The sequence below is a fragment of the Egretta garzetta genome, unplaced genomic scaffold, assembly GCF_000687185.1.
Source record: "Egretta garzetta isolate BGI_Z169 unplaced genomic scaffold, ASM68718v1 scaffold56, whole genome shotgun sequence".
Lineage (NCBI taxonomy): Eukaryota > Metazoa > Chordata > Aves > Pelecaniformes > Ardeidae > Egretta > Egretta garzetta.
This window is the reverse complement of record NW_009260182.1, coordinates 2,097,206-2,168,306: the sequence shown is the minus strand read 5'-3', so window position 1 is coordinate 2,168,306 and position 71,101 is coordinate 2,097,206. Positions and strand designations below refer to the sequence as shown.

At 41.4% G+C, this 71,101-nt stretch overlaps 3 protein-coding genes across 4 annotated transcripts in view; 2 read left to right on the top strand and 1 right to left on the bottom strand.

Moving 5' to 3' along the window:
• The window catches only part of ANXA11 (annexin A11), a 28,779-nt gene extending 18,900 nt beyond the window's left edge, over window positions 1–9,879 (top strand). For both annotated transcript variants that reach the window (XM_035897298.1, XM_009641956.2), the window contains 9 exons: window positions 261–374; window positions 1,522–1,612; window positions 1,726–1,805; window positions 1,997–2,053; window positions 2,897–2,990; window positions 3,751–3,846; window positions 6,466–6,524; window positions 7,134–7,256; window positions 9,147–9,879. In XM_035897298.1, the coding sequence (XP_035753191.1) occupies window positions 261–374; window positions 1,522–1,612; window positions 1,726–1,805; window positions 1,997–2,053; window positions 2,897–2,990; window positions 3,751–3,846; window positions 6,466–6,524; window positions 7,134–7,256; window positions 9,147–9,206 (774 nt within the window). In that variant the 3' untranslated portion in view covers window positions 9,207–9,879. The remainder of the gene's footprint in view (window positions 1–260; window positions 375–1,521; window positions 1,613–1,725; window positions 1,806–1,996; window positions 2,054–2,896; window positions 2,991–3,750; window positions 3,847–6,465; window positions 6,525–7,133; window positions 7,257–9,146) is intronic.
• A 2,561-nt stretch (window positions 9,880–12,440) lies between these two features.
• On the bottom strand, window positions 12,441–16,578 carry PLAC9 (placenta associated 9). Its single transcript, XM_009641862.1, has 4 exons — window positions 16,475–16,578; window positions 14,273–14,307; window positions 13,320–13,423; window positions 12,441–12,593 (listed from the first exon to the last, which is right to left on the bottom strand). The coding sequence occupies exons 1-4, from the start codon at window positions 16,576–16,578 to the stop codon at window positions 12,441–12,443; spliced, it is 396 nt and encodes a 131-aa protein (XP_009640157.1).
• Window positions 16,579–37,222: 20,644 nt separating this feature from the next.
• Window positions 37,223–67,520, top strand: LOC104129001 (putative threonine dehydratase). Its single transcript, XM_035897265.1, has 12 exons — window positions 37,223–37,356; window positions 41,479–41,505; window positions 44,747–45,089; window positions 49,647–49,763; window positions 50,682–50,923; window positions 55,161–55,326; window positions 55,807–55,903; window positions 56,822–56,897; window positions 57,611–57,736; window positions 58,952–59,119; window positions 59,431–59,488; window positions 67,422–67,520. Exons 1-12 carry the CDS (start codon window positions 37,223–37,225, stop codon window positions 67,518–67,520), a joined length of 1,653 nt encoding a protein of 550 aa, XP_035753158.1.
• The last annotated feature ends 3,581 nt before the right edge of the window (window positions 67,521–71,101 follow it).

Here is a 71,101-nt window from a genome sequence, read left to right as displayed (position 1 = left end):
GTTTCAAGTGAAACATATAAAGCAATTTCTCTGCTAAATGGTTACTTTGACTCTTTGGTCTGTGCAGTCTATTTAATTGGACCTTAATTACCTAGATGTACATATTACGTTATGCTGGTTTTAGTGTTAAGTGGAATAGCTTTAGTCTGAAGATATATTACTGACGCATAAAGAATTTTAATTAAACTCCATAATTTTGGTGCTTATGTTTGTCAATCTTGGTCTTTATGCATTTTTTCCTTGTTTTTACTTCTCATTAGGATTTGATCAAGGATCTCAAGTCTGAGCTATCAGGTAACTTTGAGAGGACAATCTTAGCAATGATGAAGACACCTGTCATGTTTGATGCTTATGAAATCAAGGAAGCTATAAAGGTTTGTGTAGGAGATACAAATTTATAAGATAGAGGAAATATTTGAGCTGATAAAATTTTTGGTAGTCATTCAGAAGCTTGAACTTGCATTCCCTCTTCTCTGTCCAGATATTCAACCCACTGTTTGTCTGATCTGTACCCTATTTCTTGGAGGTATATGGTAGTAAAATTGAGAAATGTTATTCCCATAGGTTAAGGATAATGACTATTTAATAGGTTTGTGTTGTAACAAAAATATGTTAATAAATAAATACATTAAAAAAGGCAGAAACTGCATTCTAACAGTCTCTGCAGTTCATTTATTACATAGTCTTGAGTAAGCCACTGAGGTGGCTGTCTTCTAAGCCAGTCACTGCATGGGGTGCCTTTGTTTCTGGGTTTTTGCTTTCAGCTGTGATGAAACTGGTGATAAAACCACTCACCTTAAAGTTTCCAGTGATCTACACTCAGTGCTTAAGAACAGTTCAGAAAACTAGGTTCATAAATATTTTAGTCAGGGTGTACCTTCTTATTGTCTTTTCCCCTACCTCAAAAGTGTATTTTCCTAGCTCATGATGAACCTTTTCTAAAATATTATGGAAGTATTGTGTACTTTCTCTTTAAAGCAGACTATTTTATAAACATTTAGGTTTTTAAAATAAAAACAGATCAAACATTTGTATGTCAAGACAATGTTTAAAAGAAGGTGAAATAAATATTTCTGTTACTGAGCCAGTACGTATATTTACATGTTATTTGGCCACAATTTTAAAGCAGCTAGGAGGATGAAATAATATTAGCTGTATTGTAATTGCAACTGCTATCTATTACTTAGTGAAAGTTACCTATTAGAATTAACAAATTTATCTGTAATGGTAGAAAAAATTTATTCTTAAAATGCCTAAAATCTGGTGTGAAGGGTGACACTTTAAAACGAAATGTTGTGTTCATAGATATTTTAATTAACTGTTCAATTTGTATCTTCAGTACATATGTGTGTTTTGGAAACATGTTATAAGTAGCATTTAAACTATTTGCTTTGACTTCTATAACAAGATTATATTCTGAATTGTATTTTGTTGTATAATTTTATTACATTTCTTTTATACTAAGTTGTAGAAGTAAGATGAAAATCTGAAGAGTGTGTTTTCTCCTTATGCTTTTTTTAGGGCGTTGGCACAGATGAAAATTGTCTGATTGAAATCTTAGCTTCTCGCAGTAATGAGCATATTCGGGAACTCAACCGGGTTTATAAAGCAGGTTAGATTTGTTACAGTTCCATCAAAATTTTCTTCCTTAATCATTGACTGACAACATGAATTTAGGAAATGAGCAAGGGTGTACGCTGATTCATGACTGTGTGTCTCTTTCAGAATTTAAGAAAACTCTGGAGGAAGCAATAAAAAGTGACACATCTGGACACTTTCAGAGGCTTTTAATTTCACTTTCTCAGGTACTTGCATGCTGGGATTTTGGAGTTTGGGGTTTGTGTGTGTGTGTGTGTAGGGTATTCTTTTAAAAAAAAAAAAAAAACAAAAACCAAAGAAACCCAAAAAACGCAAAAACCCAAAACCAAAAAAACAACCACCACCACCCCAAAAAAAACCCCACCAGTAACACTTTTGTATCTTCAAATTCTTTCAGGGAAACAGAGATGAAAGTACAGCTGTTGACATGTCTCTTGTCCAAAAAGATGTGCAGGTCAGTAGAAATTCTTCCTCATTTCTAAGTATAGACAACTCAATGCACTGAAATTTGACTGTGGTTTCTGCTTACTCTGGAAGTGATATCAAAAGCCCTGACAGTGTTTAGAGCCTTGCAGTTCCATTACAGAGGTGAAGCTCTTGGGAATAGAGTCCAGAGGGGTTTTTTCTCTCTCTCATTCTGTCGGCTTCCCTGGCTTTTCCAGGTGTTTTGTGACTCCGTTGTGATGCTTGCTAAGGGCATAGTCCAAAGAGATTTGAGGTGATGTGTGTGTGGATTAAAGTTTAATCTATTCAATACCTGCATAAGCCTTTGCCTGTTATTTAAGGAACTCTGGGGTTTTGCAGCAAATAAGGCAGCTGGACCTAGTAACTCTTGCCCCGTTACTTTTTTTTGTGTGTTCCATTTTACCATATAGCAAAGAGGATTATTTCCGTTTATGGCTGTCATGTAAATAGTAATATAATTAGTTTTCTACATAGTATGCCTTTGCCAAAAGACAAAACCACCCCAGAGCATACCTAGAAGCACTGAAAAAAAGCTAGACGTAGAGCCCTGTTAGGAAGAACAGTTTTCAGGTACTTTTTAAACAATTTAGTAATCTGGAGCTCTTGTGTTTGAGCACTTAGCATCAGTAAGCTAGGAAGACTGCAAGCACAGCATATTGTAGGAAGGTTAAAACTAGTTGCTATTTATCGCTTGCTCCTGTTTTCCAGCAGTACATAGGCTAAGAAATAAGTATAAAAGGAGGAGAGGCTGCAAGGAAGCAGATCTGTAACTCAGCTTTTCAGCCTGACTGCTTTTCTGAGTAATGAAGTGTGAATTCCCTTCTGTGATTAGGAGCTATATGCAGCTGGAGAGAACCGTCTAGGAACTGACGAATCCAAATTCAATGCCATTCTGTGTGCCAGAAGCAGGACCCACCTCAGAGCAGGTAATGGTGTCCTCTACATAAACAGGAACTTGATTCTGTTGTATGTAATGATAAAAATGTACAACACCGCTCTGTGCCTGAATTTCCCCCGTCTGTAAAATGAGTGTAATGATACCTCACTGAAAAGCAGGGTGAATTCTGCTGAGGGGAAGGGTACACAAGAGCTGCACATTATGATCAACTTTCTTATATATCAGAGCAGGTAGAGGTCATACTTGTTCAAATGTTTATTTGATAAAAGAATTGGGAAAACTAGAATTGTTTCAATTTTGCATGCTTGTGTGTGCAAGACACTTGCAGTCCTTCCCCTTTTACTTCCCAGTGATCAGGTGTTACATCAGTCTGTAGTGGTGGAACTGTTTTAGTAACTATGTAGAACTTTTGAAATGTGCTACATGTTGCAGCACTTCTATGGACAGGAAAGGGATGGGTGTGTGTGAGAACCTGAATGTTTTCTTCTTAATTTTATTGACACCCAAAGCTTTCCTAGAAGAATTTTCAGTATTTCCCTTACAGTAGTTTCTTGGCCTAGCCCTTTAAAAATAAGGACAGAACTAGACAAGCTAGAAGGAGCATGGTGACATGTAAATGGAACAGTATGGTTGATAACATAGTATTAGTCTTCGGGACGTTAGAACTTGTGTGACTATACTGTAGTATCAAGTTGAGAAGTGTGATTGGGGTGAAGCCATCCAGCATGCGCCAGTGCCACCTCCTTTTGTGAGACTGACTCCTTGAAATCTTTCTCTTCCATTACCAGTCTTCAGCGAGTACCAGAGGATGTGTAACCGGGACATTGAAAAAAGCATATGTCGTGAAATGTCTGGAGACCTGGAAAAGGGCATGCTGGCAGTAGGTATGTGTCGTGTTAGCAGGTTCATTCCTGGTATTCCACTACAGCTGGCTGAAATGGTGGCATCTGTGACTCCAGCTAAGGATGTTCTTAGTAATAATTCCCATTTTCTGCTTTTTACGTTGAGCTTTCTGTGAATTCACTTGTGGTTAGTAAAGGAGGGCACTTAATTCACCTCAGAATGACAGATGAAGCTTTTGCTTCAGGCAGCTGCAGAATTTAAATTTCACATGTTAAAGTGGGGAGAGAATTATTAACTGTACTTGGCATTGTTTTAAGAAGTGATAAGAACTTGTACCAGCTGAGAATGGAATATTTGGGACAGCTTTGGAAATTGAGCAAAATAGAGGCATTAACCCTCTAATTAGTTACCTCTACCTCTTTTTAGTAGAAAAAAACCTTAAATTTGATTGCAAAGGGATTATTTTTTTCTACATTTCCTGTGGTTACAGCTTGGTTAAATCTTTGTTTTTAAGTGCCTCCAGTACTTCTGAAGAGCAAAGACTCTTATCTCGTCTACTACTGTCCCTTGGGAGGTAGTCATTCGTTTCCATGAGGTTGGGACAAGGCCTCAAGTTGTTGTGCAGTAGTTTTATCTGGAATGTTTTATTCTAGATAAAATTGTGGACCTCTTTCTCTCTCTCATCTTTTGTCTTTCGTCTCTCAGACAAGACTGCTTCTTTACATCCCCATTTCTTTTTCTGTTTATTACTGTGAATTTACTGTGGTATCTAGAGCTGCCGCTTTAAAAGTGTTCTTTGGTTTTGAATATGGTAGTGACTAGAAAAGTGATATAACAAAAAAAATCCCCAAATCCAAAAAAACTACTGAAATAAATAGCGAAAATGTACTTTGCATCACTTGGAAACAAGTGATGGGAGAGGACATTTGGCTCAACTGCAACAGATTTTTTTCATGGATGTTTCAAACAAAATCTTGCTAAATGGAAATCAATTTTAAAAGTCACATTTTTTTCACTCCTATCTTGTGCATATCTGAACTGTGTAACTATTGTTCTTACTCTGCTTGGCCAAGCTGTCACTACAGTGGCCTTTTAATTACCTGGACTGGGTCCAGCTCTGTTGGTGCGATACATTTGCAGACTTTTTTCCAGGATTCAGAATTTGTCACCTCAAAAAGTATTGTTAGAAAACCAAACTTGGGGAAAAGAAATATTTCCCAGTGTTTGTAAAAGAAGATTGCTTCAGTAAAGAAACTGTACTGTCAGAGTTTGGAAGTCCTTTGACTTCACGGAGCTTTGCAGTCACTTGGCAGGTCTCCGTGTAGATAACAGATTGGGACTGTAGCTTGCAAACAAGTCGATGGCCTTTTGAGCAAGAATTGTCTTTAATATTCACTGAATAACTCCTTTATTGAATAGATTTTGGTTTGATTTGGTTCTTTTATTTATATGTATATATATGTATATATACACGTGTCCGTATCAGTCAATGATTTTAGCATCATTTGTTCTGTGAACCATATATTCAGGAAAAAAAGGTTTTCTAATTGAAAATATTTAATTTTGCTTTCTTTAAAGCTTTCTGGATTGTACAACTGGTAACTTACAGTAACATCTTCAAACTTCTTACAGTGCAAGTGTGTTGTTTTAGCTAACTACAGTGATAAAGAAACATGCATTTCATTTGTCGTTCATTTTTGAATTGTATTATACGTATCATCGATAATTGTGTGTGGTGAACTGCTATTTCTCATCTCCATTTTCCTATTCAGAAAAGTCGTTTTTCCTATACAGAATGTGTGTTGCTGTGAAATACATATTTAGGTTTACCCCTTTTGTTCTGTATTGATTTTATGTGATTGCTTTTGATACCTTTTTGTACTATAAAATATAAGTCAGGTGTGTTTGTTTTCCCTGTAGTTTGCCACAGATTGCATGATTGTTTACTCTTAACCAACATAGGATAAATATATAGATTTTAATTCCGCTGAGTGGTGGAGGATTGTTTCCTTACCCTGATTAACATGACAGTAATTTGATGTAGATTTTGTTCTTTCAGAGTTCTAATGTGCTAATTAAATATAAAATCCAGTCATTACTAATTAAGCGTGTCCAGAATTTTTTAGGACTCCTGGTGAACTTTGCGGCTAAAAAAAAAAAAAGTGTAACTAACTTCAAAATAAGGGTGGGGTTTCTGTCATAGGCGGCTTCCCAACTTGTATTAGGGCAGAATTTGAATTTGTTGTACCTTGCAGATGCATGGCCTAAAACTTCTTAAATTAGGAAAAAGCCAGGAGCACCACTATGTGTTCCTTCAAGCCTTCTGCCCCCTCCCCATCCCCTCTTTTCCCTTCATTAGCAAGAATCTGGTCATTAGACTTTAAAGATTCATTATGGCTGCTTCATGCTAGATGGTTTCTAGAGATGGAAAAGTTTGCTTTGAGCCATGGAGTGTAGTAGGTTATTTAACTTTATTGCTGCTACTATTTTAAATCAAAAACCATTTCAGTGGCTAACTGAAGGAGTGGAAGCTGCATTGTATCGAGTGTATGTTTATGTAAAATTAAAGCATGTAACTATCTAGGGTAAACTCAAAAAATGGCTGTGATCTCTGATTGAGGAGGAATACCTGATTTCTGTAATACTGTTTCTTTTTGCAGTTAAGTGCCTCAAGAACACGCCAGCTTTTTTTGCAGAGAGATTACATAACGCTATGAAGGTAGGTGCCTGTGACAAGATACATAAATTTATAGTATAGTTTGTTTGTTTGTTTTTTAAATGCTTGTACAGCTCATTGGAATGAATTTTTCAGCTGAAGGTATTACATTTTTCAATGGGCAGATGACTAACAAGATGCAGTCATTATTATGAAAAACTGGAAGAATCTAGCTAATTTGATCCACTTAACAAAGAGATGCATACAACCATACCTTAAACAAAGGAATTTTTCACTTGGGAAAACACAAATATGCTTAAGACTCACTGAAATGGATACCTTTTAAGTAGGGAGGTCTAGCTGCAACAAATAGGCCATTAAATTTGCCAGACTTTCCTGACGCCCTGTCCCTCTGGCAATCCCCTCTTTTTTTTTTTTCCTAACTGTTCCTGTGCAGAGAAATGACTGTTAATGTCCTACCAGTAAATTTAATTTATTAAAGCATGATAGGCCAAATTCTATTTAAGCTTATTGAAGTCAATGAGGTTATGTTAGTAAATGTCCGTTTGTGGGGTGATGATTTATTTTATTTTTTTTTTACTAGTGCTGTATCATCCAGCACTTCCACACATTATTAATGTGTTACGCTGTTGTTTTGTTTGTTTGTTTCAGGGAGCGGGAACGAAAGACAGAACTCTGATTCGAATCATGGTGTCACGCAGCGAGGTCGACCTGCTGGACATACGTGCAGAATACAAGCGGATGTATGGCAGATCCCTCTACACAGATATTACTGTAAGACTTGGAGATTTTTATCTTCCTGCTGTGACATCCTTTCTGCTAGTAAAACATGGATCCTTACACTGGATAGCTGTTGACTGCACTGAGTGTAGCTCAGTGTTTGGTTTGCTGAATTTGTCGGGAGGGTGGAGGCTGGGAGTGCCGGGGAACAGGCAGCACTTGCTTTCATGCGGGGGCTAGGTGAGCTAGAGATGAGAAGAAAGCTGACAGACAAGAAAGGGAAATTGGTCCAGAGGGGCTTGAGACCTGGTTTTAAGTCTGGTCTCTCTCCCAATCTCTGTATGTGATCTTGTAGAAGCCACTTAGTCCTCCAGCTGGGTAATTATGGTGCTCTACCTCATGCGTGTGTTGAAAGAGGGTAAAGCTCCTAATATGCTTTTAAAATATTGCCTCCTCTTTCTCTTGAAAGTACCAGATTTTGGAAGTGGACTAAACTTCGGATTCTTTAGCGGTTGATCCACCTTACTACTGCTGTCAACAGCTGTAGCAACAGTAAAGAGGATGCCTAGCTAATGCGGAGGGTAGTAAGAGCTGGCAGAGAGTGAGTGGTGCCACTTTCATTTACCTTGTAATGAAGGTGCCGAATCTGTTAAGCCCTTATTTATTCCCTCTGCTGTTGACACTGAGCAGCTGCAACTTGGTGGTGTTTGGAAGGAATCCTGCAAAGTTAGTGAAGGATAGCATACGCCAAAAAGTCTTGATGTGAGTCTTCCACCAGCAACTATATGGTCTTTCTGCCCGTGCACCATGGAGGATCACCTAGCAGAAGCTTTTTCCAAGTGTGTAACTCTGGAGTGAAGATGTGCTTCTACTACAGTAGTTACATGCCCTGTAACCACCAATGTGTGAGCAAAAAACAGTGAGACATTGGTGGAAAAGCTGTATCCTGCCCCCCCTTCTGTTTTGATCTGGCATTAAAATAATTTTACTGTTTAGAAACAGGAACAGGCCATATCCATTTAATGGGCTGAACCTATTCTAAACTTGATTTCAATAAATATGGGGCATGCATATGCACAGTTATGTGTATGTAAACTCTGCTTTATCCTTTGAAGTGTCTCTTTGTCACTATTGTAATAACTTTGATCTGGACAAAACAGCTTTCAGTCATACCTGAAGATGAAGGATGAGATAAATGCGCTAGCTGAAACTGATCTGTGAAAAGGATTGGCAAGCTTCATCAGCCAAAACTAATTAATGAGCAGCTCCCAGGGAACACTTTTTACTCATAAGAGCACCAGGCAAAACTCAGCTAGCAGGGCCTTTTGTGATTAATGGCATGTTTGTGTGTGCATCCATACTGACTTCCGCTGCCCACAACATGGAAGAGATGTTCTCTCATTGTGGAAAAAACCCCCTTAGATCTCTTGGTATCAGGGAATTGGTTTTAATGCTTAAACATAGTAAAGAGTAAATTTTCACTTGCTGCCCGTGGAAAAATACCCACATTGACTGCAAGGAAAAGGATTTGTGTATTAATTTTTCCATATTTTCATAACTTTTGCCGGAAGACAGCTTTTCAGTGAGATTCAGTGAGATTTTTTTTATTGAACTATTCCCAGGTACGTAGTTGAACATGTATACCAAATTCAGTTTGCTAAAGAAATATATTCTCTGTGGAAACTTTTGGTTCCAGTTACGGAAGAAGCAGATTCTACTGTGTGCTTGTATTAGAGAGATTTCTGATTAGCAAGCTTTTTAATTTTTTCTGGGTTTTTTTTGTTGGGTAGTTTTGGGGTTTTTTAAGAGACTAACACCTGCTTTCTTTCAGCCTGGGCTTCATCTCTTTTGGTCATTAAAATCGTGTTTAGGATGCTTACGCTTCTTTTTCCTCTATTTCAAGGCACAAGCCTTCAACTTTTCTTTTTCTGGGTTTCTTTCCAGGGTGATACTTCAGGAGACTACCGGAAAATCCTACTCAAGCTATGTGGTGGAAATGACTAAATGGAGCATTGAGCTTTTCTTAAAAAAGTTGCTTTTTCATGTTTTTACTTAAAAGCATCTTTTTTCTCCAAAAGTAAATATGTAATGACCTGTTTCTCACAAAGCAATTACATTTTAAAAGCTAATATTGCATATATCTTCAGTTAAAAAAAAAAGTAGGTATGCCAAAAAAATACAAATATCAAGCTTATGTGCCATCTGCTCAGGATTCTGTGTAGTACTCTCGGCAATCCATGAATGACAGGTCATTATTTCTTTTCTGCTTATATTATGCTGAGGTATGTTTGTTTTATGGAACAAAATCACAGTTGTATGATTTGAGGTTTTATTTTGTGTAAACATTACGTGCCATTTTAATGCAAGTTTTATATATATTGTATGCAGAGTTGAATTCATGCTAACCTACTCGCTGATAGGTGGCGAGAACAGCCTTGAGTTTTTGTGTCCGATTCAGACTGTTTTAAAGAAGTTTTGTCAAGTTCTGTTTGCTTTCCTTGATTGTTTTTAAGGAAGATGCGTTCCACATTTCATTCTCACTAGGGCAACTGTCCCAAGGCAGTAGTAATGTTGACAGTAGTAAAGATTCTATGGTCCATGTTTTAAGGTTTTGGATTGTGCCTTAAATATATGTATGTAAGAAGAGATTATGAAATTAAAGCTGTCTATCTTCTAACTCTTTGCAGACTGTGCTTTTTGGTGTTCGTGTTGATTTACATGTGAGTGATGATTCAGTTTATGTAACTTAGTTTTTCCATAGAAGTTCTCTGCTTGAATCCACAGAATTATTCAGAAATTGTTGTGTTGGCAAGAGTTTGGGACTTGTGTGCGGTTGATGAGCAATTGTCTGTACATGATATATGTAATCTGTAGTTATTGCTCAGTATTTTCATTTTGCATGCTGTAATTTCTCTGACTCTTGGAACTCTGAATTTTTATTCCCTGCTAGCATGGGTGACATCACTTCAGCTCGTCGTTCTCAAAATAGAAACATGTAAAGAAAAAGAGAAGTACAAGGGTAGGGTTTGGAGCTAGGTCAGTGAAAATAGACTGCTTGTTAATCAAGAATGTGCAAACTCCTCCTCTTATTTCACACACACGTGCACACTCTCCATTCTGTAAAGGTCAGGCAGGTCCTTTTTCCTAGAAGAAGTTGTGTTGCTGTTTGTCGTGGAAGAAAAATGGGGGTGTTGAGGGGGTGGATGTTGGAATTAATTCTGGGTTGTGTTGATGCTACGGCAAGGGAGAGGAGTGTAAAGGTTACAGAATAAGGTGGGGGTGTGTGCAAATGACAAATTCTGACTAGGACATGCAGGTAGGACTTCTGTTTCAGTCAGTGGTGGCAATGGGACCAAGTCCAAAGCCAGACCATGCCATACACTCATTTTTTGTCAATCTAAGCATATCTTGAGAGCAAATTGCAGCTGGAAGTGTATCTTCATTGATCTACAATGTAAACTTTTGAACAAAGGGAAGTTTGTTACCTGTGCTTTAGTCCCGGACCCCACCTGATCTTGTTTCCTTACTGAGAATGCTGTATTTGAAATGCGGTTTTGATAAAGCAGGGCTGCTGAAAGATTTAAAATATAAAACTTTGAAATAGTGTCTAAAAGCAAGTATCTGTTTATTATAAAGCACAGGAACACGGAAAGCAAACTACAGCTGAGGATTGTTCATCCCTGCTCAAATTCTGGAAACACAAGCTTATTAAATGAACAGAAGTGCAACCTTTAATGACAACCGTACTGTTACATTCAGCCATCTTCTGTCTTCACAGTGCTCAGCTGGTATCTGTATAGAGAAGAGCTGATGTAATTACTTCTGGTTATAAGATCGGGATCAATCTTTGTGCATAAACATTAAAACGTGAATCCTGCTACTTTCAAGTGGGGAATTGTCACTTTGATCTACCAAATCACAGGAGGAAGGTCCTATCTGCAATTCTTGTGCCATTTGGCAGTTGTTGCAAGCTCCATCTGAATAGTACTTACTATAGATGTGCTGCAAATGTGCCAAGGTTGACTCAGGATTTCCATCTTAAATTCACTGTAACACTTTACTGGAATACTTTTCTTTTTTAAATAAATTATTGTTTCAGGAGAGTAGCTTAATCGTTACCTATTAACTGCCCCTCACAGAAATCTGGGAGTTTTAATGAATAACAAAGTTGGTGAGGACATATCAGTCATGGTGACCAGCTCCATACAGCCAATGGCAAGAACTAAAAACCAACATGAACTTTACTGCTGCCTACTTCGAGCCGACCCTCTATCATGTAAGTGCACTTTAGTATGCGCATGTATATGTACCCATGTACAGCTATCTTAAATGATCAAACAAAAAAATCAAGACTGAAAAAACTGACTTCATAACCATGTCTGTGGATGCTCATACCTTTCCACAAGAGGTTTATTTTCCACCAGGAGTATCTCTCACCTTGTTAAATGCACTGTTGATATTTGGGCAGAGAATGAAGAGGACAGAGTGTTATAAGAAGCTGTGCAGAACAGGTGGTCTCATCCAAATAATTTCTGTTGTGGTTTAATTTATTCCAAAAATGTTTATTCAGGAGCATGTTTTGTGTGAGGGGCTTGCGTGTCAAAATTGGATTTAAGATATCAAAATGGTAATACTTCCAGTAACTTATTTTTGTACTTTCTTGCCCTCCTTTGTTTCATTTGTCACACGTGAAACTAAAGAATCACAGGATCTTAAAACTGAAAGGGACCTTGAGATTGCTTAGTCCATCCTGCTGTTCTGAGGCGTGGTACTTGTTTAACATTTCCAGTGCTGGATAAACTGCAGTCATATCATTTCTGTGCTCCACTGTCTGCGTAAGAAAGCTTTGCGTTGTGTTTTGCTTGAGTCTTTCTTGCTGCGTTATGTCTTGTTTTACTCATTTTTGTGATGGGGAAGAAAACACAGCCTTCATCTTTGTGGCAACCTTACTCATTCTGGTGGGCTACTTTGATATTCTTTAGACTGAACATCCCCAATTTAACAACCTTTCTGTGTAGCTCATGTATCTAACTCCTTGGCTGCATTTTTGGGGTTTTGGTGGAGGTTTTTTCCCTTTTCTCCCCCTCCCTCTTTAGTGGTTGTTGAAACCTGGTGTTCAAAACTGGACCCAGTATTTCAGCTGAGGCCTTAGCTGCACGGAACTGAACAAAGGAATTATTTCAGATCTTGGGAGGAGAAAAGATGACATATTTGGTAATGACATGTGCAACACTGTTTTCAATTTGGGTTATATCCCACTAAGTACTTACCATCAAAAATGTCTATAAGTGGGGTTCCCGGAGCGATGGGGATATTTGATGTTGTCTCACTGATGATGTTGAGGAGTGATTTGACCTCTGATTCTAGATGCTCCACTGTTTTTATTACCTTCTAATGAAAACAAGGGAGACAGATGGAGAAAGGGGGTAGTCGTAAGAGTCAAGTGGAAGGAGTTGTACCAAATATGTTAGCAGAAGTGCAAATTTAACGTCCCATAATGCTAACAGCTGATTTAATTTATATTGTGCATTGCAGATTTAAATATTCCTTGGGTTATGCTGGCCTCTAGTGGCATGAAGTATTAAAATTTTGTTTGCAAGAGTTAGATTACAGCACCTCTGTATAAAGGATCACCCATCATTTGACTTCTTGGAGGGAGCTTTGCATTCACTTGCTTTTAATTCTCTCTCATTTCTGAGCCACCATCACATCCAAGAAAAGAAGCTGCACAGAAGATGAGAGGAGCTGATGGGGTGGAAAGAAGAGGGCTGGGACGAGAGCAGGAGAGAGGTAACGTTGGCATTTGAGAACAGACCGTGTGCAGTTCGGCAGCTGCCCAGCTGGGAATAGTTAGCACTGGACACGTATCTTGTGAGTGCTTAAGACACCAGGGAAAAACATTAAAACTCTGCAGTTTTCCTAGACTCACATGTCTCTGGTGGTAATGGCTTTACGGATAGTTACAAACCATGACGTCTGAAAAAAAATAGTCAGACCTTGAATAGAATAAAATCAAGAAGGGACAGTGTCTAGAAACATCATTTTTCTTTCTTTCTTTGGTGAAAAGGATGGGGCAGAGGTCTGGTAAGGTCCAGGAGCCAGCGCAACAGCTCTTACCTCTTCAATAATATCTAAGCGTTCGTGGATCGTATCGTGTTCGTTACACCAGTGTCCTCTTCCCAGGCTTCCAGGTAACACACTGACAGGGTCTGCAGCAGCTGGAAAAACAGCCACAGTTAATTAGCAGGAGGTTTTTAATAGCAGTCCTTCCTTTCTGATTTCTGAAGTGGCATTTTGCACACTAAACAGCATTGTTTATGAAACCAACGTAGGAGTCCCAGGTAGAAATTGAGCCTCTCTCTTTATAACTACAGCTGTACCCCAGTGCTGTGAACATCTCCTTGGCTGTACAGATTGTTGCGGTTGATTGGAACAAGGTGTTCTCCCTTGCCAGGAGTACCTTTTTGGTTTTTTTGTGCATTTGTTTTACACAATATGTTTTTTCCTACCTGTGTAGGCTAAGTTTATAGACTGTAACTCTTCTCTACAAGTACAAAACTGAAGCGTTGGGAAGATCTGCCTTGCACGTCAGTTCCTCTTAGACTTTCTTCGGAAGCAGCTGGACATTAAAGCTTTGAAGAGCAGCAAAGTTTGCCCACTTACGCCCTGAATACGGATACAAGCTGGTGATTCCGCTGTGCCAGAAGCTTGTCCGTAATAGTCTGATTTTGCAATGAGAAGGGAAACAATAAAAGTGTGTACAGCTGATGCCATTTGCTGACCAAGTGTCTCGCATATGGTGCTAAATTTAAAGTCACTTATCTCTGTCACTTACCTGTATTTACCGCTCAGTACTCATGAGCTCTTGCTCTTTGGAAGTTTCATTCTGCTGGCTCTGCTCCCTGAAAGGTCAGTACCTGCTGGCATCCATGCTTTAACAGAGCCAATTTCCTTTCCATAACTATTGTGCAACATTCAGTAATGTTTAGATTTTAATATGCGTGCATGGAACTGTAACAGAGTATTTTAAACCCCACTTAAAGTGATAACATATCTTGCTCCATGTAAAGTTAGGTCTTGTTCTTGTTTGAGGCCTGAAGACACTCTGATAACGAGAAAGCAGCAGTAACTCACTCGGTTGTTGTTTGATTGTGACAGAGACAGAGAGGAAACTGTGAGGTTGTGTTATAATGAGCAGTAAGAAATGTTTAAGAGCAACTAGTTCTGTCTTCAGCGCTGTTGTGCAAGAGCAGTGATTTGGAACTGCTGCAGTGCTTCATCGCAAGTCTGTGCCAAGATTTCTGGATTGTAGGTATCGGATGATGGCAAACACATGTCAGTAAGGACTGTAGCCATTGCAGCATGACAGGATGAGAGATGTGGTCTGAGTTGGAATGGTATCCTTAAAACTGAAGGGCAGGGAGAAGGAGAGGATTAAAATGGGTTCTAATGTACTAGGTGTTATTTAGAAATTGGTTTGGCAGAGCTTAAGAGAGAATTTTTGGTGGTTTATTTTTAACAAGATTTTGATTTGGGGTTTTTTGGTGCGTTCACCAGGAGGTGGTGCTGTTAGGACAGAATCCCTAAGAATTAATCTACCTGTTTACAGAAGACTGCTGAAATACGGCAGGTACTGAGACACTAGCTGCTTTGCAGTTGCCCCTTTTCCCCCCTTTGTTGCTGCTGGTGGTGTTTTGGGAGTGTTGTTACCTTGTAACTTAGTGGTCAAGTGAACCATGCTACTTCTCAAAATTTTTGTTTATTTACATGTTTTTTCCAGTATGGCTGGAAATATGGAAATACTCAAATTCTTTGTCAGGTGGTTACAAAGCAGTGGCTGGTCTTTGTCTACAAACCTTGGCTTTCCTAATAGTAGGATAATAGCAAGGTAATCTCCATTGTACTGTCAGAGATTAATAAAATTTCCACCTTTCCAATATTCCCAGCTTTAGCTCTCAGCATTGAGCCTGATGGCCCAATTCAGTTGTACACTGAACTGCCACCCATCGTGTTGGAGAGAGGACCAAGGGCAAGCAGAAGGCACGGTGATAAGGTAACTGCAGATCAGTCGTTGGCTGCTGGGAACACTCCCAGATCAAACTACAAGTCAACTGTGAAAAGAGGCAGCAGAAATCATTAGGTGGACTAAGAGCAAATGGAAGAATTTAAGAATCCCCCAGGAGGTTATTTTTCATTGTATTAACCTAGATGTAGATGACTGAATCACAAGGTGGATGGAAAGTTTGGGTGAAGGCCAGCACCAGTGGTATGCAGTTGTTAAAGGAGCTTTTGGCCACCCTTAAGTTACATGCCAGGCTTGTTTAGTTTTGTCCATTCCCTAGAAATGGAAATGCAAGAGGGTTAACGTTGGATGGCTCAAGTTAGTGTTGGCCACTTCTCTTTCTCTAATCATACATCTTATATCATGCTGGTCCATTAAAGAAAGCCCAGAGCTCTGCTGTAGGGGAAGCAGGAGTAGCTGTCTGTCCTACCCGAATCAGACTTCGACCCAGAGACTCTCTGGCCTTTCCAAACTGCCTAATGGCATGGTGGGCATGCCTGTTGGCACGGTGCAAGGCTCCTTTTTCGTGATACAGGACCTTAAATCTGCAAAGTGACTTTTTGAAGCAGAAATTGTGTAAGATCTTACCCAAAATGCCACTTTAATAATTCCTTTAGCTTAGCCCTTCTATGTAAAAGAGGATTCTGTTCAGCACAAACCTCAGCATTGTGCTGACTGCTGCTCTAGGCAGGTGCACGTAGATGGGGAGATTAGACACGATGGATGACTGTCATTTGTTCAGAGCAGGGTGTGCCATGATAGGTATGTATAGCCAACGTAAGGGTGTTGCATCTTACTGTGAGGTTACCAAAACCCTGCACAGCTTTGTGTGCATGTGCACGTCTAGAGAAAGAGGTAAAGGGGTTGCTGTGAAATGCAGGACTTGGTAGTGCTTGGTTCCTTGGGGTGATTGGCTCCTCTCTTCTGGCGTGCAGACAGACAGCTTTCGGGCACTCGGAGCACATCACTGTGTTATCAACTAATGGGCTTACTGAAGGAGGAGGAAGTGTCTTGTCCTACTCTGATGGGACTGTAAGGTGTTACCCAGAACCACAGAACTAGTGCAGTGCCTAAAAAATTTGACACATAGTCCAAGGCTAAGTGTCTCAGGAAGCACCTGATAGCTGTTGTTAGCGAGTGATAGAGTTAGTAGAAACCAAAGCATGTCTAGTGCCCAGGCCTCACAGCATGGAGTTGGCTGAGGGCTGACCCAGGAGACACCTTCTCGGCCAGGGCCTGTGTGTCTGTCTGGTTAGCAACTCTCGCACCTGAGCAGAGGTGCTCTGGCACTTGGGATTGCCCCTTCACCACCATGCTGGAACAGGGTACTTCAGGTGGGCGGTCGCTGCTGCTGGCTGGGCAGCCAGCGCTCTCTGGTCAGTGTCGTTTTCTTCTGTTTTCTGAGCCTTGGCTTGAGGCTTTGGCTGCTAAAAGCCCTGATGGTTATTTTATTGTCTGGCTTTAGCTTTTAACCCACAGCCGTTATCTCTGGGATGGGCTGTTCACAGGACACATCCAGTCCCTTGTAAATATGGCACGGTTCTGGGTCACGATGGTCAGACAATTCAGCTGAAGCAGTAACTTCGGTGTGCTCAAAGAGAATCACATGTTGCTTATGAGCGCTGCCCTTCTCTGTATTGCAGATGGTGAAAGAAAATGACGCAGGCTGCCTTTGGCACCAGCCTTCTCCAGCAGCATCTCTACCTCGCGCAATAATAGCAGCCGCCTTGCAAAGGGAGTGAAGAATGGAAGGCTGCAAGCCATGAGAGCAAAGGACTAATGGCCTTTTAGGGTACTTCCATGAACTTGCTCTCTTACTGCTGAAGAAACATTTTTAAAATGTAAATTAGAATTTTTACTTGCCTATGTGTCAAAGCACATGCATAAATGCAGAAAACTTTGACAGTAAATTTTAAAACTGACAGCTGTTAAGAGTAAACTGTTCTTTGTATGCTGTATAAATTACGTGTTTAAAATGCGTGGGTATTTGCAACTTCTGACAGCTTAAGCAAGCGTGTAGAAGGCATATTGTAATGTCTTAAATATCTCGTTTGAAACTTAATGGATTACGTCAGGCAGATACTTGCTGAAATGTTTCAATCTGGCAGAGAGAACGTTACCTTTCAGTTAATTTCCTATCTGCGAATTCCCATCTGATGCTTCCTGTGAGATGCCCTAGTTCAATTCTTGAAGTCCATTCTATTTGATATATAGGTGGTTATTTTCCATCAAGAATCAGAACTCTCTTGTTCAAGGTAAGGAAACAACCGGTGCCTTTTTTCCTCCGATGAAGTCCTCTATGCTACACTCATGGTGCCCACAGAGCTGGGCAGTTTGAACTGCCCTGTGCTGTGATACAGCCAGGCACCGGTAGATGGAGCTGGAAAATGGAGAATCTCTGAGCTGGTTGCTAATAAGGATGTATTTAACAGAAGAATATGCATAATGTTTGAAAGACGTAGCATGATGAAGAGTAAAGATCTATGTATCATGGTCAGCCTGACTGTACAGAACTTGATCATATAGCAGGGGATAGAAAGAGCAATGAAGTAAGAATTAAAACAGCCTTAGCAAACAGGCTAAGAGCAAAGGCTCTTTCAGAATACCTCTCAGTTAAGCTCCTCTGCCTCCTGTACGTTTGATATATACTCCCAAGCCCCCAAGATGTTGCTTCTGCACAGTCCCTGGAGAATTCCCATTCTAGGATCATCAGGATTCTGTTTATCCAGATGCTGATAAATGGTTCATTTTGATCATCCAAGTAGTTGCTAATGTTAGGCATCAGAATAAATGCGGGCAGCTGTCTCTTCACTGTCATTTGCTGCTGTTACTAAGACTGACAGAACTGAAGTACGTGGTCACACAGATCTGGTAGATCTTTGTAAGTGTCCTTCCTAAAGGTGCACTGCTGGTCAAACTAAAGTTGCAGGCTTGATATAGAAATTACTGGGTTGGGTTCTTCTGTGTTATGGAGAAGGTCAAGCTGAGTGACCATAATGTTCCCTATTGGTCTTAAAGTCTATAAAATTCCTTTTGCATCATTCTGTGATCACTGTGTGGTTTTGAAAGTTAACTGAGAGTTCGTGTTGTGCTTGGTAGGGAGGAAGGAGTAAACCAAAGCAGGCCACAAGCTAAATGAAAGGCAAGTGAGACTGAAACAGGAACCAGATGACAAATAAGAAAGCCTGAAATCACGTGATAGACCAAGGGGAGTAAAGAATAACATGTACAGCCCTTCAAGAAAACATACTATGCTGTGTATTCTTGTTTGCCTGCTTTAGGTTTAGCACTGTCATTTGATTCTTAGCATAAGGTGGCCAGACAGCTTTCAATGAGAAAATGAAGGGGGTAGTGATGGATTTATGTTCCAACAGGAAAAAGATCATGAACTTGAGTATCAAGTTCAAATGGTGAACCTCCTAACCAGTTTGGGAAGAATACATCAGACCTCTGAAGGGATTTGCTGATCCTTGCTTAAATTATTCCTTGTCTAAATACAAGTGTTGGGCTTCACTTTAACATGTGTATATAACTTTGAAGTGTTAGCTCCAGAAATTACACAGTTGATGAAAGTGGTTCATGAAGTTAACTTGCAGCTGAATACAGAAAAGGTTCAATTGCTTTGAACCTGAACTGCTGCTAACACTGTCAGTATTAGGGCTTTCAGACCTAAGACCATGTTAAGACAAGACTGTTTGTCATTTAATTTGGGGGTCTGTTCTTAACTGGAAACTAAGTTTGATGCCTTTATGTCAACCCTTAATTATGTTGGCATCCTTTGATATGGAAGTACTGGATTAACTTTCTGTACCACTAACTGGTTTCACTATCACCAGCGTGCCCAAATTCATTTTAAGCTGTATTATATATAATTTAATCCATATCAAATTTTATTGTTGGGACACCAAAGATAATCGATTTGAATAGAATGTGTTGTATAGAAATGCTTTTTAATGCACAGATTGTCTTCAAATTCTTACAAGCTCAGCAGCATATCTATAACTGGACATAGAGCACCTTCCAGGCTGTAATGCATAAAGCACTGCCTAATGCTTAGCTGTCAGTTAGGCACCTCTGAACCTCCTTCTAGAGTATAGAGTTTCTAGTTGCTTAAAGATAAGGGATTTTTCGCCTTTAGTTATTGCAATAACTACTGTAGGCATTGTAATAAATATGTAAAATTTCTTAGCTTCTTATATACTGTCATAGGTTACTATGCTTTACACTGGAGGCAACTCCAGGGGTGTGCTTATATATATATATAAGCATATATATATATACACACACACATGCAAAAATATATATATAAACACACCTTTATTAGGCTCTAGCTTTTATGGCAGAACAACATTGCAAATTCCATACAGGGCAAATGTGCAATATCCAAAGTGGGAGATGGAAGGTAGGGATTCTATGTTGGACAGAGAATTGACAATAGAAAGCTCTTTTGGAATTTGAGGGGCGGGGAAGGATTGGTTTGGGTTTGTTTGGGTTTTTTAAAATCATTTGAAGAAAGTAGATTGAAAGTTTTTGATACCTGATTAGGGATTAATCTGTAATCTATACATTCACTGTATACTTCAACTGATACCTGAATGCCAAGTCTTGGAAAGATTTCAAACATGGAACAATTTCTTAGGGCTTCCTCTGGTATTCAAGATTCATGAGCCTCTGATAATAATGGAAACATCCCGAAATAAGTTTCTTCCATGAAACTAATTATTTTTAGTATTCATTTTAGAAGTTAAATAGCCATACCAGAAAGCCAAGTTCCAAACCTGCAGACCTGGTTCATAGTCTGTTCATCAAGATGTAGAATATGCTGCTTTGAATATTATTTCAGATCTTCAATCAGTTAAGACTGAACTTATTTTAATTTTTTTCTCCCCTGAAAGATAAGGATCGAAGAGGAGATCTAGTGTGTTGTGGGATGTATTGCATTAATGAAGGTGGGTCAGGGTATCAGCCTACCAGTTCTCATGTCTCTAACTGGTCTGTCCCATCAACCTACATGTGAGATGCCATGTTGTGATGTGTTCTGGTCCTACCGTGCCTCACTTGTGCTTGTGAAATATGCAAAATCAGACACAGGACTTGATCAAAATGGTTCCTGACTAGGAGATGGCTGCCATGTATTTCTGTGTAAAGCTGCTTCGGTTGGAGGAAGTTTTTGCTATCGTGACCCGTGTCATTTCACAGGGGAGCTTCAGCTCTTGCTTACCCAGCAGTGGAGACCGAGAGGGAGTGTACAAGGCCAGGGATAGTTTGTGCTGCCAGTAGGCACTCTTTTTTTTTTTTTTTTTTTAGGCACAACAAAATCTGGGGCCCTTGAACCAGAACCAGAAGCAAAATTACTAGTTGAAAAACCACTTTTTTTCTGTTGTGTTACCATACTTGTGATTGTAAGAAGCACTTAAGTTTTGTATATTTTCATTCAAAGGAAGGAGAATAACAATAAAATGTTCCTGTGAAAGAGCTGTTGGTTTGAAATATGTTTCCAGCATGCCGGTCTTGTGAACAAGCAGCTGGGGAATATCCTCTTGTGCTTGTTGCTGCAATGGAAAACGGCTGCAGGGAACTGGACTGATAAGAGACGCGAGCCATGTAATTTGCAGGTAGGTTACTCTAATTCATGCTGTAGCTTATGATGGGATGCCCTGCTGCTTTGGGATGCAAACAAAAGTTTCCCTTTACTACGTATTTATTTCTGTGTGAATACATATTTGTTTTGGAAACTAAGGCAAAGGGTTAGGAGGATTATAGCCAGTAGCTGTGTAGGGCACATTTGTGTGTGGAGAAGGGGATGAGCTGTTTTAGGAACAAGAGGAGCCGTACTGTAGCATATGTAAGGAATATTAAGTTGTGTAGAATGAGTGAGCTTAAGGCTGGTTTGAGAATGGAGGAGGTGAGATACACGAGTATTTAATGTCACCATCAATTTGAGGATGACCACTGGTATCTGAGGATAAAGAGTTGTTCAATTTTATGAGGATGTGGCTTTTGGTCTGTGTTTAGCAACAGGAGCTACGGTCATGGGGAGTGGGTGAGGCGAGTCTGTCACCTATGAGTCAGCTCTGGGGTTGTGTAGTTTGCGTATGAGTAAGTTATGGTAGTAGAAAGAAATATGATAGCACAATGAAGGAATATCCTTGTAGTTTTTTTCTAATACTTAAACAAGAACTTGGTTGAAGATAGATTTTTCTCTGGCAGACAGTTCGTGTGTTCTGCAGCAACTCAGGAAGTAGAATAGTGAGAGAGAGATATGTACACATATGTACATACATACTAGATCTTGGCCAAGACTCACAACGGCTTCAACCAGAGCAGATCAGCTGTGTTTATAAATGCAGTTGCATCCTGCAGATGAACAGCAGGAGTCCTTTATTTCTAAACCCCTGACTTTTTTTGGAGTTTGGTGTTAACCTTTGCTTTACATGTGGAGCTTGTGAAGTCCACAGAACTTAATAAATTCCTTTTAACAAAACACAGGGGTTTACAGGTATATAAAATTTGTAAAAAAGCTCACTTCTGTACAGAACCCCTATCTTCAGGTGCCTCGTGGTCTTAAGAAGCACACCTACATCTGGGTGCTCTTTATTGTGACAAACTTTTTCTCCTTCCTTGTTGGAGCTCAGAGATGAGTGTTTGCAAAGACTGTAATCCTTGCATTGGAGACCATAACGCCAGTAGGTTTCTATAAGGACAGAAAATACCTATAACATGGGGTATAGGTTAAACCACTGCAAGTTTGTTAGTAGAGAAATATGAGCTCAAGTCTGGTTTAAGATCTTTCATAATTAAGATCTCACTTAATGGCAGTGTTAGGTTACGGTTGGACTTGATGATTTTAAAAGTCTTTTCCAACCTAAATGATTCTATGATTCTATGACAAATTTTTACTGTGTATTTAATTCTACAATGGAATATTTTTATCTCCTGGGGGCAAAACGCTGTTCCATGAGAATGCAAGCGATCAATTTGGGGCAAAAGTAGGCTGTACTGAAAGGAATTTTTTTTTTCTCTCCAGTTTCTAGGCCATGGTCTGGCTCACAGATCTTCTCAGCTTTGAAATTGCTTGTGGATATCAGAGGATCCAAAGTATTCTGAGAAGTCATAATATGTTGTCTGAATGAAGAAAAACATTCTTACACTTGGTTTACTTTAATTTGTAGTTAAAACCTAAGGAAACTTTGGCTGTTCAAAACCAAATCACAGCACAGTGCGGAGAGCAGCAATGCCTCCAGTGGAGCTTGCCCCTTGCTGTCTCCCTAGTAGCAGGCTCCATGTGGGGTTTGCTCGGCTAAGTGCAGCGCATTAGTGGGGCCAGCCTGCTGCCAGGTGCTTGTTTACCCGAGGACTCCAGGTCACCTCTCTGCCATGCATAAACACGCAGTAAAGGCTTTGCTGTTGGGGTGCTGCACCCCTCAGAACAATTTCCCTGGAGGTTTTTGTAAGAATGGAAACGCATTTAAGTGGGGCACGTGTTGAATGCTCCAGTGCCCCAGGCTATGTTGTATGCTATGTTTGAGCAGCACCCCACAAACTAACCCAGCAACAACAGCGCAGGAATGGAAACTGCGGCCATTAGGCAGGAGCACGTGGTCGCATCCAGAAGGGCTCCCACGCCAGCCTCTCCTCCTGAGCTGTTTGAAGGCTGAGCTCTATGAAATTATTCATATTAATGGCTGAATTAAAACGTAAATTCTACTTTGGCCAACTCCAAACCATTTTGGAGAGGAACCCGTGGGAGGTGGGAGGGAGGATCTGTAAGGAAGTCAAAAGTTAGATTCCTTGACTCAAAGGTAGCAAAGAGACACTGGGGATGACTTTTTTTAAGGCTGTCAGCCAGCCAGGGTACACCCTGGCCATGACAGACACAAAATTTCCCATCTCGCAAAAAGTACACCATTGGGACAGTGAAAATGATTCCCTGACTGAGTATTTACCGCCTGGCATGATACTGGGTACAAATTACTGCTGTTATTATTCAAGTACTATTCTATTTCACTGGATTTTATCTGAGTTTGCTAGTGATTTCAGTTTAAAATCATACTTTTGGGGGAATAAATGAAAACATTCTTCCAGCAGTTGTTTTTTTGTTGTTGTTTTTTTTTTTTCCTTCTTTAATTTCACAATTTTTTTGTGAGGCTTGCAAAGAGAGTAGGAGGGTAGGGAGTACCTGTGGAGTGAAAACAAGCTAGAGTGCCCTTGCTGGGGTATTGGTATTTCAATTTGTCAGTGATAAACGTTACAAAGCCAGTTGGGTGGGAGGGGGTCAGGGCAAGGGAGAGTGACTTGGACTTGGGGGCAGAAGGGACCCACGAGTTCTCAGGAAATGCTTTGATTGTAATGGAAACTCACTGCCCTGCCATGAAATACAAACATTGTATGTTGTCAAGAAGTAAGAGCAGAGGGAAAATAAAGCTGGGCCTCATCTAGCAGAAAACACGTAATACAAACAGGCTGGGAAGCCAGGTTTGTGGTTACACAGGGACTATAAACCCTTGAACTATCCAAACTGAATACCTTTCAGTCACAGTCAGCTACAATGTGATTACAGGTTACTCCAGCACTAATCTGTTGCTAATGAAAGTAAAATTCAGATGCAAACTTATCACATGTTCTGTGTTTATACTTCCTACTCCCAAGGTGTTTGAAGAAGGTGTTACGTTCCTCAAAATCTCAGGAATAAGTAATCCAAAGCAGAAGAGAAAAAAAATGTGGTGGCGTTCCCAGCAAATCTAAAAAGAAGGGTTTGAATAAAGGAAAACCCCTCTAATTTCTGAGCAGATTAGTGTATATGTTAATAAGGCTGCCAGAACAGGAATTATGGAAATGCAGGACACCGGCTGCAGCACCTGAATGCAGTTCTGAATTTCTGAAAATACAGTGATAGCATCTCCCATGAGAAGTGAAAAATCTCTACCAAAGCAATATGCCTCCAGGATGGACTTTAATAGCACAAAAATGGAGTTTTTCCTGTTAAAAACAATATTCCCACAGAATTTTGACACATACCTGTGTCACCTTCACATGAAACCCATAGAGCAATCAATTCTTTACCTCCCCCTCCCACCCCATGCAAAGGCTTTGACCATGCCACAGTTAAGCTATAGTTTCTACTTCGCAAGCTCAGAATCACTTACCTAAAAGATTTTGCTCCTCCAGGACTAAAATAAACACCAGTGCCCAAAGGAAAAGCATGGTTCCAGCCTCTCCAAGCTCTGCCGTAATCCCAATGGCGAGCCCCGCAGCCTCCCTCCCCAGCTTCGCATCAACTCCTCCGTCCAGCCGTTTGTGCTGAGGCTTAGCCAGAGTTAGGAGGAAATATGCCCAGGCTGAGCCAAGATTCTTGAGCTGTTCTCTTCTGCTTCCCTCCTTTTAAAAAACACCCTTCCAGCTCCACACAAAGTCCAGTTACCCAGGCAAGCTGGCAGTGGTCCAAGCTCCCCAAAGTTGTTTGGTTTTTTTTTTTTTACCCTTGTATTTATTTACACAGACTACAACTGGAATGTGCTGAAAAGCTTTGGATCCTGTAAATACAGCAAGTGAGGCAAAAAAAGGAACAGGGAAAGGAGGAGGAAGGAGTGCTGGATGTTTCTTTCCCTGTAGGATTTCATCTAGGGCAGGGAAAGCAGGAACATTGGAAAACATGGTATCTTTAGATCTTGTGAGCTTACAGGGCTTTTTCATTATTTGCTCATTTTGAAGACTGCAGAAACGCCTTTTTTTGGGCAGTATGAAGCGTGGCAGCATGGTGGGAGGTGGTGACTGTCTGTGGTGCTTTGTGTTCACGCAGCATCGTTGGTGCTCCTGAGGAGCCATCTGAGCTCTTTTCAGTTTGGCAGGGTTTTGAAATAGGTTAGACCTGGTAACATCACATGCACAAACAGTGCTGCTAATGGTATTCTGACAATGTGTGTGATTTTTAGCAGGATCCTAATTAAACATTAATTGTTTGTCTTGAGGGTTCATGGGTGCTGACTGGGTAGGTATCAGTCTTTGACCCCACTAGACTGGTGTTCAAAGACTGAAGGCATCTCCCTCCTGGTATTGTTCCTCATATTCATTTAAGTTGAGTTACCTTTTTTCAAACTGCTGCAACTAAAAGGTAAAAGGCCATTAAGGTGTTTTACTTAATCCTAGAGGTCATTGTCTAGGATAAACAGTGTTCTAACTATTGAAAATATAACCTGCAAACTAGAACAGATTTCCTTAGTCTTTACCACCTCTCTAGCAGTCAGAAAATCAGGTTATTTGGATAAGATATCTGAAAGTGAGCCTGTAGAGCTGCTATCATAGAGTTTAAAGTATAATCATCCTCAGTGACTTACAAATCAAGTTAGATTGTACACTCGGTTACAAGGCAAAATAGCCTCAGTAATAAAGATTCTGTGATTGGAATTTAGCCGGTAACTTCATTGAGGCACTGAGCAAAACAAGGCACAGAACAACCTTGGTGTGTATCGAGGCTGGTGCTAGTAAGCTAACATTTTTGTGAAATAAAAATTAAATTGGCTATGAGAATTAGAGTGGCGGTATTCTTCTGGGTGTTTTGGCTTAAATCACTGCATAGCAATACTACAATTTTTATGAATTCTTGTTTTGAGAATAAACCTGATCATTCCTGCGGAAAAAGTACGTAAATTTTAATTTTTTTTATAAACAGGTCTTTAAAGAGGAACTGCAAGAGGTAACAGTGAGTCCACTCTGTTTTATTCTGTGTTTGAATACAAGACACTGATGTGGTGGGCTACGGTTTTTGAAGTGAGAGACTATCTGGGTGTTGTCTGCCCTTTGGAGAGAGGAGACTGAGGGGCAGAAGAAGAATATTTATGAATAGCTGGCTGCTGTTTTCTGAATGTGTTTCTCCTTTAACTTTGTCCTTTCTTCAGCAGAATCACCCAATGTGCTCTCTCTATTGCAAAGGGAGCCTGTTTGTGGATGCTTTTCTGCATGCTCTCTGCTGTCCTCTATACCATACTATTAAAAAGCAATGAACGTTCATTGAATCAGTTTTGCCTTCAACACGCTATAAAAAATAACGCAGTTTCCATTCCAGACCACCTCTGCTGAGGTCACTCACCCCTTTTAGAGCATGTTTCCTCCAGGTTCCTCCTGAATTGCTCTCAGGCTCTGGAAGGGTTCAGTCCCTCCCAACGCTCTTGCTTCTTATTTTTATGTATTGTGTTATGTTTGACCATAGTGAGGTGCTGGTCTGATAGCCATGGAGAACTAAACAAAACAGTGAGGGTTTTCTCTAGTATCATACTCCAGGGGCTGTTTCTGTAATGAGAGAGAAGCTTTTTCCACTGCAGGGAAATGCAGCCAGAAAGAATACTTCTGCCAAGTGGGATCCTGGTTTTCAGTAGGACTACCTGTCCTGAGAATTTTGATGATCTTGGTTAATTACCTGAGGTGGCTTTTGTTATTTATGAATACTCAGAATGAAGCTACAGATGAAGACTGCTTAACTAGCGACATGAAATACAAAAAATCCAGGGTGCGTGACAGAAATCACCAAACTGCAAAGCAGATTTTTTTCAGTGCAAGACAGAAGATTTGAGAGCAGCAGAAAGAATATGATACAAACCTATTTGTCTTCTGAAAAGTTGGTCAGTAACTGATCACCATCAGAGAAAGCATTCTACAGCACATTCATCCTGAAAATGTCCATATATGAGAATATAATGAGATCATATGAATATAGGTTTGCACGAAATCCAGCTGTTGAGATGTTCCCAAGATACCAGCAGCCAAAAAAAGCATACCAGTGAACAGGGATGTGAATTTTTGCCAAGAGGCAGTCTGGTGAAAGGGAGAGTAAACATAAGGATTAAGTCTGTTTTGGGAGTGGGGTTTTTTGTACAGTCTTTCCGTATCTTTTTCTTGGACTAGTCAACTGCTTGGCAAAAGCAATAAATAAGAGCACAGTGATCCCACTGAGTGCCCAGGGAGAAGGAACAGAATACACAAAGGGCATGTGTCAGCAGAGGACGTGTGTGCCATGTGAAAAAGATCATATTTGTTACTGGGCATGAAATCCTGCAGCACGGGCTGAGAGGGGACATAGCTGAGCACACACTTGGCAAAAATTGGAGTGCACTGTACTGCAGTCCTTTGGGACTTTAAGTGAGACAGAAAATTAAGTGGAGATTACTTCAGGGAACAAAAATATGATAGAAAACCCATCCCTGTAGGGAGAGGAAAGCGCCTTACACTGAAGAGAAGGAAATGAAAGACAATAATCTCTATCCTGGATTTAACGCTTGTGGATGACAAAATCATTGGAAGGTTCGTGTGCCCTGCCTACCTGCCCTTGGGAGAAGATCTGTGTCCATTAGGGACTGTGGAGATTCTCTGAGCTCTCGTCACAAGCTTAATAGCTGCTAGCTGCTCATGACCAGAAGTTCTTGCTACTTGGAGGCTGTTGAACTCCTTGTATAAAATGAGGCTTGGTTCGTGATCCTCTTAGAAGAGGTTAAATATTTTCACTCTCTTAATTTACTCAGTTTCTGGCTGCTGGGTTGAAATGGTAGTTGGATAGATGTGGGAGCAGAATTTTGTTACCTGGGAGAGGATGATTCCGCAAGCAGGTACGCAGCTTGTGGGCTGCTTCTAAGGGAAGCAGAAGCTGTTATATGTCAACTTGTGCTAGTATTTATTACCTTGATTTGCAACGGACATGGAAAAGTCACAGAGGCATAATCTTTAACACTGTTAAAAAAAAAAATATATATCACATGGTTGGTGGTATGAGGTACTGTCAAGATCAGCTCTGTCTCTAATTGCACCCTCCCTGAAGAAGTTCACAATGTGTCACGGAGCAGAGAACTCCGCTCCAATCCAGCCGCCTTCAAAACAATACATTTTGTACTACGCCTAAAGCCAACAGTGAGTCAGCTACAGGAATTTACTCTCTTGTGTCATCTCGGTGCCAGCACACGAGGCTGGATTCTGTTTGCCAGCATTAGGTAAGCATCTGATGGCTTCGGGCTGTTTCGCATCTGTGGCTTCAGCTTCCTGAGCAATCACCTGCGAGGAAACTGAATCAGAAGGCTGAAGGAAAAGGTGGGTCACATGGAATATTGGTGGATGGTGTCGTTTGGTTTGTATTTTTAACCAGTTGTTAGAGCCTTTCATTTGACAGATTTCATGCATTTTATGAAGCCTGGCCATGCCTCAGAAACCCCTATGAAATATGGTACGAAGTGTGCCTGGCCATTTTAGAGAAAGGAAAACTTTGTCCTGACAAAGCTGGGTTAACTAATCCCCAGCTAAATTAGTGACTCAGGAATAGACTCTTGACTCCCACTCTTGTATTGCACACACGGTGATCTGGTAACATGTGCTATATTTTCTGTCACAGGAGGCTGCATCCCATTGCTGTTGTAACTTTATGTCCACCCTCTTGAGTCACATAACAATGTGAAATAGATCTGTGAGTCCATGGAAGATAATACCCTAGAAAATAATACTGGGGGGGAAGTACTTGATTATTCCCAAATTAGAATTACTCAGCTAGAGTCTCTAGCAGATCAATGTTGCAAACCACACCAATTAAATGAGATAATTACTTGAAACTGGACCAACGTCTTCATTCTGTGAAGGAGCAGCTAATATTTTATAAGCTATTTATCTGTTGAATAGCACCTTGCTGAACATGAGTCATGACAAACAGCAGTAAAGCAAAGGTCTGTGTTACTTAACATCTGTGTACCTTTCTCCATTAGGCAATGCATCAGCCTTGTATATGAAACCTTTGAATATAACTAATACTTACCATATGAGGGACTTGCGGAGGAGATATCTAATGAAACAGAGAAATAACTGGAAATAAATCCCATTTTCAATTACTAGTCAGCCTATTCTCCTTTTCTCTTAATTACCACGAGGTCACGGACAGATGCAAGGGAAAGAATGACTTGTCAGAGAGAGAAGCCAAGCTAATCTCTCCACTGTCATTCCTCTGAAAATTTACAGTACATGTATTATTTTGCAGCCAATGTGGTAAAAGTCCCAGGTTAAGACTCCTTTTAAAATACGTGTGTTGGAGGAAATACAATACTGTAGCAGGATGATAGTAGTTCCTCTGTTATTACAGTTCCCTCACCTCTTTAGCTACATTTTTTTCTTCAAGCACGCTTCTGACGCATGCTTCTAGGCAGAGACTGAACAAGAATGTGTAGGAACTTTTTCATCCTGCTGTCTGTGTAGTTAGTCACATGGTGGATCCTGTCCCACAAGATTTCCCAACAGCACAGCTTGCTATTACTGTACGGTACTGGCTTCTCACCTCTTTAATTCCAGCTGCAAAACTGCATTAAAAGACAATTTAAATACTTTCATAAGGCCACTCTTTAATAGGAGAATTTGTGGTAGTTTCCACATGGAAATTGTGTAATTGTGAACGGGAAGAGAAGTGCCCGTGAAAAAATGTCTATTGAAAGTTTCATGCCTTGAAAAACTTTGTGAGCATATGAACGAATTAATAGATTAACAAGATTAGCATGCACCACAAGCTCTGGGGGCAGGGCGTTGATTCAGATTGTTAGAAAACAGATGTGGACTATGGATTCTTGTCCTCCACCCCTTATTTTGAATTTTTTTCTAATGAGATCCTTGAAGTGTGATCAGTTCCATATGTGTTTAGGAGGGAGGCTGGTGGTGGTTACACCTGCTATTAGTTTGCCGCATTTGCATGGATATTCTAGTTAGTGCTAAGGATGAAACAAATAAGAGCAAGAATTATCACCTGAAACAAAGTCCTTGCAGGAAATCAGGACAGCATGGATGCTGTTTCTAACACCAGATTTTAGGACATCCCTAACTTGCTTTAAGAGAACAGTTGGCTCCACGTATATTCAAATATCTGCTACAGGACTCTGTCCAGATGCAGTAAAATGCTTTAAATTACCTGTCCCAACTGTTCTTTAATTCAGACCCACCACTGGAACTCATTGTAAGGATGAAAGAAACATTATTTCTTACTTCAGATATTCATCTATGTAATTTTGTATTTTTATTTCTGTTTAGTGGTGGGATGGCAGTGTTAGGTTAACAGTTGGACTTGATGATCTTAAAGGTCTTTTCCAACCTAAATGATTCTATTCTATGATTCTATGTTTTTCCTTCCTGGATACTACTTTTTGCAGTCTACACATTAACAAAGGGATAATTTTCTGTTTCACAGCAGTGACTATCTAAGGTGTCTTCTAATTAACATTGAGAAAAGAAGAAACAGAAGATTAGAGGATAAAAAACATGGAAGGGCAATGGAGGGCTCATCGCATGTGTTCAAGGAATAAGGAGCATCAGAAGTGAGGATAGAGAAGTCATGTGAATCATCAGGTGCTATAAATAATTGCAAGCTAATCTCTTTTCTTTAAACTACCGTTAGGAAAGTGAATTAGGAGAAGCTGGCAGGACAAGAGCCTGCAGTTTGAATTTAGAAGAAGAAATTGCGCCAGTCCAGGGTGCAGAAAGCATTCTGCTGGCATTAGCTATGCAGACCAGGAAACAACACTGGGAGGGACATGATTGCACAGCCTTGATGGGGTCAGTGGAAGGAGAGCCAGGAGCAGCCCGGCAGACGGGCAGGGGACGGAGTGCAGGGAGCAGGCTGGCTAACGTGGGTAATCGTCACCCGGCAGCGAGGGGGCCGGTGAGGTGACCTACTTCTGTCTGTGTGGCCACCAGGTTACCCCAGGAGCCGTTCCATCTCCCAGCCTGTCTTTGGCACAGGTGGCTCCCTCGTTTTGCTCTTCCCGCAGCGGCGCTGGACAAAGCCGAGGGCTGGGCTGGGTAGGGGCCCGGCTGAGCCGATCTCCAGCACAGCGTGAACTGCAACCGAGAGTTCAGTGTTTCAATTAGACACAGCGGGAGGGGAGGGAAGAGGATTTAGATCAATGAGAGTCTAGGCCAATGTACAGCCCCTTGACTGTTATGTACTTGACCTTGGCTGTGCTTCGGCTGGCGGGGAAGCAGAGGAGCTCACGTGAGTGCCGATGCCAAGCGGGGCTGGCGTGCAGCACCGCAGCGAAGCACCTATTTATGTTCAGCAGAAACCATTGTCCGTTCTTTACTGCTGTTGGACATCCAAGCAGTGACATGCCAAACATCTCCGAAGGCTTTTTAAGCCTCTGAAAGCATCATGTTGTAGTCATCTACGGACTGCGGCAAATCAGAATGCCTTTAAGAGTAAGTCTGTGGGGAAAAAACAAAAGCTAATTGCATTTCAGCTCACATTCTCTTGCCATCTGAATGTTTGGTGATCTTTGTTAGTAAAAATAAAGTTAATGATTATAGTAGTAATTTGAAATTGTACAGCGCTGCTGTGGTGTTCTAATGCCATCTGAAACAGCGGAAGGTGGAGCTGCCGCTCGCAGTTGCCGCGCTCTGCACAGACAAACCAATGCGTATTTCAGGGATTCACTGCATGGCCTTCAGCCGGTGTACTTTGCCTCCAACGCAAACACAACCGCATGACCAACGCTTTCGGCCCAGAAGGACAAAAAGCCTGGAGTCAGTGATAACATAAGGTATCTTGTCTCATCATATCACCCGAAGATATCTAGATACAGTCTTTGCTAATGAATATAATTTTGTGACGTGGATTCAAATGAATTATTGGATGCTTTCATGCATCTGCAATGTTAATTTACTGCCTCTGCATGTATTCAGAATGTTATCCTACAACTCAAAATTGAGATAAGCAGGATATGACAGAGCTAAACATCCCAAATAGCAATGCACAACCTTTTGCTGGTTCTTATCAGTTATTTAGTCTCAAAAGTAGAGAGTCTGCATTTTTTTGTAACAGCAAAGCACAAGCTTTGTGCTGGAGTTCCCAGTTTTTGCTCAGCTGTTGAAATGTATTGGTTCAGTATCTTACAATTCGACTGCTTATGAACATAAATACTGTTTTGGGGAGATACAATGCAAAAGTTTGCTCGTTGTCTTGCACAAAGGATGAGGTACTTCCCAAATGTTTACCTGATGAGCAGATACAGTCTGTCCCACGTAGTAACCTTACACAAAGCACACCCAGGCTTCCCTCCAGCCTCTTGTGCCAGCAAATGCACTCTTTGAATTGATGCCTGTTCTTTTGCTCAGCCACCACAAAATATACTGTGAGAAAGCTAGATCTGTTTCCCCTGATTCCAATCTACCTTCTCAGTCTTTTCTCAGCTCCATAAAGAGAACAAATGGGAAGATGACATTTTGCTACCTGGGTCACCTGCTATCTGACAAATAGAAACATTGGGGGCTGAAACTCTGGTCTGCTCTATAAATATTGATTTATGCAGAAACTGAGATGGAAGTTAAATCAGTATGCTAAATTAGAAGGAAATGTGAAGCTTTTTCCTTCATTTTCTTTTTCTTTTTCAATTGTGATTCTTTTTGAATTGTCTATATTTATTTATCCATACTAATTATTATAGCAGTTTACCACCACATTTGCATTGATGCATTGCATAAGCCTAAATTATCATTTTGGTTTTCTGCTTTGCTGTTCTCTGAAAAATTGCTATTGTTTTTCTTGGCCTAACTGCGGGCTGCCTCCACTCTCTCGCCTTCTGCAGCTGACCAAATTCTGCAAAGAATTCTCCACTTTGGGTAGACTCTTGCTTCCCACCCATGCTGTTCTCACTGAGGTTGGAAATGTTATTAATTTTATTTAGTGTGGGGAAAAACTTGGCTAACCCTTCAAAACTATCTTTCGAGTCCTGTAATCCAGTGAAGTCTTTATTTACAATGGTAATAGCTATTTTTCCCAGTGCTGTCCAAACCAAGTTCTCTCTGGTTACAAGAGAATGAAGCACTGTTTACTATTTTCATGGCAAAATGGTCCTATTTTATTTTTCAGTTTGGGGGAAAAGCAGCAGAACCTTGTTTAGACAGTTTTCTAGAGAAAGAAGCAACTGTTACTTTCCACGTGGTGCTATCGTTTAATGGCTTTTGTGCCAGGGGCTGAGGGAGGAAGGCAGGCAGTCATATACGACATGACAAGTGTAAAACTGTTACTCTGAAACTTGGATTTTCCTCTTCTTTCCAGTCCTAATCCTTGATATTACACACTAGCACATGAGCACTGAATTTCAATTCTGCCCCTTGATTAAAGTGGGTTTGGTTTCTTTTTTCTTTGGACTCAAAATTATCTAAGTACAAGATAATAACATTGTATGATGATGTGAGTGAAAACACTCCTCACTAATTGCCATTTCAGATGTATACGGTGCCCCTGAGAGAGGATGGTTTTACTGAGGTCTTGGTTATGTACGCCTAAAGCTGTGCAGATACCAATTTCTTGCACAAACACAAAAAGCGCGAGTGATGGCAGCACGGAAGATGTAACTGAAACCTTCAGAGAGCTACAGAGCACTGAGATGCTGGCTTCCTTCCCTTAGGACCCACCAAAAAGCAGGTGGAAGAAGGTAAGGAACTCTAGATTTGGAGGGGGGCGAGGGGGAAAGTGATCTGGGGAAGACCTGTAACTTAGTGTCGTCCTTGACAGTTTCATGGCAATTGTGTTGGGTTTCACTTGACCATACCAGCAATGTAATTACACCCTACCTATCCTTCCCCCCTTCATATAAAAGGAAAAAGTCAAAGATGAAAGGTAGTTTTTCCTTCCTGCGGTAGTTGTGGTGGGTTTTTGAAGCACTGTGAACAGGTTTGGAAGTGGCTGTATTAAATTATTCCAGGTCATGGTTTAAGAGAAGTAGGGAAGAGGCTGTTTGAAGAGTTTGGCTTATTTGGAAGTTAGATAACGGCTCTCCAAATAGGCTATGGCAGTTGGTGGACCAATGCCTAGATACTTAGGTAACTTGTTCATTCTCCATATGTTTTGGTCTGCTTGCTCCTATTCAAGATGAATAAATATAATGAAAATATCGCATTTCAGTCTGTTAGCTCTAAGAGGCATTTGGCTTTTCAAAGCTAAGAGCCAAGAGTGAGATTATATGTGCAAGGTTTGCAGGATCTGTTATTAAAAGATGGTAGGCTAGAAAAGTTTTTTGCTGATGTGCAAAAGTGCAAAACCAGAGTGGGCATCCTGGGAATTTCAAGTGCAGCTGACAACAAGCCCTTGCAGCCAGTTGATTCGGAGGGATGTGGTCTGAAAAAGGGATTGACGGAAGACAGTATTGGGGAAAGCACTAATAGGATGTAGCCTTTATAGCCAAATAGTTCCCATGCATAACTGGTCTACCATGACCAGTGTGCTTTTTGATGTAAATGAAGTAGGCTGCACTGTAAGGAATGGGGGTTGAATTCCCTCCCCACACCTGAGCAGATGCTCTCAGTGGCAGTGGGAAGGAGGCTGTGTGACACCCTGCTGCTGTGACTTTTGCTGTTTGCTCCCACCTTGCCAGCTGTAAAGCTCCTCTAACAGTCACAGCGCTCTGCTTGGAAAAAAAGTCTGAAAAGGCAAGGAAACCAGGAAAAAGCTGTAAGTTCCCTCAGACCATTCTTGTAATAGCTTTTACACTATGGGTTAATCTAATTCAAGTGTATTCAACCTTCAATCAAAAAGCATAAAGTAGGTACTTAGGTTCATCCCCCGCATAAGGAGTTCAATGTGAGACTGCCCCTAAAAAATGTTGTTTACTGGAGTATTGCCTTCTGCTGGAGAGTTCTGGTTCTTGGACAGGAGCAGCAGATCTGCCAATTCCTACTAATAATTGCGTTAGTAAAGTCATAGGAAATAAATAAGAATTTCCTGGAGAAGGATATTACGAAGAAGTAGGAGACCAGATTAACTTCCTAGATGAAGGTGGCTGAGCTATTTAAAGGATTCAAGTAATAACCGAGAGAGATGTCTTAGTCAAAGACACACAGATACTAAAAAAATCAGTGTCTGTGACAGGTGACAAAATCCACTTGCTCTAGAAAAAGAAAGTGGGACTGCTGAACGCCATCCTCTCGGTGTGCACGGACAGGGAAGGTGGATACCTGAAGTGGCGGACAAAGCGTAAGAAGCTTGTAAGGACGATGAAGTTTGACAGGCAAGAATGAAAGGAAGACACATCTAATAATAGTGTGTGTTTAACCGTTTATCTCTCATTAAGGAAATAAGCAGCTCAGAAAACGGTCGTAGTTAACTTGCAGCAATTAAGTGGTGCAGTACCTTCTAAGACACTGCACAGTCAGCGTTTCCAGCACACACTTAGGTCAGGGCTTTGAACGACTGTTTGACGTGGGCCTAAATCTGCAGCAGAAATTTCCAAATACCCTTTTTCCCTAGTAGGCTGCTTGTTTGGCAGTATTTTAGAAGGACAGCATCTCAGTGCTTCATGTACTTCTGTCCTGAAACAACCTGGTGAATTTGTTTCCAACTGCTTGGCCAAACATTCCCAAAAATCCTTTACTGGTTTTGTGTGGACTACAAGTGCCGGTCACAGATCAGGGCCTCATTTATGGGGAGCTGGATTCACGTTGAGACTTGAGCTCGTCGGTCTGGACTCCCAGACACGTGAAAGCTAGCCATTGCGATTTTCACTACTTTTAAGTTCCCATGCCTGCCCACCATTGCACTTCAGATGTGTTATGAGCAAAGTAATACCTCCATCTGCCTTCACTCTGGGCTTCAAGGCACCGGTGAAGTTGGCCTGAACTTCACTCTGGCTTAGAGCTGCAAGTGCTGGCAGCAGCCGACAGCATTTTTGTCTCTTGACTCCTGGCAGCAGCATGCTGCTAGGTTGTGGCCACGAGTAACATGTGCCACCTCTACAACCTGCACATCCACCACCTGGAAACGGACAAAGGATAAAGGGGGTTGGGTGGGAGAAACAGAAAAAAATGGTGGTCAGCATGGCTCAGAGTTTCCTAGAGATCCCAGCAGACTGTGTGACCATTTGCTCTGACTCTCCCATATAAAGCAGATTATAATAGTTCTCATGGTACTCTGTGGGGAGGGTTAGGTCACAGCTTGGGTTAGAATTTTACGATGTGCCTGTTCTCTGTCCTGCAGGTTAAGGTTTTGTACTCTATCAGCAGAAAGCAGAGGGTACTGAGGGATCACTGATACCTGGAAAGGGACCCTGGTCGGTCCCCAAGCAGCCTGTAGCATGCACTCCATCAAGGCTGTATTCCAGAGGAGAGGAACCACAGAAGAACCCCCTGCTCCCATCCCCACTGCACAGCCGTTCTGCATCTGGAAATGTGGCACTGCCTGTGCTAACGCACTCTCAGGGCAATGAGGAACAGATTTAGATGGAGGTATTTTTATATTTGTTGCTGCAGTCTTTTCCCTAGATGATCTTTTCTGACTGTATGAGCTGGATATCTCTGTTTTTCTGCTACAAAGACTTGTGCCAAGAGAACAAAGTGATCTATCTCCTTGGCGTCTCGGTCACGAAGACCGGTGTCCCTTGGGGCTGCCTTCAAGGATCCCTACAGGTGACTCCACCACCACAAAGGCACCCCTTTCTCGCTGCCTCTGCCTACCCCAGCGCATGCCATCAAACCGTGGGCCCTACGGCAGGTCTGGATCATGCTCCACAGCTAAGCAGTAAGTAACTAAAGCTTCAAGTGTCCTGCTAACAGAGCGTCACCCAAGCATAATCCAGGCCCTGACTCAAATTGACAAGGACAGGTTGGCCTCTGAAATAATCTCTTTAAATAGCAGCAGCCGTCTCTCTCAAAGGCGCTTCCCTCTCCCAGCAAGCGCTGGAGAGCGGCTTCCAGCACGTCGCCCGCTGCTCCCCCCCGGGCGCTGCAGGGCTGGCACTTCTCTCAGGCAAGTGTGGCCCCTGCCCACAGCCTCCCAGCTTTGCTTTGCACCAGGAATTACAATGAATTTTGCAGCGCAGTTTCTCTACTCCAGGGTGTTAAAAAACAGAAGCCCCAGGGACCACTCCAGGGAAGATGAAGACTACGATCCTTTCTGGCAAAGGTTGGAGAATATTGCTGTCTGACTTAGAGCTAGAGTGCTCCTTTCTCCCCCTCAGGGGTCATGGTCAGCCCTCGGGGTCCACCCAGGGCCAGGCCCACGGACATGACAACCCCTGGACCCCTCCTGCCTCCTTACGGTGTCGTAGTTGGAGTTTTGCTTCACCTCGTTGTTTATTTAGTCGCTGTGCTGTATAGGTAATACTTTCTTTTTCCTTTCCTTACTTTCTAAAAAAAAAAAAAGAAATTGTTTGTAATTTTCCAATCTCTGTCAGGGTTCTGTGGGGATGAGTTGCTCTTGGAGTCATCCAACAGAAGCACTGGAGATTTGCATACTTTAAGCCTGTGGAGTTCAGCTTTTTTATTTCTTCATGAGTACAGTATTAGAAATAACCCTAGGTGGGCTGACAGACTGCTGAAAATTTATCTTGGGGTGGCCTGTATCAGGTCCTGTTATTACAGGTGTTCTGCAGTTGTCTTTGTTATAGTGCTTACAGTCATCTTGAATTCCTGTTTTCAGGCTTGGATGGTGCAGATGGAATTTAGGAGACGTCTTGTGCCCTTGTGCAGCACCAGCTGGGGGTGTGCACCCGTACGGCATGCTTGTGTTTGCACAACCTCGCTCTTAACCTTTTCCATAATTGTTTTCTCCCCCAGTTTTATTATCTGGACAGCTCTAGCAAGATCACCACCTGATGTTGCCAGATGTGGTATAAACAAGGGGCAGTTCTCATTTCCTGCACCCCGCCAATAGTTGCAGAAGTTGGTAATACTTAAAACATAAATTGTTTCAGTTGGCTCGATACCGTTTATAAACCCTCATGGAACACCAAAGGGGAAGACAAGATCCCAGTTCTGCATTGAAAAAACGGCTTGCCCGAAGTCACACGTGATGTGGCGTGTTCTGCACTGAACTGAGAATCTTAAACCAGTCCTTTCTTCACAGGACCATTGGGTTATGCTATTTGTTCTTTATTACAAGTGAATTATGGAGATGTGTTAATCACCAGAGAACCTCTAAACTCAGAATGCGTTTAACTTAAAGAGGAAAAAAGTTTAATTATTTTAAGAGTTTTAACTGCCAAACTGTGTGCAGTGTTTGGTAGTGCCCATTTGACGTTCACAGCCATGAATGTCCTGTAAGAACTGCTGTGTGGGATGGGGCTGTTTGAGGGACGCTTGGAAGGCGTTGAAGCAGAGGTAACCAGGAAGGGTGACCTTCCAAGGAGTTCTTGCTTTCAGATTACTTTTTCTCATGTTTCTATTTAGCAGCTGAGACCCAGCTGCTGTTGCCAGCAGTAAGCAATGACATTACAGTAGCTCGTACAGAAGACTGGCGATGGATTATGACCACAGATGAAGGCAGATATAGAACTAGGCTCAGGCTCTGGTAAATCTGACTTACTGGAAGTAGGGAGATGTTTTATCAGAAGTGATAATGCAGCTTGGTTGTTCCCTGCATGAGCCTGAGTTTTCTTTGCATTTGTTGCTGGTGTAACATCACGCAGTTTTGTCAGACCTGTAAATGGTGAGTAGAGCTATAAATGCCTGCTCAATCTCAGGGCTTGGTTGCTATGTACTTATCTGTGCTGGATGGGCACAGTGCATACATACCCTAACGTTTGTGTCACACGGGCTGATAACTAAGCCCTGATCTCTTTCTCTTTAAGACACTCTGATAAGCAGCCCTGCCACGAACTTCCTGTGGCAGTCTCAGGCAAGTCGCTCGATCTGTCTGTGCCCCAGTTTCTATCAATAAAGTTGAGCAAATATTTACTGAATTTGTCTTCCTCTTTCAGGGAAGATGTTGGTGATTCCTGCGCGATTTAGGAACAAGTTGTGTGGGGTTTGGGTAACTGAATGTCAGAGATGCGTTTTCGATGCCCGTCCTGTAATTGCCACTTGTTGGAGTGATACAGCCTCAAAGGGCTATTTCTAAGTACCAGTGTTATACAAAATAACGGTAATTTGAGAAAGTCACGTCTGAGTGCAGTATTGTCTGTTTGAACTGTATTGTCAAAGAGAGATCTAGCGCGTTCCTTCGCCATGCCTGGGGGAGTTTACTTGTCACCCTCTAGTCCTGCAGAGGACACTCAGACACTCGGCAGTAACCTAGAATTACTAGCAGTGAAGGTGACATCTCTTATGATGCTTCTTGCCATTTGCATCTCTGCAAGCCTCAATTTTTCTATCGTTTCTCTTTCATAAAGGCTATTGCAGCATTTGGATGTGTTTGGGAGGGGGGGCAGGAAGTAAAAGAGGACTTGGGATAGAACAGGAATGTTTAGGAGCTATTGGGAAAGAGGATTGCAACAAATAGGGAAGGTATCAGAGGGGTGGGGAAGGCTCAGGCATCCAAAAGGGTCAGAGGAGACAGGACTGGGGACATGGGGTAAGAAGGATTAATGGAACTGGGGAGGTTCTGGGTAAAAAAGGGATTTGGGTGAGGGACAGGGTCCTCTCTCATATCCTGGGATTACCTCTTTCTCACTCCTTTTAGAGGAGATCCCCCAGCCCTAGTCACATCTCAGTCATAAACCCAGCAGGCTGCTCCCCCTGCTGCACCCCCCAGTAGGTGACCCCTCTCTGCTCGACACTGAGGAATGAGACAGCAGTGACTTTACAGGGATCACCATTTGCTGTAGTATTATGAACTTGCAGGCATAAGATCTGAGCCCATTTATCCAGAAAGCAGGTAAGTATGTCTAAAACTGTATCTGACCGACGTCTGTTGCTCGGTGTGCTCCAGAAGGTGTTCAGGGAGAACTGAAGATGAGGGCAGCATATAGATATGAGCTTAAGAACCCCCTGCCCCCAAAACATTAAAAAAGAATAAAATAAAAAAATCTACATAGAGAGAACATATGCGTATGTGTGTATGGGTGCTGCTGAGTAAATTGCAGGCTAGCCCCAAATTCACTGGGGTGGTTTGAAGCGATATTCGAGCTTAACGCTTTGCCAGTTTGCACTATGCTGCTGATCAGTCTGAGTTAGGCATTGGAGTTTGGAATTCTTGTCATGGCATAGACCTATAAGGATGCTAAAATACTCTGCAGAACTTGTTCCATACTGTTGGTCCCTCTTCGTGGTGAGGGTGTATTATTCTGAATGCAGATGATAAAAACTGCTGTAGAAATGACAAAGAAATGATGAGTTTTAAGTCTTATATTAAAATTTCTTTATTTCCTTTTCTGACACTTGAATTCCTATTTGCGAAGCAGCACAGTAACGTGGGAATGTATGTCCATAATTCCAACTTCGTTTCTGCCTCAAAACACGTTGTTGTGACTCGTTTGGTAAGAGGTGTAAAAGCTGCCAAACGGGCCAAGGGCTGACATTGGGTACGTCTGCAAATCAAAACGGCAACGCTGGGGCAGACCAAAGAGCAGCTGTCTCTGTGTCTTCTCTGTCATGGTGGCCAGTTACAGGAGCTTGGAGAAAGACAAAAGCCACCTAAGAAGCTTGCTCACATATGCTTTTGTGGAGCCTGCCCAGTAAGGGCTTAGGGGCTTCCTGAATCACAGATTGCTTCTTGAATTATGTGTTTACTGGTCACGATTAGACCTACTTCCATATAGTTGCAGGTTTTTTAGGAACCCGTTTTTACCATTGTCCTTCATAGCATCCTGTGGCAATGAGTTTTCCGAGATAATTATTTTCTGTAAGAAGGGAACTTTACAGTTTCTGATACTTCCATATGATTTCCACCAACATTTATACTGGCAGAAAGAGCGACTAATCCTTCCCAGTTTGCCATTTCCTGGACATCTGTGACTGTGTAGATTCTTTTGCTCCTTCAGTTTTAGAATCTGAAAAGATCCAGTATATCAGTTTAATCTGTTCAGCCTGTTGCGTGGATCCTGAGGAAGGCAATCTGCACGTGCTCCATCTGATGGGGGCGTGCAATTGTCCCATCGCTGCAGGATAACTGTGTGGGCATTTCTTTCTCCTTGTAATGAAGGCAACAGTTGTGGTCTTTAGGTATACATATTTTTATATATAAAAAATAATTTATGTTGTTTTTATTAATTTCTTAGTTTATTAATATTACTATTTTTCAAACTTTTTTTCCTCGGTGCTACTTAACTTGATCAAAATTATCAGTATATTCAAAAAACCAAAATGGAAACAGAAAGATTATTCATTCATAGTTGTTGTTTATTATCATTCTAAGAGTACATTTCAGCACACACTGTCTTTGCATTGGCTTTGAGACTTTAAACCACGTAAATCTATCTGCTTAAACAAATGATATTTTTTCCAGTTCCTTAATTATTCATGGAATGTCTGCATACGGATCTTCTCTTTTATTTTTTGCAGTTATGCTGAGCAGCTGTTCTTGAAAAAGTAGGTTTTTAAACTCTATTTTCATGTTTGGTTTTACTAATCACTTTAAAGGTAAAATGTGATTTATAACCATGTAACAAAGCTTGCCAGCTGGATATTTGTTTTATGGATGGAAATAAACAGACTTTTTTATGAAAACTTTCCCAGACAAACTCCAAAAAAGGAAAAGCGATCCATTTGAAAGGAGCAATGTTTTGTAATGCTGGGGTTTGTATTTATATTGGCTGAGATTTTCCTCTGGTGGGCATGATCGCTGGAAGAGGGGCCGTATTTTGTCACTGCGCATGAGAAGTCACATGCTGTCTTTTTGGGAGCACTTGCATGTGTTGCTGCCTGCTTTGACTGTTCCTGCAAAGGAAATTCATGCTGAGGTAATACCATGCCAAGCGTACGAACTGTGTTTGAGGAGATCAATGCATGTGACCAAACAGGGTTATTAGTTGCCTGTTTGTGAGGGATCATCAGACCTCAACCCAGTGCTTGCCTTGGGAGTTTGAGAGCTCTCAGTGGGTCTGTGGCACAGCCGGGTGGGTTGAATAGGGAAAAATGTCATTTGGTAATGTAAATGAAAAATATGTACATAGAATGGAATAAAAACTAATCTGAAATAAATGTATACCATACATACATATACAATAGCATGACATTCCTTTGGTGATGAGGCTGCTGGCCTTTCACATGCAGATGGATGATAGTTTCCATATTAAATGTTGGGATGGTAATGTTTCAGATGTGCTTTGAACCTATCTCAAGCTTGAAAAGCCTATGCATATTTTACGGCTGGTTGACTTTTTCCAATGGTCTTAAGATGTTGCCTTCAGGGTCCTGAGCAGATATTCACCGTTCATGAGAGCAGTGCTGCAGATCGAGGATGGAGAATCTGATTTACTTCCCTCCTCTGTTCTGCCAAAAAAAAAGGAAAGCCAAGAGTAGGGTCAAAAAGCCATATCCCATTTTGGTCTTTCTATTTGCAGATTATAACAGTTGATGGCACCAGTGTGGTGTGGCATTCCCTGTAGTTTGTCCTTTCTAGCAGAATCCTAGTTCATCAATAGCCTTTTTGTGGTCATCTTTGGCTGGGGTTTTTTATAGACTTTTTGCAGTGAATTGCCACAGATGCAAGGAAAAAGAGTGAATTCATCTCCTATCTCAAAGGCCAGTCAGTAAAAAAAAATTTGACCTAGAAAAATCACAATTTTTTTATCTACCTATGTATTTTACCCTACGTATACCCTTTTAAGCCATTGCCAGTGTAAGAAATATCATTCATTGCTAATGCTTGCTGAACATTGTAGATAATATGTTTAGAGATAAGATGTATATGTTCTTCTCTTTTTGGAGTGGCTGTGGGATACTGTGATATGGAAAATGTTGGGGGGTTTTTTTGAGGGGATGTAGGGAATGAACTCCTAACAGTGATGTGGCTTCTTCGATGATATTAGCTGTTGTTTATGCCAGGGGCTGTGCTGTAACAAGTTCACGGGGAGACAGGCTGATCTGATTCTCATCTTTGCATTAAGCTAGCTAATACGCATGAGAACTAACACCACAAGTTTAACATCTTTATGAAGTGTTCCAACCCTCTAACCCCAAAGGACCAGAAATGCAGAAAAGTACGGAATAGAGCCACTTGATAAACTAGTTAATTTGAAGGCAGAATGCCTGCTGTTTGGGGGTATCAGCTTTAAGATATGGTATTGGGAACATATTTTAAACCACAAGTTTCAACATAAACAAGTTACAAATGGGTAAATACTTTATTTATTTATCTTAGAAAATCAATGTCGATCTCATTAACTTCGGCAAGAGAAGACCTTGCCACAAAATTTGTCCTTTTTTGTCTCCTGTGAGGATATGCAGGTTGATGTTACTGGTACATAACTTGATTCAAATAACAAAACCTTTTATGTTGCCCATATTGTTATGTGAAGTCCTCCGTGGAACAATTGGAAGCGTAATAGGAAGCAGAACTACAGGCACAGATTATGGGGACCATGAAGAAAATGGATGATACTGCCAAAAGTGGGACAATTGCTCAAAAAGCAGCTGTTTCTAAATGCTTTAAAATTCTTTTTTGAAATTATTACAATGCATATTACAGTGCTGATCCCTGCTGCAAAACTAGGGCAACATTCGCTTTACCCAGCCCTGCTGGGTGTAACTTAAATCCAAATTATTTATGAAAATGGCAAATTTATTTTTTTTTGAGATGATGCTGAAATCTCTGACATAATTTAACATGTATGTTTTTTAGAAAACCCTTTCTTCCAAATAGATTAGTATTGAGTCATTCATGTGGAGGGTCTTATACCATCTGTGTAATCATAGCTCTTTTCCAAATCACCGTCTTCTGCTGAATGTTCCTTTTTCCCCACATTACTCTCCAAATTCTTGGAGTTCCTAGAAGTTTTGCATTTATTTGTTAGTAGGGCTGAAAACTCCTGCACTACAGTGTATTTATCCCTTGTGAACTCCTGAACACTGTAGACCATAGAGAAAGGCAGTTGAAGGTGAGGAAAATCGGCAAATTTTTGTAGCAGTGTTGTCTCTCCAAAGTTTCTTGGGGAAGGAGGTCTGTGTGGCATCACTGTGTCATCTTCTCTACAGTTGTTTTTATCTATGAAGCAATAACTTGGATCAGGAGACCTAGTTCTATAGCTCTGTAGTAGGATATAATTGTTACTCCTTATCAAAGTAATTTCCTTCCCATCACGAGGCAGCTGACAACTGTCAAGAGTAGGCTCTGCAAGTATGCAAGAGCAGAGAAGCAGACCTCTTGCGTACAGTGTGATGACGTTTGTTACTGCTGGTCATAGTATCAGGGAATGCTCTGCAGCAGCTATTTGCCTTTTTTGAAAAGCATGGAATTGCATGCAGCAAATACAATCCCAGTTGTTCCAAAATTTCTGGAAGCACTGAACTGGGATCGGGGCAGATTGAGACTGAGTACTGAAGAAGGTCTGGCTGCCCAGACATCATGGATTATATCGTTCTTATTTTCTTGGGTATGACAGTTTCCCAGTTTGTCCACATGCCAGGTTACGTGTGGCTTTTCTGAAAGCTGGCTGGTTACACTAACTTTCAATCCACCGACAAGATAAGGTAATATGACAGCAATAATTCAGTCTGCCTGTTTGAGGCTTGCAAAAGAGCAACTGAGATGTGCATCCTTCTTAAATGCTAAATGTCAAGCCTTTAATCATCCAAGCTTTCCTAACAGGTTTCTTCTATTTGTTTTTAGGGATGACAATAAAATAAAGAAACAAGATGCCCCAGCACTTTGTGATCTTCACGGTTGTAAGGATGGGCCGATAAGAAATGGCCTTATTGGGCAGAAGCCACCCTCTATCAACCCTGAGAGACTGAAAGATTTTGGTGAGGAGGATTACCTGAACGGGGATGTGAAGACCTGGGAAATGAAGATAGTGAGCCGTAATGAGGAGTTACTTAGGGATGCCGTTTCCCGCATCCCTCAGTCAAGCAGTAGGACCAGCCTGTCAAGCTATAACAAGCTGATTCGATTTGAAGATATTAGTGCAGCAGCTTTCAAAATCCAGTGCGGTGTTCAGAAAACCCCCTGCATGGTAGGGAGTTTATATGGCTTTGCATTCTCTCAGTATTTCTTTTATTTTCTTTATAAAAGTTGATCAGAAATGAACGAAAAGTATGTGTGAATTGCAGCAGATAGATCTGTGTAGGATGACTCATGTACATATTAGTTGTTGTTAACTCTCAATTAGCATTTTCTTCTTACCTATTTACACTAACCTAAGTCCTCAAAGATTGCAGTGACCTGTAAACAAAGGATAAACCACTTTAGGCATAGACTTAATCACTGTGGTATTATGTTCCGGGTGAAAAACTCTCGCTACAAGGAACCTGAGTTGGAGATGGTGGACTGTCAGTGTTTGGGTAAGCAGTCTTGTGGGAGGGTCTGGTTTGGAACTAACCCTCAGATTTGGAGAGTTTGAAGGTACAGATTTTCCTTCCTAGCCTGGCCAACCTGGCAAAGCTGGATAAGTTCTGTAACCAGGTGGTTCTGCCACGTGCATCTTCAACAAAACAAGGACATTAAGATAATACACACACAAACATACGCACCTATCGATCAGCCTAGGTGTGAAAATGACTGAGAAACTCCCATAAATGCACAACATTTGCTAAAGCGTAAGAGAAGTACCATGGCAAGCTATTTAATTTGCAGTGTATTTCTACTATTGGGGACTCTTCATGAAGGCTATTGGAGACACTGTGGCTAATCTCCTCTTTGCCCTGCAGTGGGTGAATCATAGAATCATAGAATCACTTTGGTTGGAAAAGACCTTTGAGATCATCGAGTCCAACCTTTAACCTAACCCTGCCATCCCACCACTAAACCATGTCCCTAAGCACCTCATCTATCCTTCTTTTAGATACATCCAGGGATGAGGACTCTACCACCTCCCTGGGCAGCCCATTCCAGAGCCTGACGACCCTTTTGGTGAAGAAGAAAAGAGTGTCTTTGCCAAATGGCAATTCTTAGCAGCAGCTCCAAATCTGTCTCCTGATGAACCCCTCCCTGTTGCTGGCCTGGGGCACCCCGCCATCCTCACCGGTTAACAGTCCCTGGAGCAAAGTGGTTGGGTCTGCAAGGTGCAGCAGTTCTCCTGGTTCCCAGATGGTACCTGCTGATCCAGAGACATCTTAATTACTTTTGGTGGGGTTTTTTTAGCTTAGAGTACCCAAAATAAGGATAGCTGTGGGTTTTTTGTAGCATACTACTGAAGAAGTGTGTCTTGTAGCAAAGGGCATGATACAAGACCATTTGGGGCTGTAGGGTGGCACAAAAAACTTGCAGGGTACCATTGGTCAGAGTGCAGGGAGTCAACCTGGGTGCATTTTGCATTCACGTACTGCCTGTTCAGCGTGACTTATGGGTAAACCACCCTGCCAGCTGTACTTGGATTTCCTTTCAGAGTGGAAAAGTTGGCTTGTTCGGGATGGTGGCAGGGGGAGTGAGCAAACACGTGTGCAGCATGGGTGGGTGGGGGCCAGAGCCTGGGCAAACAGGGGGAGCGTGCCATACTCTGCGCATTGCATCATTTGTCACCCGAACTCTCAGACTGTCACTCTTGAGAGCAGAGTCAGTGCTCTAGGTGGAAGCGTCAGTCTTCTGCTTTTGTGGACAGTCTGGCCCAGGAAGAGAAGATTTGCATTTATATTGCAGGTAGTGAGCACTGCACTTCTCTCTAACTCTGGTCATAGTTGTTAGAAGGGTTTAATCTAGATAGGTCTGTGGGCAGGAAGAGGGCTTAATTTGGAAATCAGAACTAGCTAGCTCCGTACCCTTTGATAGCCTAGGTCACCCCTTCCCTGCAGCTCAAGGCGTTGTGCGCTTCTGCCAAACAAATAAAGTCTCTCTCAGCCCCATCCCCTGCGCCACGGCCTCGCTCTCAACACATCCTAATGCAGGAAAAGGCGAGACTGCGCCACTGAGCCCATCTGCTGCTCCCCCAGGAATCTGTGTAACGCAAAACTTTTTGTAAACTGATCGTGCTCCTGCTCACAAGTAGTTAAGGTCTCTTTGGCCAGTTCACGCCATTTGTTCTCAGGCAGCTTTGCCCCTCAATGTAAATAGTTCTTTTCGCTTGGGTGTCCCTGGCAGATTTATGCAACGTGGTTTTATCCCCTTTCTGCATTTACTGTGCCAAGCTAAACAGGCTAACTTTCTTTAGTCCGTTTTTATGGACTATGCTTTTTGCATGATCAGAATAGTGGAAAACCTATATCCCCACTTGTTTTAGTGTGAAAATAGCCCATGACTGTTGCTATTCAAAGCAATGTTCCCACAGAAGTCACTAGTATAAGTTTCATGCACTGATTCAAAAGGAAACTGTTGAAAGCACGGAGTGGTGTCAGGAAAAACACAGATAACCTTTGATTTAACTCGTTGCTGAGAGGTAAGAGCCCCTTTCAGAGACATCTGTTTCCGAGACATTTGCTCAAGTGAGCGTGACTATAACCCACTCAGTTAATTGAATGGAGAAACACTTTGCAGGGTGATTCCTAATCTGCAGGTAAGACCACAGATGGAGCGTCCTGGATCCTTATGCAGGTGTTTGCCAGGAGCTGAGATACGGTGCCATGAATGATTGTAACAGCTGTTACAGCGGTAGTGAGTATAGGAAAACACAAAATTTACATTAAATTGCGCACTTGGTTTGGTTACTGATGCAGGAACTTTAAAGGTTGTTTTGTGTTAGCTTTGTGGGTGCCAAATGGAAGCTGTGCTGTGTGCTGTTGGTTAGACACCGTATCCGTAGTCCTTAGACAAGATCATGGTGACAAAAGGGGAAAACTTGCAGGCTGGTTCAATGAGTCTTACAAGGTCACGTACAACTGAAAATAGCACTGACACCTCCTTTGTTAGAAGTAACTGCTATATTTAGGCTACATGAAAAAAAGCCTCAGTTAAAGGAAGCAGAAAAGGATAACCTAAGGACTTAAACTATTGAGTATCAAAAGGAAAGAAAAATAATAATAATCTGAAGCACACCACCTCTGTGGTAAAGAGTGACTTAATGATACCTATACATAAACGTAGGAGACTTATAGCAGCTTATAAAGTCACAGGATTCATCTCCTTAAATCCTTTTTCTTGTTGCTCACTCTAGAATCCAAGATTCTCTACAAAACCAAAAATGATAGCACTAGTATGGTATGTGAAGAAGCAGTAAAGTAGCGTGTCTTGCCTAGTGTTCTATTTTGCATAGGCATTTTCCATAGATTAGGCTGTTTAGGATAGAGGCTATTATCCTATTAGTGCACTAAGCACTTTCCATTCTTTCAGTTCTGCAGCCAGATTTGCCAAGGAGCAGCAAGTGGTAGCTCCTATTGCAGGATTTTCAGAAGCAAAACAGAGAATCTGGCCCCACCTATGGGTGAGGAGCTGACCATATGCTTGTAAATCCCCTAAAAAGCCTTGAAACACTCCTCTGAAAGGTTTAGTTTAATTGTATACCTTAGAGCAAGTATCTATTATTTCAGCATTTAGTTTATTATATAAATTTACTTTGAAAGTCCCACAGTCTGAAAAATGTCGGTGCATATTACTATGTACGCTATATACACCACGTGCATGACACTGCCAGATACTTTTTGAGATAAATATTTAAAGGATATTGTCATGCTGTCTTTTAATCTATATCTCTTTGTGATTTACCATAAATGAGGGCTTGATCCCCTAAATCCCCAGGTCCTCCTTTGCTTTGGCAGCCAATGGAAGAAACAGAGCCAGTTACGAAATACAGACGCAGTAAGTCTGTGGAACTGGAACCCACAGGCTTACTGCACCTCTATTCATAAGTTATCTTGTTTAAAACTCTTGTTTTAGATAATATGGTAATAGGAAGTTAATATGGGGATACCTGCTGTCTTGCATGTCTTACTATAAAAATTGATAAAAGTTTGCTGTTAAAAAACCCCATGCACTTGGACACTGCATGTACTGTGCTTGCTAATTCCTCTCAGCTCAGGGATCCTTTCTGTCCAAACACTGAGCATTTTCAAACAACTGCTGCTTACGCTTGCCATCCTGGGAAATATTTTTTATTATTTCCGTCATTCTTCAAATAAGAAATGTCTTTACTAATGTTGGAGTGGCCTTAGGATGCAAAATGGACAACATTCAGTAGTGAATCAGTGGCAGAAACCATAGCAGAGTCATAATGGGACTCAAGGAGGAATTTTCTAACTGCTTTTGTACCTATTAGGACATGACCTTTATTTTTTGGGGTATTCAATATCCAGTTCTGGCAAGTGCTAAAATGTCAGACCATAGGGCGATTTTTGAAATAATTGAAAAAACATATTTTAATATCTGTATTTGAACAGTAAGACCAAAAAAAGTGCTATTTTCAGAATTCATAATGGCATGGGCTACATATTTCACTGCTCTAAGTTTGAAAATTACTTTCATAAACCAGAAGAATCTGGTAGGTAATAACATGCTATCATATTTTTCTAAAGAAACAGATTATGAAATTTACTTTTTAGAGCTCATACTTAATAGTTGAATGCATGCCTCACCAGGGAGCTGATGGGGCATGGAAGATTTTTCTTAATTTTAGATACATCCCCATAATAACACCTCTATCCACCAGTATTCTAGGCTATCCAAGCAGTATGGAATGGACATCTACCTGAAGAAAGAGTTCCTCCAGTACACGGGATCTGTGAAGGAACGAGGTGTACTTTACCTTCTGACATCATTGCCTCAGGTATAACAAAATGTCAGTGTTCAAAAGCAAAGAGAATAGTTCTGCTTCACAAAAAGAGAGCAAAATTAAAGATAATTTTACCTGTAATGCCCATGGAATTGCAGTGTTCCTTGCCCTTTGAACCATTGTGCTGAACAACATAGATGGGCCTGCAAGTATCTGAATGTAAAATACTACTTTATTTATGCTTGGCTGATCTGCTGGTGAAATGCTTAAAAATATTTGAAAGAAAAATTCACAAAATGTAAACATCGGCATTTTCTGTGGCATTTAGGTGAAAGTGTTTGTATACGTACTATGGTTCTGGTGTGTTGAAACCACCAAACTCTAAGTGATGATGAAATTGAGTTGCAATGGGTGGTGAGAAGGATCTGTTGAATGAGATGAGAAAAGCACCAATTGATTTTGTAATGAATTTCAGTATCATTACATTAATAGCTTGTTTGTCACTTGTCGTAGGAGGTTATTGAGTGTCTGCAGCAATAATAATTATAATTAGCGTGATAGAGCAGCCCAGGAACAGAGGTTATTCCTGCACTTTTGTAATATGAATAAATCCTTCTATTAAAGGGAAACCTGAAATGAAATAATTTCACGCAGGCAGCGAAGAGGGACGTGATATCAGCTCTGAGGGGTCAGATATCGGCTCTTCTGGGATCAGCTGGAATTTTGCAGCTAATTCCAATGGAACAAGAATTGAAACCAGAGGAGTGCAGGGACAGGGATTGACCTTGTGCTGTCTTAGCTCTGTGTCTAAGTCCTGAGATCACACCAGACATGCGTATACTGTATCATGATATCATAACACGATCAACTGGTACAGGAAAAGAAGGACGTCAGATGATTAGAATGATCCAGGATCATACGGGACAACTTTGTGACAGTACATAATGTGCAATAAGCAACCCTGTTTTTTAGGATCAGCAAAGAAAGGGGGTGATCGTGGCTGCGGACAGTAACTTTTCCATGGCTGTTGCTTACCACGCCTCAGAGCTCCGTATTCCAGTGTTTGTCATCATGTCAACCAGCACGTCCCCGGCCAGAGTGAAAATGTGCCGTGAGTACGGTGCCATGGTTATATCCTATGGCACTACAGCTAAGGATTCCCAGACACACGCAAGAAGGTTGGCACAGGAGAACGGTTACCTCTACCTTGAAGAGTAAGTGTAAAGTCAGGCTGATTAGAAAGATTAGATTAGATACTCGCACAGCTCTGTAAAAACAATTTGTTTCATTAAAATTTGATCATAGGTCATAAAAATGTTCCCGTTACCTAGAGTACGGACAGTTACATATTCCCAGGCACAGGTCATGAACCTTTCTGCAGCTGTTAGGGATGGAAACCAAAATGAAACACTCTTCTCCCAAATTAGGCAAACATTTTGATTAGGAATTAGGTGGGCTAATATGATAATGGATATATGTTAACTCTTGATGAACCCTGTCAGAAAGCATTAAGGCTAGCATTCATTTTTGATCTGTCTGTTTGGAGTAAGTTGGGTAAAAGCTAATCTTCAGTGGCACAGTGTAGAGCAAGAGGTTAATACTGTAAAATTCTCACCTATCTGGTGTGAGTGACAAAACTGGGATTCTGCCTTGAAAAAAGACGACTATGAGGCTACTTCGCACATCCATTTAAATTAGCTAAGGATGAGTATACATTTAAGTTGGAACTATTTGAGGTCACTGAACAAGCCAAATCTAATAAAAACATGATTAGAGTAAGATAAGACAGGTAAACATATTTAGAACTGATCAATTTTGCCTTTTATTTATTTTTCTCTCTGCAGTCCCTTTTGCCTTTCCCTTCCTTTTCTTTTCTTACCTTTTTTCAAGTAATATTTCCAAAAGCGCAGAGGAGTGAATCATTAACATGCGGTAGCCAGTGGTCCCTCTGGGGCACTGAGTTGGAATTTTATTCTCCCTCCCCATCGCCAGCTCTGTGCAGGCTTCATCGACCACTTTGTGTTTGTACAGCACCCACCGCAGTGAGTGCCCATTCCCCTTTGGCTCCCGGGCGCTACTGCGTTAAACAGAGCAATAACGAGTAATGGTGCTTGGAGAGAGGATCCCAGAAGCAGCAGAGTGGAGGAAGTCCTCCCTTCTTTCCCAGTTGGTTTATCAGGAAGGTAATATTAAAAACTGTACTCTTCAACTGCACTGTTAGCTCTGCCGGCAGCAAGTGACCCACGGGGCTGGTTGGTGTCCCTTGTGTGTCACTGTGGGCCCAACCTTGGCCCAGACTGAGAATTTCAAAGAAATCTAAGGGAATGAGGTGCCCTAGATCCCACTGAATTTTAAACCCCTTTAAAGAGAGACGCATGGGCTCTCTTTGAAAACGACAGCTTTCCGTAACTTTGTGATTTCCAGAGTTCTGTCAGCCATTTTTCAGTCGATGTGTTAACTCTCAAGTGGCTTGCATCAGCTATCACATTTGCACGTAAGAACTAGATTATTTTATTGTAATTGCACATTTAATCTTCCCCTCCTCCCCAGGTAATTATTTATGTTACATAAGGTAAATATTCTCCAGGTTCTCGAAGCTCCAGGGACAATGCATGTGAAGGACTTCAGCATCTAGCATTGAGGAACTCTAGATGTACACGTTACCATTAATAATATCAAAGCACTCTGATTAATTTCAGCTTTCATGTTGCAAGTAACACAAGACAGAATTATTCAATCTGTTGTTATGTTTAATTAAAACCTCGCAGATGCAACTTTTCACACTCTGGAGAAAAAAAAAAAATAGAAAAAAAAATAGAAAACACCCCCCCCAAACCCACCACTACAGTTCTGAGCCTTTTCATAACAGGATGCCTGAAACACTTGAGATTAGGCGTGGACTGAGAGAGCTTTCCCGGCGAGATGTATGTGTACATGGACAGCCAGTCTTCTTCAATGTGTGTCTGACACATTCATCATCACTCACCAAAGCTGCCTGTAAAACAGAATGGAACTTCTGAAATGTCATCGTATTTCAGTTTAATTCTAGCTTGCATAAAATCCCTAGCAATTTGATCTCTGGATCTCCTTAACCAATGATTCCTTCTTTCCTTCCTGAAGTAGGCATTACGTGACTTGCTTTGGTTTCACCTGCACGGGTAATGTCCCGTAACTGGGTGTGTCAATGCCAGTTCTTCCCATTTCTTGAGTGCAATTAAAGTACTGTGTTATGAAAATGATCATGCAAGAGTTCAATTAAAAGAAGGACACTTTTTATCCAACTGCAACTTCCTGTGAAACTCCAGGAAGGAAATGTGATTTTTCAAGTTGGAATTCAATCATTAAGTCTACCTAATTGCTGCTTAGGTAACATGGGATTTTTAATAACTATAGATGTTCAGGCCCTCATTATAAATGCAATGTGAATATTGCCAGTAAGTAATATGGTACCTGTGGGATGATGTGAGAAAGATTGATTTGTGAATCAGAGAGGTAAGAGTGCTACAGTTGAATTACACACCTTCCTTCCTTCCTTCCTTGAGAGCCCATTTTTTTTCTTGTGTATCTCTACATCCAAATACGGATCAGACCTGACCCTTGGTCATTTGTAATCTGGTTAGTCTCTTACTCCAGGAAGGCCAGCCGACAGCTTTTGAGCCCTTTATTTGGGGAACAGAGGGGAACAGGGCCTGCTAGCTGCCACGTCAGAATTCCATTGGGAAACTGAAGCCTGACAGCCCCTCTTTGATTGCTGGTGTATCACACATTTCAGAAGGCAAACAGCCAAATTTCTAGCTCTGGCTCAAAAATGCTTGTGTAAATCTACAGTCTTTAGATTTATCTGACCTTTTCCTTGATTTTCCTTCAATGGCATATGGTACTGGAAGAAATGTGTTTTCTTTCACAAAGCAAAAATAATCAATCGCAGTGAAAAAAGAATAACCCATTTTATTATAAAAAGCTGAAGGCTGATCAGTGAACTGGTGTTCTAACTAGATGTTAGCAAGGAAAACGTGATTATCTGAAACATTCAATCAAACTGCTAGTAAATCTCCATGCCCAGAGCAGTCTCCTTTGGCCAGAATTTTCAGTTGTTACAGAACTTTTACTCATAAATTGAATATCCCAGGTCCACAGTCATTTTTGCAGGTCCCCATGGATTCCCATGTAACCATGGCAGGGGTAACTCCACAAACTCATTTCTGAATGTTATTTGCGAATAAGGCTTCAGAAGAATTCTTCAGGAGACCAGTGATATATTTTGCCACATAGAAGAGGGAGGAGAGACCTCATTCTGTATCTTGATAAAGACAATAAATTCAAGGGTTCAGTTACCCATCTCATTATGATTTCTTGCCTTCATCTTTAGCTGTGCTACAGGAGTGAAAGTTCATTCATCCCATCCTTTCGTGTACAGCCAAACAGACCCTCCCCCTGAGGAATCTGCTGTGCTTTGCCATATGTGTGAGGTGACCTCCCAAGAGGGCCTTGGCCTCCACCTTGCAGGCACTCTGTGCTCCTGTGCTGAGCCTCTCTGCGCACGTCGAACAGTAACAAAAGCAGAGCTTCCTTGTACCCGAACGTCCTGGCTCAAGCGAATCAAGTGAAGCCATTGGGTCTATAATCCTATTTACTTATCTGTTTGCCAGAAAAAAAACCATAGCATACAGGCATACAGAGGTCTTGTATTTTTTTTGTTCATATATCATTCTACATTAACTTTTAAATAAAATGCAAAACAGCTTTTAGAAATAGATCCAAGTCAACTGTGTGACTGTGCAGTGGATTTTTCTTCAATCTTTTGACTCTGTTTGTCCCTATTCTGCTCATTATATGAAATTTTGCCTGAAAGTGTTTTACCAGTGAGTATTTTGGCACGACTGAATGCTTCTCTTACCCTTCCAGAGTCTTCCAGAGCAATGTGAAGGTATCAGATATTGGCCCTGGATTGTGGAAAGACTTAACTCTGTAGCAATCTGTTTGGTATTTGTGAGGTTGAAAGCAGTGCTTAAATTTCACAAAAATTCCCATTTATCACAAACACTAAATTCCACTTATAAATAAAGAGAAGGAGATTTCCTTTTGAGGCTTTGCTTTTAGTTTGGACCGCAGCGTTTAAAATTTATGGGAAGTGATGGCAGTGGAAACATGGCTTCTGTCCCACCAGCTCCGTAAACATCTGATACTGGTAACAACAGAGATAAGTTCTCTTCAGCCCCAAGGCTGTTTGAGGGGTTTGTCAACAGCACAGGTTTTCTCCCAGTAGGTAACAGCAGGCAATGGTCTCTCTGGTGGCGGTGTCCTGTTGTATCGCCTCTGCCCCTCGTTGTGCTGGTGATCTACTCTCACATAAGTCTTTTTCTGCTGAGTGATATCTTCAAAGTTGTAGCCTGAACTATGATTGCGTTGACAGCTGTGGACCCCGCTGAGCTGTGCCCTTCCTTCCCGCAGGGAGGACAGTGCTGTCTACCTGTCGGGCCTGGGGACCGTGGGGCTGGAGGTGTACGAGCAGGTGCCAAAGCTGGACGCAGTGATTTTTCCCGCAGGAGGCCACTGTGGCTTGCTGGCAGGGTCGGCTGCTGCACTCAAACACCTCAACCCGCATATTTCTGTAATTGTAAGTTTCCTTTCACCTGTAAAGTGTTGCATTTTGACAACTTTTGCCACAGCTATTTTCAAAAGGCACTGGTATCTAGTGATAACACTGCATTGGTATCTCATGATGCACTGGCAGAGACTGCATGTGCTGGGGACAGGGACTATCTGATCCCAGTGGCTTCACCTAGGAGAAGAGCCTCTGAGAGCCTGGGAAGCCTCCTGTCCCTTGGCTGCTTGGCTGGATTTAAGAAAAAAATATGGGAAGACTCCTCCAAAGCAAATGAAATCCAGTTCTGTGTTTTGAAATAACTTCTTACAGGAAAAATTTGGCCCTAAATAAGCCACAGGATAAGTCTAGAGATAGCAGAGTTATTATGCAATTTGAAATTAATTGTTAATTTGCAGAGGAAATTTTGTGTAGCTTTTTTCCGTGTCCACTTCGGTGGTGACTTTGTTATAATTAGATCAAGAAAAAAGTGACAACACTTGTCTTCCCCAGGGGGTTGAATCTGAAAGTTTCCCTGTATTGCAACAATCCTTAAAGGCTGGCCACCCAACTGAAGACCAGGCTTGCAGCAATCATCACTTTTACGGAGGTAAGAAAATGGATTATTCTTCTGGAGGTAAAATAAAAGTTGTAATTGATTTTTCCAGCCTTATTATTTTCTCAGTCATACCATTCAAATATATTTTAAATTAAATCTCTGAAGAGTTAGAATTCAATTCAAGATGTAAGAGCAACTTCTGCCACATTTCCCCTACCACCACCCTGGGGTACAACGCTATGTTCAGTGCACGTGAAATGTTCAGTTGAATACTTAGAAATATGAGAGTATTTCTCTGACCATGATGCTTGCAAGCAGCATCTTAACCAGTGAAGCCAATGGGAAAGCTCTCGTGTAAAAGACTAATTTGTGAAAAGACAGGAAAATGCAGTGCTTAAATATTTAGTCCCACAAAACTGTTGTCGGAACAATGGTGTTTATAAATGATCCAGTTGTTTCCCTATCATCTGCTCAAAAAACCTCAGCTGTTAAGCAGTGTAGGAATATCCTGTTTACCTGATGTTCCAGTCTCTGGAAGCTTTGGGTTAAATGGGAGTTTTGTAAACAAACAACCTAACTCTGCCAGCAAGCTCTGCCTGTCTCTGCGCTCCTTTGCCCACTGTCCTGTTGTAGCTGACAAACCCAGCACCACGCTTGGTTCTTCTCTCCTTCAAGCCTCATTGAACAGTGAAAAGCGCTGGACTGCAGGATTGCTCTTGCAGTACAGCTATGCCAGTGAAGAATCATAATTTTCTTAAAGGGGTCCAAAATGGCAAAATCTTCCTGCTTCCTGTGATTTGGTCTTTCATTGCCAAATGCATTTTTGTCACATAAAAAAATCAAGCAACTTAAGGTCATATAACAGCAGTGTGCTGCACTCATTAAGGGCATAAAGTAGAGAGGACTCTAAAATATGTTGAACTTGTCTAAAGCAGCCAGCTTCATATTTTTGTCTTTTGAAATCTGCAGATGTGAGCGGACTTTGCTTTGGCAGCAATTCTTTGCAGCTGACTGGGAAACTTGTGGATAAAGTTGTTGCTGTGAGGTAGGTGAAGAAAAACAGTGAAAGGAATAATACTGGGTGAACATTGTTGTATATGAAAAATGTGCTGTACCATCAGGGTATGGGGGTTCTTCAGGTACAGTGGGGGGAGCAGGTTGGCAGGAGTTGCCATCATGCACACGCCGTGAGAGCATGGTGATGGAGGGGTGCATTTCCTTCCAAGACAGGCACTGAAGACACTGAATCCAATCCTACATATCACAGAATATCTCAGGTTGGAAGAGATCCATAAAGGATCATCGAGTCTAACTCCCTGCTCCTTGCAGGACTGCCTAAAACTAAATCATATGACTAAGAACGTTGTCCAGACGCCCTTTGGCCAAATCTTCACCTGCTGCTAGTACCTGGTCATACTCTGGGTGTAAAACTTGTCCTTGGTATGTCTTGCAACACTTGAAGGCAGCCTTTGACAAAGCTCTTCTCAATCTTCATGGAAAAGCCAAGCGGGCAGAATATACTTACCACTAGGATTTAGCTAGCATGGTGGTTCTGGTAAAAAAAAAATGCCATCCTGTCTTTCAGTTAATAACAAGGCTGAGATGTGTATTCACCCTCGGCAGCATGGCTTTCTGTAATACCACCTCAGGGTTGTCTGTACCTGGAAGGATGGAAGAAATCCAGTTATACATAGAAGTATTGTGTTTTGCTTTTGGTAGCTGTGTTGTTTTGTTTTGACACAAGTCTTTTGCCTTCAGGGAAGAGGATGTCCTCATTTCGATACTGAGGTTGCTGGAGTATGAACGAGCCACGGTTGATGCAGAAGGGGCCATTGGGCTTGCAGCGTTGGTTGCAGGGAAGCTGCCTGAGTTGAAGGGTAAAAGGTATGGCAGCTATTGCAAACAGGGGCAAAAGCATGGGGTTGAGCGCCTTGGTCCCAGGAAATGGAGGGGAGCTGCTTGTTTTATGAGTGAGGAGGCAGTTCCCACCCCTGAACTGGCAGTGGGCTTGTCTGTGGCATCTACTCCAGGCTGAAGAAACCGCTCGCTGAACAAGACAAATGTCAGCCTGGAGACCTGACAAATCTTGTCATTTTCCTGTATTCTCATATGGTTGGGGGAAAGGCAGTCGCACGCAGCTCTACCAGGCATGGTCGCATCTGCCAGGAGAGCAGCCTGCTCTTGTCAGCCTGTTGCCTTCTCTCATTCCACTTGTGGAAATCAGCCCTACCTGGGGTGGGACAGGAGCTAGGCTGTCTTCTGCAGTCGCTCAGTGGCACCTACCTCCCAGCCCCGGGAACTGCTGCCCAGATAATCAACGGGATTACCCTTGTTCATAGCATTAAACGTGTGGGTAAGTGCCTTCTTGCATCTGGGCTTGAGTACTCAGTACTTAAGTGGATCGAGCCTTGGCTCAGGACATAGTCCAGAATGTATTTAAACACACATGCGCTCAAGATAAAATAAAATTTCCAATGCACAGCATCTTGCGGTAAAATATTGCTGAGGCAGTTCTTCAGAAGAAGCGGACAGAATACATACAGAGCAGCTACAAATTTCAATCCAGTACAACTAAAATAAAAGGGAAAAGGCAAAGGTTGGGTTTTAAAGAGGTCAGGTTTGACTCTGAAGAGAGAGATAATCACGGACCAACCATGTGGCTCTTCACTTGCTCTTCAAGCATTTCTATGCTATTTTGCAGTGCTGAGATGGATTTAATTAATGGTCACACAAAGCCTTAAACATACACGTTGTCTAACCATTAAGAGGTTGAGACTCAGAACTTCCAGAGGAAAATGATGTCACATTTTAAAAATTTGAAACAGACCTAGAATTCTCCAGCTAATTCTCTCTAACAAAAACTAAAATCTCCAGGAAATGCAAAATGAAAACAGCGTTTCAGACCAACTAATGCAGCCAGCTTCTAGGCTGCCCACAACTGATGCTGAGAGCCAGTAGCCCCTCTGACATGCAGTACATATTTATCGAAGGGCTCTCCTAGCAGATCTTAAACTGATATTGAACACAGTGTCTGCGATTCATGGTTCCTTCGCACAGACAAGTGCTAATCCCAAATCCTATTTTTCTCTCTGTTTTCAGAGTGGCAGTTGTTCTATGCAGTGGGAACTTGGAATTACATTTGCTGCAACAGTGCATAGCTCGAGCCCTGACCCTCGATAACCGAGTGTGCAGAATTTCCCTTGTGCTTTCTGACTGCCCAGGAGACATTTCAAAGCTGCTGGAGATTTTGGCTCGGGAAGAAGCAAGGTAAATCAGGCTAATAGTAGGGAAATATAATCACAGAATTACACAAAGATTATTAAAGATTTGAAGGTGTTTCCAAATGTTCTCTGAAAGCAAGTCTGTAAGCAACTAATTATATCAAAGGGTTTTTTCTTGTTATGTTTCAGAAAAGCTTTTATTTCCTTCATTTTTGTTCCACTGTGAATGCACCTTTGCAGCATAGAGCGTCTAATACAGAAAGCAGCAAAGATAGTTACTGTCCAAACACTTACAGAAACTATTTTACAATGACAAAGGATTGTTGTGATCTCTGATTTATCCCTTATTTGATCTAGAGTTTTGGATATCAAACAAGAACGCACATTTGTGACATCTGAGCTCTTCACTGTTGAGGTAAGACCAGGCGCCGTTTCAGTTTCTCTGGCCGTACTGACCTCCCCTCGTTTATTCTGTTTCCCTATATCTCTACATGACTACTTGGAGGAAGTCCAGCAGAGCGTGCGCAGTGATTTGGGGATCAGTGTGACAGATGATTTCTTCTGTGTTACGCAGCATCTTGCCTCACCAAACACTTAGCAGGCACGCCAATAACAGAGGACCTGTTCTGCCTGCTGTTGCCACATCGGGGGGAAGCACCCCAGCTGTCACTATGGCAAACCTTCCTTACGTGCGTGGTGGTGTGCCCGCGGCGGTGAGCAAGTGCTGGAGCCCAGGTGCAGAACTCGAAGAGCCAGCTGTGTAGGCTGGCTGTAATTGTCGGAGGTGAATTTGCCTTCAAGCGATGTGGAGAACACCCTTACCCTTAAGGAATCCTCATTTTTAACTAGGGCCTCAGTTTTGTACCTTATCCCCAAAGAGCACAGAGCAAAATCCTTATTCTTTTGTTGAGGTTTTGATACAGTAACAGTGAGGAGGTGTTATCAGCTTATGGCATCTCTTAAAAGGATCATTTGTCTTATGGCATTTCTCTTATTTCAACCGGTTTGGCAAAGGTGTGGTTCCACTGATTTCATGCTGCTGCTGTCCGAGTCCAACCTGACTTAGCTTGTGAAATCGCAGGTGGAAGACAGATCAGGGATCTTTGCTAAACAGGCTCATAACTGGAATTCAGTAATGCTATTTATTGAGTGAGCAAGTTCTTCAGTTTTGGCATTTAAATCTAATTTCCCGCCTAGATGCAAAAACCGTCTCGGTATTTTTACTTGCGGTATAAAGAATAGGTTAGATTAAAGATGACTATAGCAAAGGACTACAATGAAGTTTATGAATGTCTTTCAGAACATGATATTATCAGTTTTCTCAAGCGGCTGGGACTAAAGCTGCATTGCTCCGCAGCATGCCGTAACAATAACCTGGCTTACTGGTTTGGATAACGTGACGCTGCACGGGGTAGACAAATCCCTCTGATTCAGCAGCTAACTTGGCTCTGAAAACCCTTTTACTGAAGGCTACATTTGACAAACCCTGTAACTCTTCTAAAGTTTTCAATGTGGTTTTTATGAAGCAAGGCTTGTAGTTTTTAGTAGTGCTACTAAGTAAATGAAAATCCAATCTTAGTTTTTGATTGAGAATGTTAAAACAATTTTCTATTGCTCTTAAATGTCTTCTAATGAGGCAACTTTATCAGAATTTGTTGTAAATACGGTCCCTGAATGGAAAAGTGCCATGTGCTCTTGTCTGCACTTGAAACACACTGTATTTTCACTGACCGTCCACTTCAAGAATCTGACAGTGTTGTAGTACAAGAGGGTTGAAGCGAGGAATTTGCATCCCTGAATAATTTAATTGGATTTTGGATTTGGATGATGGCTTTTAATCAGGTGAGATTATTGGGAGAGGTTATTGGATAGTTAGATGTGAAGTATAAAGGAGTGATCCAGATCTATAGACCTCAGTGAGTTTGGATGCAGCTCTATCTGCTGACACCTAGTGAATCATGAAGCTTTTCTCTGAGAGCTAAAACAAGGGTAACCAAAAAGGGTAAAATATCCTTAAGCATCGAAATAAGCTTGCTCTAACTAGATATAGAAAAATGCACATGTAAAGCTAATACGTGTGGGGGAGGTTTTGCTTTTTTCTTTGCCTTGCAAGGGCCAAAGCCTTGCGTCAGCAAAGCATTTTAAGCATTTGCTACTAAAGCAGACCTGCAAGGAACTTTCTATCATTTTCATCGGTGTAAATCACGGCACATTAAATTAAGCATGCATTTAAATCTGGATCAAGAACCATTATGTGTTGGTGGCAATAAGAAGAAAGGTATTACAGCCATACCCACTCCACTCTAGTACACACTTCTGACTGCGGATATAGATGAAGTGTTTGGAGGAACAGTGCAGTAAGTGTAGTGGCTTATTTGAAACACTAAATCAGTCCTGTCAGGGTTGTCATCTCCGTATTTAATCATCCTTTTAGATTTATCCCTTCATTTCCAAAGGAGAGAAACTTGGCTTCTAGTCACTGCTTACCAGAAAGATAGAGCTTTTTTTTTTCCCCTTCTAGCGAAATGCCTTGCGGGTCAGTGTTTATTCATCTGCTGCACACTTGGAACACTCCATGGGAAGACCCTTGCTGATAGTCTGATTTCAAGGAGTAGTAAGGACTTTCTAAAATGAAGCTTTGTGTTCAAACTACACTTTAGGAAAAACAACTTTTGGAACATTTTACTGGCAAAAAGAAGAGATTTTTTTAATTAAACAAAAAAAAAGTATTATGGCTACATTAGATTCAGTTGATTCTTAATGAAGTGCCTTGTGCAGTGGGATCCGCTGGTCACATTTTTTGAACAATATGGGAGTTTCTTTTGGCTACCGCCTGCTCATACCCCCGGTTTAGATCCTCTTTCCTTGTGGCTCATACTGGATCTCTGTCTTGCAGAGGACTACACCCTAATTCACTCTTACTTGAGCAATTAGGAAATGACTTCCGAAGTCCCAATATTGCAATAGATAACCCTTAGCAAATCATACAAATAACCAGTCCTGGTAAGCTTCACATTTTACAGTTATTGAAACAGGTTAGATAACCAGGAATATCTAGACAGAAATAAAGATCAGAGCTAAGGAAAAAATAATCTAGTATCACCAGCTAACTGGATCTAGAGGTCTAAAGGACTACCCAGTTTGTGGGAGGAAGGTACAACTTGTTTCTGTGAACTTTCCCTATTCTTTATCAATAATATTCCTCAGATTCGATGTGGGACAATTTATCGCTTAAATTGCTTCCATCAGTAAACCTCTTTATAACCATTTAAATCACTTTAATTTCATATTATTATTGACTCAGAGAGAAGTCAATGAGCAAAATCAATAAGCGACTTAATAAGGTAAGAACTGTCTTTGCTATGAAGCCAGGCAAGGCTCTGCTATAGATCAGCAGCTTGCCTTCTTAATGAGTGTCTCATATTTGGACTCAGGCAACTCAACTGGGAAAAAAAAATATCTTTGAGCTTATCAAGTTTCTAGAAAAGCCTTCTTCTCACTGCTGAAACTGCAGCATAATCAAACTGAGAAGTACAGGAGGGTCCTGGAACAGGGCAGCAGCAGCCTGCAAGGTCTTGAGCTGCTCGAGCAGCTTTGCAGAGAAGCAGCCGCGGTCGCAGTTTTCCCTCTGACCTGGGTCCTGTTTGACTTTATGGGGTTGTCTGGTCTGTTCACTTCAAACCTCTCAGGAGCTTAACTCTGCTGTGGTTTTAAATAACTCAGAGGAGACCAGCTGTAAAAAGAACATCCATCACATTACTTCTCCCTCTGACTATGCAGCAAAATACTAATTCATAAATCGAATGTTTCTTTTTCTTTACAATAACATTACCCATTGTCCCAGTGGTGCTGGGTTTCCTGGCTCACTTTGTGTGGTGTAATGCCTGTTTTTTCCATATAGTGTATTCACCTCAGGCCAGAATTCATTACATTATTTTAGTCTGCTCGGGTCAATTTGAATAAATTCCTTTGGGCCAACTCGCATTTTGTAAAAGGCTGGAGGAGAATATTTTTGTAGTAGAGTCCCCAGTTGCCAACATATTCCATGTTATTGTCCTGTGAAGAGAATACAGAAGAGCCCGCAGCTGTCCAGCTATGAGAAGGATGCTATTATTCCTGCACGACCTTGGGCAAGGCACTGTTTCCGTGCTTCCCTTCCCCATGTGCGAAATGGAAACACTTGGAGTGGGAAGTTCCGCAATACATTTCTCCTGAGGCCCTCCAAAAGAATTTGGTCGTTTTCTTTAATGGCGTTCCACAGCAGACTAATGAGGTACAGATTAGCCTGCCCCACTTGTAGAAATAAGAACCTGACTCTGGGGAGGCTAAGAGTAGAGTTGTTGGCTTATTACCTACCTTACATAATGTGATGGCAACTTGTTCGTGCTCGTGCTCACCAACCTGAACTCAAGAATATCCCAAAAGATAAGGGCCCAGGTTGCACAACCAAGTGACGGCTGTGGCAGCTGTTACGCTCTTTCTCAAGTGTTGCATTGCACTGACCTTGGGAACTATCTGGCAGCTGATCCCCAAACCATAATCTGTAATGTGCAGTAACCTGCACTGGGTGTTTACTGAATAATTCAGAAAATTGCCCGGTTGTTGATTTTTTTAATAGAAATTAAAAGCCTTGCTTTATTTATAGAACTGAAACCAGCACATATAAATAAAGTTTTCATTTCTAACTCCGGTGATTTTCATGCAAACAAACTGTTGCTGAGCATGGCGTATCATGAATATTAAGTTATGTGACTCCTCGAGACCAACAGCTTAGAAGGCGGTGGTGAATATGATTTCTAGGATTAAAGAAGTGGGATACAAAGGTTCAATGGATGAGTCAGAGACGTAAGGAATTGCACTAGCTGGTTATGATCTATCTTTACATGAAGCCTGGAAAAGCACAAGAGGCTGAACTCTTTTGCCTGAGCAACGCTGCTCACATTTCCTCTGCTCTCTAGCACTGGCCCGTCATGTTTACCCAATACCTTTATTTGCACACACAGCCTACAAACATCAGGCATCAGGGAGCTGAGAGGCATGCCAAATTAATTTTTAATATCTAGGAAAACATGATCACATATGAGACTTGCAGTTCAAGGGGAGCAGAGGTGCCCGCTGTTGCCCAAATGATTCAGCAGAGAACTCTGCAAATTTCCTCCTTTTGTGAAGTTATGAACTTTCCTCTCTCTGAAATTGAATTAATTCCTATGAATATTTTAATTTATGCATCTGGATTTTGGTATTGCGCAGAGCAATAACTTGTGATCAATTTTTTCCTTTATCTTTTTTTCAGCCTTTGCCCTGCTCCCTCATTTTTTTCCGGTTATTAAATAAAACCCACAAAACATCAATATTCAGTGAAGACTGTTCTGTCTTCCATTACTTGTAGGCCTGCTATAAAGAAACCCAACAGGCTAACTAAACCCTTTGGCTGGAATCAGTCTTTCCTGCCACAGAGAGCGGAACTCTAAATGCAGTAAAAGATCCATCTGGCTGGTTATTTTAACAGTCTTACAGAGGCAGATAATTTTTTTATTATTATTATTATTTCTTAATCCAGAAAGGATATAATATGCAGGAGAAAAATGCATAAAATGTACTCTGGTGGTGGTGGTGGTTTTTGTGGGGGTTTTTGATACACAGAAATGAAAGGTCTGCTGTGCAAACATGGTCATAGAATGTTTTGGGTTGGAAGGGACCCCTAGAGGTCACCTAGTCCAACCCCCCCGCAGTGAGCAGGGACACCACTAACTAGATCAGGTTGCTCAGAGCCCCGTCCAACCTGGTCTTGAATGTCCTGCAGTCAGTGAGAGCTCTGCTGGATCAAAAAGCCTATGTCTAGTCCTGAAGGCTTATGGGTTTGAAACAAATTTACAGTTTTCTTTAGTTGTCATGGGTTATCTTGTCTGGAGCATAAGAAATGTCAGGCAATGTGTTTTGTTATTTGTTCTTAAATAAGACAAATTGGGAACACTTTTAGTTTGTCATCAGTAGGCATGCAGCCTCCTGTAGGTAGTAGTACTTAGGTGACCCTTCATCCTAGATAAATCTCCTCCTCATATGCCTCCTACAATACATGTGAAGATTGCCCTGTTGGATACTCATGTAATTCATACTTCCCAGGTGAAGCGAATAAGAGAGAGGAGTTCTGTGAAGGTAAAACTGCAGTGCAAATTGGCTTAATCTGAGCAAGAAAGCAAATTCTTGCCAACCTTGCTGTTTGGATCTGTAGCTGCTCTAAAGCGTAGTGTGAGCCTCTGCTTGCTCCTGCTGTGAGCAAATGTTCTCTCTTCCTCTAGCTGACAAGTGTGGGAGATCAGGTACATTTCTGGAGCTGTTTATTATTGCTGCTGTTATTACTTTTATAATCCCCCGCAGCCTATCAGTGGCCATATCACGTGTTGGATGCTGTGCATGCACAGAACAAAAAGACAGTATTTATCTAAACTGTTTACAAGCTCTCTGGCTCCAATCTATCCAAGTCTGTCTGGCTTCAATCGTTAGTGAAAGAAAAGGGCAGAGAGGAGGATAGTTGGCTCTGTAACTCAGAATGCTTTCCCATGCTTGCTCCCAGGGCAGAGCAACTGCTTGCTGCCAAGTGCTCAAAGCTGAACCTGGCAAGTCCAGGCTGGCTCCAAGCGCAGCAATTGATTTGCTCAGGACAAAATAGCCACGATTGCTGTGGAAGGGGGAAAAAGTTTGCTTTTTTTAAGCAGAAAGTAACTCAGTGAGAGATGAGTATGTGCTCTTGAAGATATGACTGCAAAGCTTTAGGGGCTTTATGAGACATGTGGAATGGATAAATGGGTATTTGGTAGTTTGGTGCCTAGATATCCTTTAGATACATTTCCCCAATATTTATGTTCGCTCCTCTTCCCTCGTTATTAGCTGTCTTTTGTGACTGTCCTTCTCCTGAGACTAAATCCCACTTTTTCAGAGGAGAAAGAAATTAGCATCTAATTTGTGTTCGAAAGAACCAAACAAGGATAGCACTATGTTCAGGATCAGAGGTGAAGAATTACAAAAACAGATCAGAAATGTGGCTTATTTCATGATGGATATTTAAGAAGCTATAGCCAGCTTTCTAATTAATGGGGCTCATGGCTGTTTAGAATAACCTGGAGTTAATGTTTTATCTTCTCATTCAACAGTTTTGCTAAAGGTTTATTGCTATTTTAAGCTCATTCCCAGAAATATGAATTCACAAGGTTCTTATTTAGAAGCACCCTTATAAACGTGTTTGAGCAGAGACAATTTTCTTTTGTTGCCGTGTTGCTTTCTGTAAAGGATGCAGCTCTGACAGGTACACTATACAGGGCATCTGTCTCTGGAAGTCCACCTTAAGGTTACCAGGACCAGTTTTTCCTCTATTCTCTGTAGATTTGCCGGTTACAATAAACTCTCTGTTGTTGCACTGTGACTCATCTTGGATCCCTTCCTCACTAGATTTGCGTGTTTCTGTGAGATCTTTTTTTCCACGTGGCACTTTCGTCGTCTATGATAATTCCAGCAGGGTCAGCAGTGATGGAAGTTGTTAGTCTAAAATTGTGAAGCGTAATTTTCCTGCTGCACCTTTGCATTGGTGCCTCACCTTTGGTAGTGCTGAGATTTTCAAATGATGCTGTAGAGAGGCAAGTATGTAGAGAAGAGAGATTAAGGAACAATTGAAGGAACGACATTGAAGTTATCGTCTTCAGTGGCTGCATGACAGGTTTGTCAGTAACACATGTGGAGGCAAGTGAAGAATAAAAAGAAAACTGTCAAGGTTAGGTTTGCCTGAGTTTAGTTTGATTTAGCAGCAGAACTACCGTAACAGAAAACCACAAGTGAATCAATGAACAAACAAAAAATCAGAGTAAAACAAGCAGGTGTGTCAGTAGATGAAACCAGCCAGAACACTGCAGAGATGATAAAGGACTGGGGGATAATTCCATGAGAGAGGAGGAGAACATAAAAAGCTTGAAGGATGGAAGAAACACTGCCCAGAAATGTGGGAAATGGGGTGAGGTGAGAGGTATGTGGGTGGGTGGCAGCGGCACCACGTACGTACCCCGGGGAACGGAGCAGAGAAGCTGCTAATGGATGACTTCAGGGAAGCCAACAGTAGACAAGTACTTGCCCAGGAGCCAGGAGAGGATTGGTTTTAAGATGGTGCAGAAGGGCTGGAAGAACCCCAGATGTCTGCAATGTCAGTTTTCTTACCTGCGTAGACAGGGGATGTGAGGTCCAGAGTTTTTACGTTGAACTGATCATTTTGCTTTTACGAGTGTATTTTAGGATTTCATTGGAAATGCCTTTGTCTGAGATTGCTGCCATGCCGTCAGGAATGTTCCTAATTCTTTTCCCAGGTCACCTGCACCGTGGAGACCAGAGACAAGATCCACACAGCCCAGCTGAGGAACGCGCTGCTGGAGCGCTACCCCACAGCCGCCTGGACCGAGCGGTGATGGGCACAGCGCAAGGGATGGGGCTGAGGCCCTCTGACAAGTTATTTTACAGGGCCCTAATCTTGAGGCATTCAGGGCAAATATTATCTTTCAAAGCTGAACAGTTAGTGAATAGTTTCAGGATATTTATTTCCTGCTCAAAATGTAGTGAATGTCCTTGGGAATAAAGTTAAACTCAAAACTTTAGCTTAGCCAAGGGAAACTTCTAGTCTCTGCTGGTGTTGGAATTCAATAATTCATTATCAGCTGGCTGTCTGGATTTTGGCTAGCATGTAGAATCCAGTGGTGTTCAATAAATAAACAGGGAGAAGGCATTTTTCTTTACATCTGAATATAGATCTTTCAAAGGTCTTTTGATTTTGATGCCCCTAGTTAAAGTAATGCAGCTCCTTCTGCTGGACTTTGCCATATTACTTATATAGCAATTTTCCATTTCCAAGCCAGAAGCAGTTCTCCATTTGCTGAATCTGCTTCAGGAGATATAGACATGTGTGCAGGTGTGAGTTTGAAACACACTTCTGTTCTGATCTTTGCTATCATGTGAGGAAAAAATAGGCTAATAAAATGAGGTTTAAACAAAAACAAAAACCCCTTGGAAGACAAAAGCCACTACTTGTATTATTTTTTTTTTCCAAGGGAAAATGATCCTATTTGTAAAGTTCCGAAAGATGTTGCAGCAATAAAAAAAAGTATTCAGAATATAATTATATATAATCATACACATACACATAAATATAATCATACACAGAACACAAATGTAATTCTTTCCTCTGCTTTTGGGGACTCAGTATAAAAAGTAGCATATAAAATGGCTTGCATTTCTTTATAAAAAGGGGTCTCTCCACCCATGTGAATTTTGTAATTAGCATTCCACTGATCATCTTAGTCTGCCTAAACCAGACTCTATCCATCTCACCTGACAGATTAAGTACACTGTTAAGAGTGAAATATATTTAAAGGCCACATGTTAATAGCCAAAGACAGTGCTGGGAGAAGAGGAAGCCTAAGTCTAAGGCACATGGCTAATGCAATTAAGAAAGAACACATTGACCTAGATACCATTTTCTTCCCTACAGGCAGAGACCAGCTGATAAGGTAACAGAATAGGATGGCAAGTAATGTAAGAGAAATTCAGGCCCACTCCTGGGTGTGCATACAACAGTCGCCTTTCCACTTGGGCCAAATTCTGTGTAAGGCCAGCTGCAACAGAGCCGATACATACAACCATACTGGGTTAAATTTAACCAGGATTGACCCAAATTTTAGGTGTAGGTATTTTAATGAGAGGTCTGAGTCCTGCCTCTAGCACATCAAGTTGATAATTAAGTATGTAAAATAAATATGGTGTATTTAGCAGTGCTCTAGCAGAGCCCAGCTGAAAATCCAGCAAGGTCAGAGAGAGCATCTCTATGGGCTGCGTGGGATCAAATCATTCCAGTTCTCACGTGCAGAAGCTGGGTCAGCTGTTGCTAGGTGTCCATGAAAACCAACTTTTACTATGGCTTTTGGGGCAGATGCCCATAGGGATGCTCCTTTGTTGTCATATTACGATCTATAATTTGAGCTTCTGTCTTTAGTCCTCCTCTGAAATTAGGAATAGCCTTGCTAATACATTTCCTTTCCTGGTTCTGTAGTGGGAAACTTTTGTCTCTAAAGCAGAAGCAAGAAGTCACATGTGGCAGAGGAGATGCCCTGAGGTAGGCAAAAGCTTTCTCTGCCCTCTCTTGATGCTAGTCCATCTGTAGGCTAGGAAGGGCACCATCCAGAGAGTTAGAGCAACCTGAACAGAGACTAATTTAAAAAAAAATGAACTGCGTATCCAATTTTGTGCAGATCTCATATGGACTGTCCACTACTTATGGATATCCACATATATCTCTAACTTAACTTGTGCCTGCAAGGTGGGACAGAGAGGGCAGCGTTCTGGCACTGCAGTATTTTTTGCTGGGAAATAGTCTGTTTGTTCCTTCTTATTGTGGCTCATGAAGGAGCAGGAGTAGAGAAGACACTCTCGCAGATAGTGGACAAATAACAGAGGTTCACTGATTTGGTCTGGTTTTGGAAGGAGCATATTGGTTTGCACATGGAACTAAAAATTATTGATGCCCCAATGGTTTGTTTCTTTCCCTTCTTGCCATCCAGAACGGTGGGTATAGGGCTAGGTCTCCAGAACACGTCCTGTAAATCACAGCCTGTCAAACACAACTCCTTTCTTCACGGTCAGAAGAGTTTAAGAAATCTGTAGAGAAATACATGATGAGAGACTACATGTTGTGTACGTGCTACTTCCATTGAAACGAGAACTGAAGCACATCATTAAAGCACATATTTGGGGATATAAAACCACTATAAATAAGGGTCTAATTACCCTCTCATCTCTTGGCAAAACTCTCAGGAAATTCTGAGCATGTCTTGGGTGTCTATGTGAGAAAAAAATGGGACTTTATAACCAATGTTCTCAGTAGTGGCTAACAGCTTCTGCTGCCCAGGTCCTTAGTTTATTGTCCTGCATTATCCTGGACTTTATTTTTTTTAGAAGCTCAGAGCTTTAACAACTTCTTTTCTAATCAGTGGGAACTGCATTTAGCAAGTCTTCCCAAAACTGGGGCAAGAGAGGTAGCAGATAAAGCAAACAAAAATCAATGCACTCAAAATCACTGTAAGGTTTTGAAAATGGGGTTGGGGGTGGGGAGAGGAAAAACAAATGAGAAAAAAAAAAGGTGAGTGATGCCTAGAAGTTACTTAAAATGTCAAACATGATATGTGCAGTTTGGTTTTATTTTTATTGTATTCAGTATAAACACAAATTGTAAATCACTCTTCAGTGGTAAACACTTGATGTGAATATAATGATACCAGAGTTGATTTCCATTCTATATTGCTTTTTTGCCAGTCCACTGGCTTTAAAGCTAAAATGAAATACTTCCAAGAGGAAAAAAAAATCAGAACTAAACATTTAAATGAATGTATGCAATTAAAAAGAATGCTGAAATATCTGTGCTGCTAACCTTTTTGCATTATGAAATATAATAGGACTATGGCATTTCAAAGATCTCATAATGTGTTTTTAAATGTTTCATTTAAAGAAGTATTTTTATATAGTGTTCTTATGTACCTTGAAAAAAAATAACTTTGATGATGATTTAAAAATTTCACAACTTGTTAAATCGGAAAAATGTAAATCTAAGCATTGTATTTATTTGAAGGATAATTAAAATTATGCTACGCCACCTCAGCAATGAAAGATTTGTCATTCTCTTATATACTATTGGGAGCAGCCTTGCATAAAAAATTCAGAGTTCATTTTTTTTTCCTTTCTCTGTCATTGCCCTCAACACGAAATCCACGTCGTTTGTGCGTGGGGAGCTCTGGGCTGCCGGGGAGACAAGCATGGCTGGGCAAGGCTGCTGCTCTCGCCCTGTGGAGCAGGATGGGGACTGCCAGACAGCGCAGCAGCACAGCTGGGTGAGCATCTCCCCTCACTGGCTTGGAGAGAGATTCTGTTTCACAGACTGGGCCAGGTGCAAGTGCCACCTTGCTTGTACCTGGCTGCGTTCCTGGGCAATCCATAGAGTCCGGGT

Bases quoted from the DNA above. Each gene is read 5' to 3' on its own strand.
- PLAC9 (XM_009641862.1), bottom strand. From the start codon at position 16,578: ATGGTGGTGAAGGGGCAATCCCAAGTGCCAGAGCACCTCTGCTCAGGT. The intron at 13,424-14,272 runs CTTTACATGGAG...TGGCTGTTTTTC, and splicing joins CAAACAAGAACAAGACCTAA to CAGCTGCTGCAGACCCTGTC. The intron at 12,594-13,319 runs GTAAGAGCTGTT...TGTTTTCATTAG, and splicing joins GCTTAGATATTATTGAAGAG to AAGGTAATAAAAACAGTGGA.
- LOC104129001 (XM_035897265.1), top strand. From the start codon at position 37,223: ATGGTCAGCCCTCGGGGTCCACCCAGGGCCAGGCCCACGGACATGACA. The intron at 55,327-55,806 runs GTAAGTTTCCTT...TGTCTTCCCCAG, and splicing joins ACCCGCATATTTCTGTAATT to GGGGTTGAATCTGAAAGTTT. The intron at 59,120-59,430 runs GTAAATCAGGCT...TATTTGATCTAG, and splicing joins TTGGCTCGGGAAGAAGCAAG to AGTTTTGGATATCAAACAAG.